We start from the raw sequence: 72,089 nt of genomic DNA, 5'->3' as shown, positions 1-72,089 counted from the left end.
TGGTTTGATTTAACACACCGATGTTGGAGTGAAGTAAACGTGTGTCCTGCTGTAATCTGGAGAAGGAGACATGACCTCCAACATGAGTGTGTCTGGAAAACAGGACTTAAAGAGAGACGAGAGGTGAGTTACTTTTCCATTCACCAGCAATAAACACCCACCGTCTCATGGAACAGATCTGTATCTCTAAACACTCACTAGTTAACAGAGGAACTAGACTTTGGTTTAAGGTGTTTAATAGCAGTGAATATATCACTGATCTGATCTAAGTACAGTTTAGAGAAATCATTCACTGAGAGAAGAGTAAAAAGGACTGTGTAATGTGGAGGTTAAGAGCAGTGTAGCTTTGAGTCAGTGAACTCTACAGGCTTTAAGACCCAGCTGAGTCAGTTATCTGTGATTGGGACTCCTGATATCAGTGTAATTCCTGAGGTATGGGGCGTGTCTCCTGTTTGAATAAGTGTGCAGACTGGAGCTGAATTAAAAAGATGGAATTATTGGTGTTTAATGATGAACACATTGTGTAACAGTGCTGAGACAGCAGAGTATTAATTATTGCTGATATTTCTGTTTAATTCTAGAATGATGGAGGGAAAGAGATCAGACTCACCAGAACCCATCTGTGTGTCCATAAAGAGTGACCGGTCAATGGATCATCCATTTGACTTCAGAGACAGAGCCAATTCTCCTGATGTGAGGTCAGAACAGTGAGGTGTTTTACAGCAGTGTTCCACCTGATCAAACTCACTGGTCTCATTCTGAAGCCCTTCATGATCTTTATCAGGTGTTGAAGCAGTAAAACACTAAACTGTGCAGTGCTGCAGCTCTCGGACTGGCAGTGAGGAAAACTGCTTTAAGAGTTCAGTTCAGCCTGCAGTCCCTGAGCTGGAGGGTCTGTGGTGCTACACAACAACATTTACACCTGGACATTAATGACTAGATCACTGTTTTATTCATAAATAGTGAAATCAGTGTATTGTGTTAAGAGGATAGTGTTATATATCTGTCTCTGTATTTATTAGTGTGTGTTGTGCAGCTATGAATACATATAGTCTATATTACATCATGTGTTTTATTTCTTCACAGACCACAACAGAAGAAATCAAACCTCAGCAGAAATCAGTTGGACTCCATATTCAAGGTGTGTGTCTTTTTAATGTGTGTAACTTGTGTGTGAGCAGGTTGCAGGTTTTTTTTATTTAAGATCATGACAATTTGCTGATTTATTGATGTGCAGCAGCATTATGGGTAATCAGACAGAATTTCAGCTGTAACTGTGGTAATAGAAAAAGACTTTTATTCTTTTCATAAAATAAAAGCATCTCTCAGTGTGTAACATTATAATATTGAGATGTGTTCCTGTGTGTTTCTAACCAGGAGCTGGAACACAAAGTCATCACTCTGATAAAGAATGAGCTGAAGAGGTTTAGGAAGCTCCTGAGTCCAGATTACCCAGCATGCACTGAGAGGGAGGTGGAGGATGAGGAGGATCTGCACAGTGTCAGAGACGGAGCGCTGAAGATCACACTGCACGTCCTGAAGAACATGAACCACACAGATCTCGCTAACACACTGCACAACAGTAAGAGCTCTGAGTCATGGCTTTATTCCGTCAGGTTCACTTCAGAGAGAGGAAATAGTTTTAGATAGGAACACTTTTAGTTTTAAGTTCGAGTTTAGTATCATGTACATCTGCTGCTTTTCTGTTCTGTTCGTGGTCCAGCTTGTGGTGACTCTGTACAATGGTCCTGTTCCTTCAGGAATATTTACTACATGAATCAGGAATGAACAGCAGCATTTGAATTTGACATTTAATCCTGTGTTCAGTGATTTTACATTAAAACATGTTATTACTTTGTTTATTAGAGTCTGTGGCCTCTGTGTATCAGACATGTGGGAGGAAAGATTCTTCCTGTGCAAGGTGCTGCTCTCACTTCTTTCAGCATAGCTCCTGGTCTCAGAACAGGTTTAGTTCATCGTTGCTGGTGTTGTGTAGAGGATGTTATATTGTGAAAGTCACAACTATCCCTGCTCAAGGTCTTGTGAAATATTTGACCTTGTTTGTGACTATATTCACCGTGATGCTTTCAGCACTTACTACATTAGTGTCCTTAATTTTTTACTATTTAAACATTGTTTTAAAGTTTATTACAGGCTCAATGAATGTTCTTCTACTTCACTAGAAGATAAAGGCCCGGTTTCACAGACAGGGTTTACATTAAGCCAGGATTAGGCCTTCGATCAATTAGGACATTTCAGTAGCTTTTATAAACGTGTCTTTAGAAAAAATATATTTCTGGTGCACATCCTGAGATAAAACAATGGCACTGACGTGTTTTAAGATCCGTCCGTGCAAGTAGCTTTCAGTTAAAACAGCTCAGACATACATTTTAGTCTGGGACTAGGCTTAGGCCTTGTCTGTGAAACCAGGGGAAAAAAGAAGAAGGGTGTGCTTTATTATGCTCTCTGCAGAATATGACAGAAGAAATGTGACCCACACCTATAACTATAAAAAGCAGGTAGAATTGCAGTTAGCATGAAACCTCAAATGTGTAGCTGGGCTGGAAATTTATTTTTGTATGCATGTATAATTTTTTTTCTATTACAGATGAACAAGCAAACAGATTTAAAGGCTGTTGTGAATGATGGGTTACAGAAATGTCTTCCTGTGTTTATTATTATTTGAAGTTATATATTCTGATTTGTAAGCAAGATTATGAAGTCTCCTTTTGCTAATCATTTTAGAGCATTATTAAAAAGTCCATGTACACAATGTTTATCCCGAGTGCATTTTTGATGTATTTTATTATCCTGCACAAAGCAAAAACACAATCTGAGTGTAGGTGCCCCTCGTAAATATTAATATAGTAATAGCAAATGGACAAGTGAAGGGGCAGCAATTGCCTTAGGCCCCGAGCTAGCAAGGGCCCCCAAAATGCTGCATAAACTTATAGTTAAGAAAGTTTTATTTTTACTTTTTTCTAATTAATTATGTTTTTTCTAAAAATGCCATCAGAATGCTTACTTCATGTGTGGCGTATTGGACTGGGTGTGGTGGTCCGCTCTGGGCCAGAAAGTCCAGGGCCACTTTTTGGCCCTGTACACGTCTGATTATTGCTGTTAATGCTAAATAACATAAGCTGAAATTTTAAATATTGATGTTAAAACACTGAAATGTGGGCCCCATCCCTATATTTTGTCTAGGATTCGACAAATCACTAAATCTGTCCTTGTGCTAGCCACTACACCACCACATAGGACACAAGTTTTATTTTATACATTTAAAAAATATATATTTTATTTAAAAAAAAATTGTATGAGTTGCATTTTTAAGCTATAATATTTGTGATTTTATGTGAAACTATTATAAACAGGTGTCACTCAAGTGAATTAAATGATGTAGATAATGACTGAATCCTACTCTATGGACCCTTAGTCTCTGTATAAGAGGATTTCACTGGGGATGAAGTAATAGATTTAAACTCTATGTAGAGCGCTCTCTCGTGGCTCCACCCACCACGCAACCAATCATATTCCAACCAAATCATATTATCCTACCTGATAATATACCTGGCGTCCATGGGCGTGGCTAACCGCGTCGGTCTGTTAAAGGTAGCAGGTTGTACTTGGCGAGCGGGTTACTCACTGAGGACTGGTGATTGGTGTAATGGAAGCCGTCTCTGAACTGCATTTAATGACGGAGAACTACAGAAGTGGAGAGAAAACGCAGCACTGAGCAACTTGTAGACTTCACACCCGACTGTAGGTGGCTAGGTGAACGCGTTTGGCCTTATTTATTCGCTTAGCTGTTAGCTCTGCGGCTGTTTTAGTACAAAGTACTAACCTGAGTTACTAACAGTGTGTCATGGAACGACTGAAAGACAATATGCATACCTCTAAATTTTAAACGTTTTAAACAAGAACAACCCAGCCCCACCTGCCCCCATCATCCTGTGTGACTCCCCAGTCGATACTGTGCACTCCTTCTGCTTCCTGGGAACTATCATCGCCCAGGACCTCAAGTGGGAGCTGAACATCAGGTCTCTCATTAAAAAAATCAGAGTGTACTTCTTGTGGCAACTGAAGTTCAACCTACCAAAGACAATTATGGTGCACTTCTACACCTCCATCATCAGTATGGTGAGTCCATACTCACCTCCTCAATCACCATCTAGTACACTGCTGCCACTGAAAAAGGACAAGGACAGACTGCAGCATGTCATTCGCTCTGCTGAGAAGGTCATTGGCTGCAATCTGCCACCCCTTCATTATCTGTGCACTTCCAGGACCCTGAAACGGGCAGTTACGATTATGGCTGACCCCTCTCACGCTGGACACAAACTTTTCCAGGCACTCCGCTCTGGAAATAGGCTGCAGTCCATCAAGTCCAAAAACCCACGCCACAAAAACAGTTTCTTCCCATCGACAACTGGCTTCATTAACAACACTGAAGACCCACCATGGTCTCTTATCCGCCTCCATGAACATTTACACATCACATTAACGAACAACCCCACATTGTTGTTTCATATGCGTTACATGAACACACAACTCAGACTGCTGTGTTCAACACATACTGTACTAATGTACAGTTAATGTCTTTATTTTTATTTTCCTAAAACTTCCAAAACATAACTTCCTAACTCTCTCTTATTAATATTATATTACTTCTTGTATGTACTGTTATTGTTAAGCACCAGTACACCAAGACCAAGTCCTTGTACATGTAAACCCACCGTACTTGACAATAAATCTGATTCTGATTCCCAACAAACATTACTGCGAAAGACCGTGCAAAACTATGTCATGCACTTACAAATTTCACCAATTCAAGTAGGTTTCCACAAAAAAGTACAATAAACTCCACAAGTTGCATCGCACATTTTGAGATCACGCATTTATGGCTGCAAAAATCAGAAAAAAACTGGAAATCCTGTAGGGACTGATATTGAATCTTGCTACTTTGCATTTCATGGAATTTCAGAGTAATGAGGACTAAAGCTGACATCCAAAATGTGTTTTAAAACATGTTCTGTAATGTGTTCTCCACAGTAAACACCTTACTCAACATTATTTCCCACGAGTACATGCAGGCACGTATCCATCATGGAGCTTCCGGGAAGTGTGATGATCATTCCCCAGGATACCATGACTGGTGTAGTTAAAGGCAGCAGAGTGCAGCAGCACCATGTCATTGAAAGTTGGAAAGGCCTTTACCTCTACAAACAGTTCGTCACTCAGTGTGAGAAAGAGGTGGCTGCATCGACAAAGTGCAACGAGGCTGGGGTGCTAGACAGGCATGGAGTTTATGGAAACATGCTAACTTTATACCTTAACAGCAGCGCACCCCTCACTCACGTACTCCAGTTTTAATCGAAGGTTCACATTTCAAATTCCTGTTGGAATCTTTCTGACCATGTTCATGTACAGTTTGTATAAGATTTAATTCCACTTATTCCTACTGATTATTGTGCAGTGTTTAACAGAGGTACAGTATATTTTGAGATGTTTACATAACCTTTGAAAATAAATTATTGGTTTTAACTTTGCTTTCTGTTTCTGTTGTAGATTTTTAGCTTATTTATTAAATGATCTGGCAGACAGAAAATGGGAGTGAGAAACTTTTGGTAGGTTTAGTATTGAGCCATAAGTTTAAAAAAATAATAATGTTGCAGTGGCACGAAGCTCAGTAGAATTTTCTGCCATAAGTTTAATTACCCCAAAGGTCTATGATTTTGCTGTAGCAGTGCCATTGATTTGGGACATCCATCCATCCAGCCATCCATTTTCTGTACCGCGTATCCTATACAAGGTCGTGGGGGAGCGTGGAGCCTATCCCAGGGGACTTGGGGCACAAGACAGGGGACAGCCCTGGATAGGGTGCCAACCTGTTGCAGGGCACAATTGCACACACACTCACACACACTCACACACTACGGATCATTTGGAAATGCCAATCATCCTACATCACGTCTTTGAATTGGGGAGGAAACCAGATCACCTGAAGGAAACCCCCGAAGCATGGGGAGAGCATGCAAACTCCATGCATATGATAGTTGTTGTTATTATTGTTATTATTATTATTATTATTATTATTATTATTATTATTATTATTATGAGGATCCCGTTGTGTGCGAGAGAGGCTTTTCCAGCCTGTCTCTCTACCACACCTTAAAGCATCTTAACATCACAGGACAGCAAATGAAAAGAACTATCAGGAACACCACAGAGGCTGCTGAGAGAGCTTCAAGAAGGCTCTGGAGGGTTATCAGCAATTTGGACATAGGCCAGGTCCAGGGAGTCTTAGGATTAAAGACCTGAAACATCCAGTGGCTCCAGGTTCCATCAATAATGTGTCCAAAAGCACATTGCAAGATGTATGAAAAAAACATGATAATATTAATAAAAATTCATTCATTAATTCCATAAAAATCAGAAAAGTTGGCTGGACTAGAAAAAACATGCACAATGACCATCCAAGCTGTTTTTTATTTTATTTTTATTTTATTAATTACATTATTTTTGCAGACCCAGCAGATACAGTCAGGTTCATAAATATTTGGACATTGGCAAAGTTATTGTTTTTAAAAATATATATTTTTACCACAGTATATTGGAGTGGAAATAAAATAATATCCATATTCATTCTTTCATTCCAACTCCAATATACTGTGTTCGACAGCTAAAATAATAACTTTGTCAAGTAACGAAGAGGAAACATTAGCATTGTCTGTACACCAAAAAAAAAGAGAACCTCTATGTTATGTTAGTATCAGGGTACTGGTATTGCACCTCCCCATAGTCCACCTCCTCTGTATTAAAGGTCATTTTAGATAGCAACTATAGAAAATATACTAGTTTAAAAAACAACACCCTACTACACACTCGTCTCCTCATACTGCAAGTGCACACTGGTTTTGGCCTAGTAGGGTGAGTAAGGGGAATTGAACACAGGTTATGGGGAAAAAATAAAATGTAAAGCAAGGCAATGCTCCTAAGCACACCTCCAAAGTTGTAACAAAATGGCTTAAAGACAACAAAGTAAATCTACTCGAGTGGCCATCAAAAACACCCTGACCTGATTCCCAAAGAAAATTTGTGGACTGAAGTGAAAAAGCATGTCTGAGCAATGAGGCCCTCAAAACAGTTCTGTCCGGAAGAATGAGCACAAATTACAGCAAATCATGAGAAGCTTGTGGAAGGCTACTCCAAATTCAATCAATGAACAGGCAATACCACTAAACACTAACAAAGTGTATGTAATTAATAATCTGTCATGTACATATGTTTATAGTTGAATCATTTTCAGACATGGGTTGGCAATTCTAGACAACATGGTTCAGGTTAATTGGGAAAGACTGGAAAAACAGTAAGTGAAGAAAGGAAAAGTGAAGGGATTTACAGGAAGAGATGCATGAAACACCTCACACCTATGGTTAAATGATGGGTTGGTGGTTAAATGATGGACTGATGGATTTTATGTGTATTAAATAGTGTTTTTATGAAACATCATAATAAGCAGGGAAATGAGGTAGACTGGGAAATATAGAAGTTGCCTACTACTTATTTGTGGAGGCGGGGTTTGGTTGAACACCAGTTTGTGAATGGAGGGCAGAGCCAAGGAAAGGTGAGTGGTAAGGATCTACACCTGTGCAGGATTTTGTAACAGGTCTTCTATGTTTCAATGAGCAGGATAAAAGGGGGAGAGAGAGGACAGACACAGGAGACCCATGTGTCTAGATATTTGCATAGTGAAATAAAATTCCTGAAAAGAGACAGAAATAAAGAAAGAAAATAAAGAACTGATTTTTGAGCCTGCCCCATCTCCTCATTTTTGGTCCACCCATATGCAGAGATTTTTACTTAGTGTACTGTGTTCACGTAACCATAGAGATTAAAGCTGTTTATTTTTAAATCCACATTCATACCCAATCTTTTATAGAATTCACTGTAAACAGATTATGTTAAAACACACACACACACACACACACACACACACACACACACACACACACACACACACACACACACACACAATTAGAAAACATCATTAAAAGGTAAGTAGCATTTATAATTTATTTCTTGCCATACCAGCATACCATAGAATAAAAAAAGTCAAATAAATGAGAAAACAAAACCAGCATGAATTCATAAAATAAATAAAACTCTGCATATTCAGTATTAGGCCTATTAAGTAATGTTCTATATTTCTCAGTCCACCTTATTCCACTGCTTCTTACAATGTTTCATAAAAACACACACTGTAATGCACAGAAAATCCATCAGCGCATCATTTAAGCATGCAGCCATTATATCCTTTTACTTTTCCTCTCCACTTATTGTATTTTATGACTGACAATTAACCTGAGCCATGCTGTCTAGAATGATCAAACCTTCTAGTAATTTCCAAACCAAACTAATGTTCTGCTTCAAAAGTTTGGAGTCACTCAGAAATTGCCTTGCTTTTGAATGAAAATCACAATTTTTAAAATAACTGATCAGAAATACAGTCATTATTATAGCTGGATTTTAAAGGGAATATCTACGTAGGCATGGAAAGGCCCATTTTCACCAACCAGCAACTCCTGTGTTCCTGTGGCACATTGTGTTTGCTAATCTGACATCATCATGTTAAGAAGTTCATTCATCATTAGAAAACCCTTGTGCAATGATGTTAGCAAAGCTGAAAACCGTTGTGCTGTTTTAGAAAGCCATACAACTGGCCTTCTTTGGGCTACTTGAGAACCTGGAGCATCAGCATTTGGGGGTTTGATTACAGTCACAAAATGGCCAGAAAGAAAGAGCTTTCTTCAGAAACTCATCAGTCTATTGTTGTTTTGAGAAATGAAGGTTGTTCCATGTCATAAATAGACAAGAAACTGAATATATCTTACAAAGGTGTGTAGTAATCCCTTCACAGAACATGACATGAATGAAGTTGTTACTTCTATCATGCAGTTCCACTGCAGTGGCTTAGTAGGAGGCTTTGTACTCAACCTATTTGCATTAAAGGAATTAGAAATCATTTTATATTAACAATATTTTCCCCTTCACATATTGAAGCCATGGATTTCTAATAATCTGACAATTATATGAGTGTAGGATATTGACCCATAGAGTAGATACAAGTAAAAAGCAGATGCAGTTTGTCAACTTTGCTCATTTATTTATCATCAGTAACCACTTCATCCTGCTCAGGGTCGAGGAGGATCCAGAGTTTATCCAGGATGAATGGGCAAGAGGCAAGAATATATCTTACATCAGTCCATCACAGGAGACCACGGACACACACAGACACAGAATCACAGACTCATTCACACCCTGGGGCAAGATAGCATAGGAGATTCACCAACCAGTAGGTCTGTGTGGTGGGAGAAAACCTGGAGGAATCCTGCACAGACGCAGGGAGAACCTGCAGTTCCACATAAACAGTATCCTGAGCTCAGGATCGAATCAGGGAACATGGAGCTGTGAGGTAAACTGGTCTACATGAACCATACTCATACACAATATATGGTAAATCCACTTGGAGGAAGGAGTGGGGATGATTCATTCATTAATAATTATTAGGGCTGCAACTAATCATTATTTTCATAATCAATTAGTTGGCCGATTATATTTTAGATTAATCAGATGGGGCGGGGCAAATGTTCAGTACCATTTCTTCTTATTTGAAATAAAATCCACAAACTGAGTGTTACTTCAGACTAAAAGTTTACACAAGTGTTTGTCCAAAACAGAAAAGAACCCAGTTCAAACACACACACACACACACACACACACACACACACACACACACACACACACACAGCAGAATATATATTATTAATTAGGACTGTAGTTTAATTCAGTGCTTTTTGTGCAGCCATGAAAATAATGCATAAATACTATAAAATAAATTATATAAAATTTTGTGTTTGAATTAGACATTACAGATCTTACTCGCGCTACACTCTGTATCAGCGCGTCTACACCACGCGTGATCGCAACGCGGCCTCATTACTAACACATCACTTCCGTTATAATAAACAACAGTATTTACACTGCAAGCGCGCAGATACAGCATATAATGACAATAAACTTAAATTAAACTAAACCTTTTAAGCAGCGTGCACCAGTTTCCCCTGCCCCTTACACACAGTGGATATAAACATAACTTTGTGCTCTGCGGTGTTTAATATAAAATGCTCCCTGCATTTCTGATTTTCTTCCTCAGTCACGTGATGATTTCTCCTCCATCTGATGGAGACTGACGTCATGTTGGGAATAATAGGTAACGCTGACAGAGAGTAAACTGGAAAAAGTCAGTGTCGGTGTCTCTGAGTGTCTGCTAATGCTAGCATGCATATGACGTCATGCGTCATCGTGACTTATACTACCGGTTAGTAAAAAAATCACTAGTGATACATTTGAGATGATATTACCTTTCTAAAATCCACACAGTAGAGTATACAGACAGTAGAGTATACAGTGCATAGTGTAAGTGTACAGTACTTCATTTGGGACAGAACTTTAGTATTTACTCCCCGAAGCGTGTTTTCTGAACAGAAGTAACGTAATGCAGACCATCTAGTCCATAATGACTTTTTGACTTTTTTTTGACCCAGTGTAAAATGTTAAAGAGCTATCTCTATATCTCTAGATATAACCATATATATCATGTTAGATGGTATGTTAGATGGTGGTATGCTGTGTTCAATAGGACTATGTGAGCACAAACAAACACTGAAATCTGAGAATATATATTTTTTTTAACAGATAATTAGTAAAAATGTGTCCGCACAGGTCTGTTAGATCTTTAACATATAACAGGTAGTGCAATAATGGAAAAATGGTATAAATGTAAACATAACATGCTATGACTGAGTATTCAGCAAATCAGCTTATACCAAATATGATCATAGCAGTTATAGTGATAGCAGCCAGGTAAAGTGTATATAAAGTGTATATAGTGACAATAAATTAGATCCTATGTTTTTTTAATAATACAGTACAGTATAATTCAGTTGTTCTATTAGTGCAATTTCAACCAAAATACAGTTGAGTGTAAAAGTTTGTACCCCCTTTTGGTTTCTTTTGGACGGAAGGGTGTTAAATGTCCTAAACACTACAAAATTTGACTGTAAGTAGAAGTTAATTTTATTATCAGACTCGGATATTCATGTTAATATTTTTAATACTGCTCATTACTGTTAAATGACTTGAAAGAGTCAACACATCGGATGGTCATGGCAGGACCTTGATTTTGTGGTCAGTAAACCAATTGTGTATTGATTTTGATGTATGTTTTGGATCACTGTCCTGCTGGAAGATCCAACCACGGCACATTTTAATCTTTCTGGCAGAGGCAGTCAGGTTTTTATTTAATATCTTTTGATATTTGATAGTCCATGATGCCATGTATCCTAACAATATGTCCTGGTCCTCTGGCAGAAAAACAGCCCCAAAACATTAAAGATCCACCACCATAGTTAACTGTGTTCATGAGGTACTTTTCCATATGGCTAGGGTGAAGTCAGCTAACATGGGCCACTTTTTGGTAAATGATTTATAATGCCATCAAATAAGCTATCATGTCTCATCATCTCGTCAAATCATGATCTCTAATGATATTTTTATAAATTAGCATGGGCTTCTTCAATATAAATTCCTTTTAAAAATATGAAAAAGTATAATTGTTTTAAAATTATGAGCGTTAGAGTATCGGCAGGAACCCTCTTGAGCCACAACACAATGTTCAGGCAAATTGGGCCGGCTGTTCAGTTAAAATGGGCCAATATAAAAAGATAAGAGGTAATTTTGACTGAAATCATTTTAATTTTAACAGTAAATTGATAATATTGTGTTCAGTGTGCCATAGCAGCAACACCGTAAATATATTTCATTTAATAGAAAGCACATCTTCTCCACAGCTCTCGTGGTACAATGAGTTGCACTGACAGCAGCACACCCTAAATGTTCCCGCTGCATTGAATGCTGAAGCACTGTCGTGGTCTCTCCTTTCTCCCCAGCAGTAACCTCTACACAGGGTTTACCCACCTCCCCAACCACACGGGTAGAGTAAAACTGATCTTGTAGGCCAAATACATCACAATTCCACAGATGTGATGGAACATTTCTGATTGCAAGTTCCTCCAGCAGGTCTTCATACTGTGGAAACCACTTTCCTAACACACTACATTGCTGTATGGTTCAAGCTGCTTGGTTTGTTTCCTGCTCTCCAGGTCCTCCCTCAGTAGAGTAGAAGTTGATGGTAAACTAACTGGTTTCTCTTCCATTATTATTTGTAGTTCCTTAGTTAAATCTGTGACCATAGGCACTTCTACTGTTTGTTCTGCATGTTGTTTTAAGTTCCTTTCTCCCCTTTTTCCTTTAGGGCCAGCCTGTGTTGGGGTTAATGAAAGTCTGGCTTTCCCCTCTCTACCGAACCCCCTATTTTCCCTTACGGTCCCCACATAGGAACCCATAACAGGTTGCGTACTCGGTTTAAGAGGTGGAAACGATTCAGGGTCATTGAAGGATTCAGCCAATGGGGTGAGTGACTTTTTTGGCATTTCTGTTAACATTGATTTCAGGGTCTGTGCTGAACTCGCTGTGAATTTCTTTCTATATCTTGTTTTGCTCCAGGTTGCTGCTCTGTTGAAAACCTGAATGTCCAATTCCCTTATTTCAGACAAAATGGTTGCTATTACTTCATCGTAGTGTTCTTTTAAGATCTCTATATTATTGTCCATCCACTGTGCTGTGTTTTGTTTGACCTTTTCCAGTGTTGACTGGTTTGGAGAAGGTTTAATGAAAGATGTGAATTTTGTGACCTATCTGAACACACTTGGTGGATAAGGATTAGCCGGTGTTGTGGCCGCCAGAATTTCTGAATGATGTAGAGCCTGTAAAAATTTGAAATATTTTGTCAGTGTTAAATCTACAGCAGTTTTTGATTTGAGAGACCTTGAATTTGGTTTTCACTTACATTTGCAGGTTCCCTTATCGGTCCAGAGTCAGCCAAGACTTCAAATCTGTTGTGCAATACTACAGACATATTGTTAAAGTAAGTTCACTTTAAAAAGGAAGAAAGATGGAACAGCCTGTGCAAAGGGGAAGAATGAATAGGGGCAGAAAATCCTTTAAGATGAAATAGAATTCAGAAAGGAGAAACAGTCAAGGAAATTATTCAATCAACACAACACCAAATCAGAAACAAAACACATACCTGTGTACGTATAGGGAAAAATGTAGAAGTGATGCCATCTGGTGGATGAATTAAGGAATCATTCCTTTGATGGACATCTTGGAACATGTGCATAAAATACGCCTTGTCTTTCTTCACAGGACTGCAATTTTGAGGTCTGGGTGAGCTACTGGCATAAAATGGAGGAAGAACATCCCAACAGGAGAACAGGAAAACTTTCTTTGCAAAGTTGTATATATCCTTTTCTCTTCTTTGTTTTCAGTGTGCACACTCTTTGTAGACTTTACGTAGAAAAGGATTGTACTTACTCCTTTCAGGGTTTGGTCATCGTTGTTGTTTGAGGTTTAGTAGAGCTCCTTTCCTCTCTGGATCTCATTAAAAAAATTCATTTATTTATTTTATTAAACATATTCCAGGGCTCCAGGCAAAAAACAAAATCTTGGAGCCATTGGTTCCTAAACCCCAAATATTTATGTGCCAAATCAAATTTTCAGGAGCCAAAATAGTGATGTCATATGACATATGATGATATCATTGTTAAATGGCTACCTCACACTGCCTTTTCTTTCCCTTCTGTACTGTCTGCCTTTGTTTACTCTGCCTCCCATAGTTTACACAATGTATTCTTTACATACACAATATGTGCAATGTTCAGTACGTCATATAATAATAATAATAATAATAATAATAATAATAATAATAATAATAATAATGAGTCTTTATTGATCACATATGCATTACAACACAGTGAAATTCTTTTCTTTGCATATCCCAGGTTGTTAGGAAGTTGGGGTCAGAGAACAGGGTCAGCCATGATACAGCGCCCCTGGAGTAGAGAGGGTTAAGGGCCTTGCTCAAGGGCCCAACAGTGGCAGTGATGCCCCCATCTTGAATCATATTACCGTAAATACTTAAATGTGCAGTCATTTGTTTCTTTTTTTCACTTTTTTATTCATTTCCTGCTTATTCAGGCTCAGAGTCATGTAGGCTGCATTGAATTTTATTTTCAATTACCTCATCTCTTTTTCAGTGACTTTATCACTAGCACGTTGCACTGCTTTCACGATTGAGGTGGCACGAGGGGCAGACCTAGCAATGACACAATCCCTGGCGGTCTCATGTTTTGTACTGTCTCCATGCTTCTTTACGGTTTCTTTTTTAAAATGACTCGAACTGGTAATGAACTCTGTTTTACCAGCAATATCTTGTCCTGCTTTAGCACAAAATGTGCAGTACATTTTCCCTTTGTCATAACGTAACCAGGCAAACTCTTGTAGCCAAGCTGATTTAAACTGTCTTGTCGGGATGAGAGCTGCAGAGACTGGAGAAGACTCAACTCGCTGCGCTTGGCTGTCATCATCTGTAAAAGATTGCACACCGATTGAAACGGGCTGGGATGACTCAAATGTCACTTGAGAACTTTCACTGGTCGAGTTGGTCTCAACATCGTCGGCATCTGATGTAGAGGAGGCAGGGTTTGGACAGGCAGGGGATGAGGAAAAAGTCTGATATTTTTCTTGTCAGCTGACTAACGTTAGTTAACTACGCAGTTAGCTAGCCTACATATAACGGATAAATTCACATTCTAACAAACTAAACCACATCAAACTAAATTAAACACCTTTAATAAAAAGGCTCAGGCAGGGTTAGGTTAGGGGATGACTCAACCCAACACTCATTGGTGTGGGAGGTGGCACAGGCACAAAACCTTGTCCTTCATTCTGTATATATTTCTCTATATGTATTTAACATTCTATGAGAAAATATCAGTTGTATAAAAAAATGGAAAAGAAATTATATAATTTTTTTTAATCTATATATTGTGTTAAAAACGAATTCTGCCACTTTAAAAAAAAAAGAATTTTCATGAATCTCATGAAAATGAATCACATGTAAATGAATCAACGTAAATGAATCACATGTAAATGAACCATATGAAAATGAATAAATAAATTAAAGACTTTAAAAGAAAATCTGTCTAAATGTAAGACGTTCTAGGTGAGGTTAACTATTGGGGGTTGGAGGATCAGTTTAGAGAACATATTTGTTTCTGATGGTTAAGTTCAGGGTTAGGGTTGGCCCCTAAGTTTCAATATTGGAAAAAGGAGTTTTTATTGGTTAAAAATTAGGTGATTAGAGTTTATTGTTTGGGTAAGCCCCTAGATTTCAAGATAAAAAATGGTTTTAATGGTTGGAATAGAAGTTCTAATTGGGTTTAAGGGTACTGGATCTATGTTCCCCATCCCTATTGTCCAACTTGTACAGATGAAATTTAATCTGGCCCAAATTTAGGGCCGAACCAGGAAAAAGTTCCATTAATTTTGTCCATGTTCCCTCTCAGATCCTTCTTCCTATTGATTACTCCCCTCCCCCCTGAGAAGAAATGCCTTTCTCTCTATTAATATATACCCCCACACACATTTTATATATAATATTATATTATATTTATATTTTTGTGTCACGATATGGAGGTTGAGACGGATGCAAGTGCAGATTTTTCAAGTTTAACAAAGAACTAAACAAAATACAAAAGACACTGACATTGGGGCAAATCACTGTGGCAAAGACTAAACATAAACCAAAGAGAAAAACACAGCACCAGGGACAAAGGTAAAGAAGGACAAACGTGAGACAAAGAGTGCAGTGAAAACTGTGGCTGAATACACAAGTGCTTACCAGGAATGTGATCCAGGTGCAGGTGGTCATGTGACTGTGATGCAGTGGCTGCTGGGAACTGTAGTTCAGATTTCCTTCTCTGATTACATGACATAATGGTGTATGGTGTAATATGTGGTAATGTACGGGTATTACTCTGTGCGTGTGTGTGTGTGTGTTTATACAGAGGCTGAATGTGTTGGCCACTCTGCTTCAGGGTAACTTACCCAAAATACATCAGAGCATCATCACAGCTCTCATTACTGTGGATGTCCACGCCAGAGACATCGTCACGGAGCTCGTCAATGAAAGGGTACAGATGGCCACACACCTTCTCTTCAGAGCAAAGGGAATCATGGGTGTGGTCAGATCTGATTGGTCAGAAGCTGTTAATAAATCTTTTAAAAATAACTGCAGCTCTGACAGCAGTGCATATGGAAATCAGTTCCCAGGTTTATACAGTATGAACGCACTCATTATAAACTATCCACGCTATATCGTCAGCGAGAATGCCCAATTCGTATACAATGAGATCGTATATATATATCACATGTCTTTGTGTATGTGTTCACGTAGGTGGACTCGAGCAGTAACTTTGAGTGGCAGAGGCAGCTGTGCTAATTCTGGGACGTGGATCTGGATTACTGCGTGGCCAGAATGGCTCTGTATCAGTACGTCTACGGATATGAGTACCTGGGAGCCTGCCTCAGTCTGGTCATCATCCCGCTCACAGTAAAGATGTGTTAACAATACGTTAAGAATTCATAATGTAGTGTAGTACATGTTATTATAATAATATTTATTTAAATACTATGCGTAATGCATTACGGAGGCTTTATAACATGCTTCAAATGCGTTTATCGCTCATTATAGGCGTGTGAAAGAGTGAAGTCTTAAAGATACGTTTGTGTGTGACCTTTCCATCAGGAACGCGTTTAATGTAAAAAAAAAAATCTTCTTGGAAATGACATGCTTGTGCTTGTTTGTGATGGTTTTTAGGACCGATGCTACCTGTGTCTGATGGGTAACACCTCGAATAACATGTGTGTAGAAGGTGTGAGCTTGATCCTTTCACCGTTATCCAGACAGAGCGTCTTGTTGTTGTCCAACACGGGGGTAATTTTCTCAATACACAGGCACGTCCACAGGTACGTCACTCACCACCCACTTGTGCGTGTCGGCGATGTCACTGCCGAGGGACGGTTTGATGGCACTACACTACAGTGTGAGAGGGTCGTCTTCACCATACAGCTCGTCCAAGCTTACTGACTGTGGGTTGAGCACGTCGGTCTCGATGGGCTTGTAGAAGGGATTCACCTCGCAGCCCTCTGTCTCGTGGAGGGTGCGCAGTGCGTCAGCGAGGGCACGGTACGCTGTGGTTTTACCGCCTCTTGTAGGGCCCACCAGCAAGACGCCCTGGTGCACCAGCATGGTCTCGTACAGCTGGATCACCTTGGCGGTCATGCTGGAGACGAGCTGCAGGGAGTGGGCGCATAGAGCTGCCTCGATGTTCGACTAAAGCGCGCCGTAGTCATGCTCGGGGACGCCCACACCAGGAAAGAGGTCCGACAGAATACCGCTAAACGCACACAAGAAAGATTGGATTGACTCGATTGACACTAGGTTCAAGATTTTCAGATTATGGAGGTTCAGATGTTCCAGGATTCTTTACTTTTCATCTGGTATAACATTACAAGGTGCTAATGTTATATACTTTAAATGCTTTAAAAAAAGTTATATAATTACAGCTTTTTAGTTGCAAAGAATTTGCAAATGTCAGTTAATTGTATTTCCTAATTTGTCCTGGAATTTCCTCCTAGTGCCTGATTCCAGTGATCCTGTGATAATGACCTTTGATACTCCATATGTAAGCTTTGGCGTTCTTTACTATTTATCAATTTATTTTATTTTAAGTTCTGCATCATCCTTGAGTAACTTGGGCAGGTTGGAGTATCGTAGCGCTCTAATCAACACCACGTTCTCACTCAGGTGTGGGTTCTCTCGCATCAGAGACCTGGAACACACACACACACGCTCGATTTATTCCAGCAAGACATCTGTTACATTTATAGATAGTTTTAATTAACAATTTAGAAAAAACAACGTATGAATCTAATCTAATCTAATATGTTCACCCTGTTCGTAGATGGACATACCCGGCCATGACGATAACAGAGTTGACGACTCTCATGCTGAAGTCGTAGTGGTCCTGCCGGGAAAGCTGCTTGCTGCACAGCTTATACAGCTGAATCATCTTCTTCGCCAGAGTCTCACTGGACTTGAAGCCCTCAGCTCACAAGTCCACCTACAGCAAAAAAGACAACGTGAAACGGTTCTGTAACACGCCAGAATACATCCGTTATTGCGTTCATTACATAATGTAATGAATGACGGCACCCGAGCACACCTCTGCGATGACGGCGTGGTCGGGCACAATCATGGAGACGGATCTGAAGCGGCCTCCAGGTTGTCCCGGAGCTCGGTCCTGCCTGCGTAGCCTGGGTTCATCGTGATTAAGGCAGCTTCCTACAAATGGAAGCAGGGGAAATAATAACGATTCAAACCCTTGCTAATATTCTGAAATCGATTGCAACACTGAGTGAGTCTGTTCCAAGAATCGATTCAGCACAAATCTCGAATTAAAGGTTAGGGGAACAACCCACAGTATTAAGTACATAGGATCATTATCATGATTAACAGGGCGATTCCTAATACCTGGTGTCAATTCGTAGATACCAGGTAATGGGAATAGAGTCGATTCAAAGGAATTAAGTTTTGGAGTCGACTCTATAGTCGTTGTGAATATGGAGTCAACTCCAAAGCTTGATTGTGGGGGAAGCATGACTGAAGAACCTTGATTTCTCAGTTTGGGAACAATCCCAAAGAAATAGTCGGGAGAGCGTTTGGCATCGTTGTGACAAACGCTGAATCTCACAGCTTTTTTTTTAGTTTTTAATTACTCAACTTTTAAGGCACAACTTTTAAGACACAAACCCCTCGTTTATTCCTTCACTTTCATCTTTCACTACTTTTTTTATTTTACATTTTGTTCTGATTCTTTCCCCCTGAATGTCTGGCTAGAACTTTCTGAAACTGGGAGCTAATGCTAAATTTAATGTTCTGTTAGAAAAGACAGCTTGATGTGTGGTTTCATTAAATTCATTCAATTTAAATATCTTGTCTTTCTAAGAAAAACTGCTGATTAAGCAATGCACTATACCATATTCATGAGAAAGTAGAATGTTGTATTTGTTATTTGGCGTTTGTGTAAATTCAATACGTCGTTTTCAGCTAGTGATTTAAAGAATTGGTTCATGAGTCATCTTTGTCAGATATGCTGGTGGCGCTTTCTGATTTTAGTAATTTAACCATTCAAAAGAGTTATTTGTGTGTGGAACAGTGTTGCATTGCACCCGCGAATACCTGCAACCTGGAATGGAAAATAAGATTTATTTTGTTCCAACACTTTTTTGTTGTTATTGTTGTTGCTGTTGTTGCTGTTGTTGTTGCTCCAAAACTGAAAAGTGTTAAAATGGAAGCAGAAGTAAGTGTAGCTTCTTAAATTGTGTAGTGTAACGCAGTGTTTTTCAATCTTTTTTGAGCCATGGCACATTTTTTACATTGGAAAAATCTTGTGGCACACCACCGACCAAAAATGTTACAGAATGACACTCTGTAGCCTAATACAGTATATGTAATTGCAATATAGTTTCTCAATTTATTTATACTCACTCAGTGTGAAACCTGGGCCTGTTTAGATGAACACAAAGCCGATATCCTGGCAGGAATTGAAGAAAGGCATACACAAAGCTCTTCTTCACCAGCTTTCAGTCTCTCTCTGTTTTTAGTTTGTATAGCAGTTAGGCTTGAAAAGCTCAGCTCACACACATATGTTGTGGAAAATGGGAGCAATGTCAAAACTTTGTTGGCCGGAATGGGGAACTCCTTGGGAGCAGTCAACCAAAAACTGTTCAGCAAATCTTAGCTTTAAACCACGATCTTGTTTCAGTTCAGTTAGTTCCTCCTGCTCCTGTAAAGTTATGTCCTTTCCAATAGCAGTCAAGGCATTCAGTGGAGGCTGAAGAGAAATAAAATGACAACTTCTCCTCAAGAGTTTACAGATGTTTACCTATTACCTCGCACATTGCAGCAGGGTGATCTTGCCGTTCCTCTTTGAGTGGGAACATCTCAAGGTTGGCACTTTGCACATGTTGTTGCCAGAGGTGCACCTTTAAATGGAATCCATTTATTTTATCCATGCTTGTAAGCAGGTTCTCATTTCGGCCTTGCATCCGTGTGTTCGGTTCATTCAGATGATGAAATATATCTGCCAGGTATGCCAGCTTTGCACACCACTCATCACTTGCAAACAGATTTGAGTAATCAGACCTCTCGTTTGTCAGAAACACTTTAAGTTCCTCCAACTTATTAACAATTTAAGCTCATACACACGGGCCAGCAACTTGTCATGCTACAACCATCGGACCTCCGTATGGAGCAATAAGGCTTTATGCTTCGCTCACATTTCCTCACACAAAGATGCAAATATACGACTTTTCAAAGGTCGTGTCTTTACAAAGTTCCCTATGCGCACAACATCATCCACCACAGGAACTAGTTCTGCTGGTAAAGTCTTTGCAACGAAGGTGTCACGGTGCAGAAAACAGTGTGTAACAATAAGATCTGGGTTTCTTTCCTTCACTCTGCTAACGAAGCCTTAGGTGTGCCCGACCATGGCTGCAGCTCCATCAGTGCAAACACTTGTGCAATTTTCCCACGTAAGTCCTCCCTGGTCAAGATATTCTGATGTGACCCAAAAAATTTCCTCTCCTGTTGTTTTTTTCTGGCAGTGCCTTACAAAATAGGAAGTTTTCTCTAATGGCATCTCCATCCACAAAACGCACATTGGTCAAGAGCTGAGAATATCCGTAGACTCATCAAGTTGCAACACAAATTTCCTACTGATGCGTATCTTTTCCAAAACATGGCTTTCAATGTCTGTAGACATGTCATCAATACGTCTGGCGATTGTGTTATCTGAGAGTGGGAGTTTAGATATGTCTTTAACTGCGTCAGGGCCGAGCATCTCGTTGACAGTGTCTTTGCAGGCAGGTAGTATTAACGTCTCTGCCACAGTGTGGGACTTTTTTCATTTAGCTACAAGTGCAGCAACTAGCTTTGAGGGCTTTCTAATTTACCTTTGTGGTTTTTCTCATTAATGTTGCCTGTTTCTGTGTTTTCACGCAGGCAAACAAAATAGTCCATCGGCTTGTTTTGAAGCAACAGGTGTTTCACTTGGAGATAGCGTTTAAGCTTGCTTGGCACCATGGCGCTATTGGACAGCTTCTCGCCACACACCGAGCTTAATGGAGTCGGATTCATCTCATCGCTGGTGAAAGTAAATCCTAACGAAAGATAACTTTTGCTCGAGCTCACCATCTTTGCTTTCTTTTTACCACCACTCATACTAGGCCCTTCACCTAGGTCACAGTCTTGTCCAGGGCCCAGTTCGGAGTTTGCATGTTTCCTTTTTAAAAACTTCTCCATCACTGCCACCACGACCTGTCGCATGCGTCACTAATTCTCTTGTCTCTAAGAAGGTAGGAGGCAATTACCTACTGCCACCTAGACAAATATTACATTACTCTGCCAGTCATTATATTACAGCACAGACACTCAACCATGGCTTATTATTTGCAGATAATAATGAATAAATTTTAATAAATAAGAATTTTAAGACTAAGTGAAATTGGACAATTTCTCACGGCACGCCTGACGATCTCTCACAACACACTAGTGTGCCACGGCACAGTGGTTGAAAAACACTGCTCTACGGTATGTAGACTGTATTACATGCGTGTTGAGCAGAGAGGAGATATTATAATATTATACAGTATCTGGAAATATAGTGTGTGACTGCTGCTGAAATAAGGAAGAGACTTAGGATTCTCCTTTTCAAATCTGAAACCAAATTGCTGAAGCAGCACAGTCTTTAGTTACTTAAACTAAGCATTGGTGGTTAAGTGGTAGAATTCTCGCCTGCCACGCGGGAGACCCGGGTTCAATTCCCGGCCAATGCAGAAGTGAGTTTTGAAAGTTAAGCCTTCACCAAAAGAACATTACAAGCCTTATCATTTCTGCCCAAACTAGTCGAACTCCATAGGGAGGGTAACCATGCTCGTGGGTTTCCTTGGTGGAGTCCAAACAATTTAGAGATGTTTTTTTTTTTTTTTTTTTTTTAACTTTTCCAGCCTGATGAGCATCAACAACTCTTTTTCTGAGATCCTCACAAATTTCCTTTTTTCATACCATGATACACTTGCACAAACATGTGTTGTGAAGATCAGACTTTGGTAGATCCCTGTTCTTCAAATAAGACAGGGTGCTCACTCACACCTGATTGTCATCCCGTTGATTGAAAACACCTGACCCTAATTTCCCCTTCAGACTAACTGCTCATGCAGACACCAACAATGTCCTGCACAAGGCCCGAGTAGGGTAAGAAATATTACATGGTTTATATTACTGTGTCCCCTTTTTAACGCATTCATGATCATTATTGTATACATTACAAAGATAAAGGTAATGTTCTTCCCTATTTGTGGATATTCTTGAAGTGAAATAGATTAGGCCACCTAGGGAACACTAAGTTACCTAGGAGCAGTGATGAGAATGACATGTCTAATAACATTAGAAATACATTAATAATGTTATTATAATAGAAATCAAGGTGTGCACTTTAACATTATAAAATATACATACACAGCAAAATCCACAGAAACAAATCCACTCTATTGGAGTTTCATTTCAACACTTTTAAAGTGTCCGGAGGGGTCCACATTCCACAGTGTCATTTTAACACTTTAATAGAGTTCACATCAACTCTTTGTATAGTTGAAATTGAACACTACTCAAGTGTTAGTTTCTCAACACCAGTGTGTAGTGTTAGAAATTAATTCTCATAGGAGTAATTCATTAAATCTCATAGTGTTAATTGCATACTATTAAATGAGTTGCCTCTAACACTATAAAGTGTTAATATGCTACTGCACAATTAAAATAACATTCAAATGATTGCAAATCTAAAAGGCAAATAAAGAAAAAAAAAACAGTTGGTTGCTTTATAATAGTTTTCTTTTTTTCAAGGGCGTTAACATTACTGACCCCTCAGGTCAAGGCTTTCTAAATATAACAATTGGGCACTATGTACTCTCTTTGATTATTCTCATTAGAGCACTGCTGATCAAATGGCCTAAAGTGTGTCAGTTCATTCACAGAGATGACAGAAAACTCATCCATTTGGTTATCTTCTTTACAGTATGCATTGAAGTGGTCATCATAGTACATCGTTTTTACATTGCAGGAAATAATGAAAGCACTCTCTTCATATATTATTATATCACAGATCTTTTTGAACACAGGGAGATCATAGGTACATCCAGTGCATATGAACACACCAACCTGATACTCAGTACCATAATGTCTGACCCACTTTGTACTTGTAACACTCAAACAGGCTTCTAAATATAATGTCTGACTGAGTTCTTCCCCACCTTGCAAGTTACAGATGGTTTTTGATGTAGGACCAAATTCAAACCTTCTAAAACAATCATTTTCACAGTTAAATGCCAATTGACGTTGATGTTGCTTTACTAATGATTTAATGAGATTCTTGAAATTTTTGCCACATCTTTTGAAAATATGGTGCTTAGCTTCAAATCGCATTCACCACATATGGATAAGAGGGCCATTTTTTTTTATGCATCTCAGATAGTGCATCATCAAGTGGTGCTTGGGAATCGACGTCTTGTCAGGAATCAATTCTTTGAATAGAGTATGGTGATCACAGATCAGATGTTTTAAGTAACATATCATCCCATCAGTTATGGTGTAGGAGAACACTATATTGACAATCTGTATCAAAAGTAGGAGAAAGTTCCAGTGATTGTTATTCCTTTCAATGACCACCAAATATCAGTGGAGTGTTGTGCAGAAGACACCATGACTGTATGGCATTCAAACCCAGGTGTTTGCCCTTATCATCCATTTTTAACCCACTTATGGGTATGAGTATGAACCTCTTTGGAACGAAAAATTAACCCAGGATGATCTTCAGTAAATATAGATTGAACTTCTTCCTTACTAATTAAACAAAGCCTACAGAAATTAGTTGCACTGTAAGATTCCCAGCAAGCCATTTAAAGCCAAATTATCTCCTGTTACTTGAATTACTGAGCCAAACAATGGTTGTTCAAAACAAGGAAGCTGTATGCCTTCGGTTTCTAAGATTTTCAGGTCATCAATAAGGGGCTTTAGTATCACATCAAAACCATATGTCTTAAGATCTTCTGTGTAGAATCAAGCTGTAAGATGTACATTAATCAGTACAGAGTTACACTTGGGTGGAAGATTTTTTTAGAGTAAAATAGATTCAACCAAGTTTGTGGATCCCCCTCTTGGAACCTAGAGGGTTAGCAGTTTCAAAATCGTTGTGATAGAGTAGAATCTGAAAAGCATGCTTTTGCTGTGAGAACAGTGCATGGTTTTGGAAACACGACCCATCATTAATGTCTTTGTAAACTCCAACTTTGTAAACTTGGGCGATCATTTGAACATTCCGCCTCATATTCTCCCTGAGTGGAAAGATCCTGATTAGTATCAATCTCCTGATCCATAGTGTGACTATGTACCTTGCTGAGATGTTTTCGGAAGCCACTATAAGTACAAAATGGTAACAGGCGACCTGGCTCTCCACATTTTAAATGTAACTTTTTGCTAGGATATAAACCATGTTGAAATTTTAAATGTTGGCGAAGAACCAAACAAGTTCTGAGGTGTGCTTTACATACAAAACATGTGAACATCTTCAAGGCAGTTAATCTCGCTGCAGCAATCATGCTCGAAGTTCTTTAACACGCAGGCTCTCCATTGCTCTTCTGACATCGATGTTATATATAGTGGTTTGGATAAATGTGTAGAAATCACAAAGAGCTTCATCGTATGAGAAACTGAAGACATAGTGAGCTTTGAACAGTTCATCAAAAGCTGCCACTGATGTGTGCGCCTTACATGGGATCGCCTTTTGGTCGATAATAATGTAGAACTTTTGGATATCCTTCTTTCGCTCACCGATGCAGAGGAGAAATGGTTGTCTTGTGTCAGCACTCTCAATGAAGGTAGTCACACTGGCTCCTTCCTGAAGGTCAGCAAAGGGACATAAAATAAATATGAAAATAAAACTCTTTGCTTGTTTTTTACATTATCACTAGCACCGTCACATCTTGTTTGCAGGTGGTGTAAGCAAAATGAGATGCAGGTCTCAGAATCCCAAAATAACCTACACCTCAAGAGCTCCTAAAATTAAGATCTGATGTTTAAATATTAACTTTTGCATACCTTAAGATAGCTCACAAGATGGCTGGTTGCTTGAGCTGAACTGATCTTGGATATTTTTTTTCTGGCCTCTTGAGGTTAGAGGGAGCAGATGCAGCTGCAAAAGGATTGAGGACATGTCGCTGTCCCATCCTAAAGACATCACAAAAGAATTAAATGATCTCTATTTAATTATTTTTTTAAAGACTGGAACATTTTTAAAATACAAAACAGTTTATACTGACCATTTTAGTCCTCAGATTCAGGTTCAGTTCCTGACAGCAGCTCGCCCATATTCTTAAGAGTCTTGCAGTCTGCAATGATTTTTGGCTTGAAGAATGTTGACCACTTTGCCAGGAACTTCTGAGACACTTCGTCACCAAACATCATGGAGAAATCGTGGTCGATCTTTAAACAAGGTTTATACAGGTTTAAACATAACGGACATAAATGGATAAAAGGTCAAATACTAAAAATTAAGATCTGCTGAGTTATTTATGCATACATTTGGGATATAAAAGATTAGAACGTTGAATTTCTCAGTTTGGACCGGCCTGTTGTTGTTATGGTGATCACTGAACAACTCCTTTCTCTACTGTACCAGTGAACTCCTTTAATAACTACAGAGAAGGTCATTTCCTTGTCAAAACTACTTCCAAAGCTAAATATTTTCTTACCAATCCAGATACAGCAAGGAAACAAGTGAACAAATCCAGGACAGAAGATGATGCATCCTCACCCACCATCTTCTGTCAATACTGGAAAGTCGCTCATCTTCTCATCAGTGAAATATCGTATTGTAGATATCGCCTCCCTGCACTCCTCACCAAATTGCTGTTGACAAGTTAACAGAGATTCTTGGTTGTTTTTTGGACCATCCTGAAGAACAGTCTTGGAATGACACCGGGAGCTAGCACAGGTGTTATGTTGAACTGTCTTGATCCTCCATGCAATGAAGCCAGTATTACCCTAAAGGATCATAGTAGTGTTCCTGTTTAAGAAAAGACCCAAACAGAGGCATCTCGTTCTTGGCTTCAAGAATGAATTACTCAACACAATAAGTTCACTCAATGACTATATAAAATTACAAAAACAAGTGGAAAATACAAAGCTGAGCAACCTATAAACACTCATCTAAAACAAGATCATTTTAACTTTAAAACTATAAAAGGGAAGAAAATATAAACACACACACTGGTTTGGGTTTTCAGACAGAATACAAGAACTTACATATCCATGTTTGGAGAAAGGATCTTGGAGGTATGGAAAAAGTGTCACAATTCCCAGTGCATAATTGGTCCTCACACTTGACCATGGAATCCTCCTTTCAAAATAAATCAATTTACTTTGCAAGTGTGTATGTTTTGCAAGAAGTTAAAGGATAAATTCCCATTTTATAGCAACACAGAATATCATTCTTTAGCTGCGTCACATGAATCTGTTGTGATGACAAAGGGAGGGAAGTGACCTTACCCATGTAGCTCTAACATATGCCACACGTAAACAGATGGTGAACGTCCTGTTTGCAGACATGTTAGTGTTTTGGTCTTTTCATACTCCTTGAAGATTTCCTCACTCTTTGGATTGGCACTCAGAACACAATCAACTTTCTGCCAAAACATCTTACATTGTTATGACATGCTCATGGAAATTTAAGAGGATTTTTAATGCCTTTCCTTTATGTCGAGAATACATTTACAAAACACTTCTACAGATAAGTATCAATAATAAACAATTACGTAATTGAGTATTTTAAATGCATTTATTCAAAGCTTACCTGTCTTGCTTCATTCTGCTCCATTAACCCTGTTGGGTTCCTCCTCTTTCTTCTGGACTCCAGGACAATTGTGGAATCTGATGAATGGGATGAAGCTGGGGATAGTGGAGTCAGTACAGAGGAGGATGCTTGATCTGAGACCAGCAGAACATCCAGATCTACAAAATCACAGACAGAACAAAATCAATTTAAATCAGTAAAAAAAAAAAAGCATTTCAACAAATACTTGAATGGTTACATAAAAAAATCTAAAGTATATTATCTTCATTAAGTACTTTCCATATACGAATAAGATGTACGTAACGTAATGATCAATAGTATAGCAAATGATAATAGTTTGAGGTCCTTCAAAAAGATATTTTAGACTCTGCTCCTATATAACTTCATGTGTTCCCTACATGGCCTCGTCTATTTCACTCGAGAATATCCACAAATAGGGAAGAACATTACAAAAATAAAGGTAATGTATACAATAATTATCATGAACGGGTTTAAAAAGGGGGAGAGAGAGTAATAGTAATCATGTAATATTTCTTGGCTAACTACCACAAACTTGGAACAGAATACCCCTTCAGGGAAACTGCCGTTCCTGAGTTTGGACACACGAGGGCAGTCAAGCTCCATCCAGCACAACGCCGCCTGAAACAGAAGGTATGTTTGGGCTATTTTACACTGACGCAGCTCATCAGCGTTATTACTGTGCATTGTCTAGTTTTCACGTATCAAGGACAATACACGGAGCTTCTGAACTGTTTCACAGCATCATCATTATGATTTATTTTTTAAAGAACGCACCCTCTTCTCTAGACATGGAAATGTTTTTTTTTTTTTTTTTTTAAGTTTACATTGTCACAAAGCAGCTGTACAGATATCTGGATATATTATTTCAATGTCCATTCTTAAACACGACAGATGAACAAACAAAGAAACTAAGCACATGAAAAGGTTAGATAGACCAATGATTAAACACTACTCCGTTCAAATGAATACAGAGGCCAGCTCAGATACCACAACGTTTAAAAACCTCGACATTCGCGGCGTCATAAAGGGAACAACCGTCAAGCATACCATCAGGAAACTTATAGAACTCTGAACGTGACGTCATAACAGATCTTATGGCTCGCTCCTCCGATTTGACTAAATATGTCTGTGCGCGCACGCCGGGGAGACTGACCTAGACACGGTATAAGGACAGAACACAAACACATTTAAAACATATTAACACATTAACATTATATCATGTACATAGCAGTATAGTTATCATAATAAATTACACAAATTAATTGCTAATATTAACATTATTAATGTCTTTCTTAATATTATTAGTCATTTCATTCTCATCACTGCTCCTACATAACTTCATGTGTTCCCTAGGTGGCCTCGTCTATTTCGCTCGAGAATATATATGGTTATTACCATTTTATTCTCTATTCATTCATTTTAACATGAGCTCATGTCTACAATTGTTAAATAACAACAATAATTATCATGGACGGGACAAAAGGGAAGAGAGAGATTAATAATATCATCATGTAATAGTTCTTGCCCACAAATCCGCTTCTAGAAAATCGACGTTCCCGAGTTTGGCCACACGAGGGCAGTCAAGCTCCATCTAGCGCAACACAAAACGCCGCCTGAAACTGAAGGTAGGTTTGGGCTATTTTACAGACACAGCTCATTACTGTGCATTGTGTTATTCGGACATAACCACAATTAACGGCTCATCTATATAAACAAACATTAATATTCATAGGACTATATTTAATATAAAACCTTGTACATCATTTAAACATATATATACACACACATACAAGCATACATACATATATATATTAAGTGTCATTTTATCTCTGTACCACGTTCTAATATTGAGACTGCCGAAGAAAATTTTCCGTTTTCTGAGACGATGAAGTGGCTCTGAAAAGAGCCTTTGTGTATATTAGACGGAGTTGTGGTTTAAGCGCGTTCTCCGCGAATACGGCGGGCCAGCTGAATATCCTTGGGCATGATGGTCACTCTCTTGGCGTGGATAGCGCACAGATTGGTATCCTCGAACAGACCGACCAGGTATGCCTCGCTCGCTTCCTGCAGGGCCATGACGGCCGAGCTCTGGAAACGCAAGTCGGTCTTGAAGTCCTGAGCGATTTCTCGCACCAGGCGCTGGAAGGGCAGCTTGCGGATAAGCAGCTCAGTAGACTTCTGATAACGGCGGATCTCCCTCAGAGCCACGGTGCCGGGCCTGTAACGATGAGGCTTCTTCACGCCGCCGGTAGCCGGCGCGCTCTTGCGGGCAGCCTTAGTGGCGAGCTGCTTCCTTGGCGCCTTGCCACCGGTGGACTTACGGGCGGTCTGCTTGGTTCTTGCCATAGCGTCAAACTCTGCACTTCGCGGATAGAAAAACAGAATAAACTGCGCGCGCGAACGCGACCTTTTTAAGCCATAACGCCGCCCTGCGCTGATTGGGCGTCTCGAACGCGCTCGTCTGCTATTCGATAGAACGTTTTACGTCACCTGTTGACTATTGGACCGTCTTCTCTGCCACCGTTCGAAACACAAGACGCCCGCCACTATTCTATTGGCGCTCTCTGTAACACAAATGCTTTGTTCGATAGGAACACACACAACGCCGTCACAAACCATTTTCACTCCTCGTGGACTTCATTTAACCAGCACGCTAACTGCTATTGTTCTTATAGTCATTACTTAAATATGGTAACAAATCATGACTAGAAAATTATCGTCCTTTTTTAAATTATAAATATGCTGTCTTAAAAGTGCACAATTTCACCCCTCAGATTTCATTTAGACAACACGCTAACTACCACCATTACTACTACTACTTAACGTTATCACATAATTATTAGCAAAGTATAACGCTTGTGTTTTCATTTCAAACGTGCTGGCTGTGTAATGCACACTTTCAGTAGAAAAACGGGTGTAAAATTGCACTTTTGAAGCAGAGATGGTGGCTCTTAAAAGAGCCTTTTGGTACTGACAAAGCAGCAGTGGACGAGTTTACTTAGTCTTGACGGCCTTCTCGGTCTTTTTGGGCAAAAGCACAGCCTGAATGTTGGGCAGCACACCACCCTGAGCGATGGTCACTCCGCCGAGCAGTTTGTTCAGCTCCTCGTCGTTACGCACGGCGAGCTGTAAGTGGCGGGGAATGATACGAGTCTTCTTGTTATCACGGGCGGCGTTACCGGCCAACTCCAGGATCTCAGCGGTCAGATACTCCAACACTGCGGCCAGGTAGACCGGAGCGCCGGCACCGACGCGCTCGGCATAGTTGCCTTTACGCAGAAGCCTGTGCACACGTCCCACGGGAAACTGAAGTCCAGCCCTGGATGAACGAGTCTTGGCCTTAGCTCTAGCTTTTCCGCCAGTTTTTCCTCTGCCACTCATCTTGACGTTCAGATCTGTTCTAACAACTCCGAAATAAACATTCCACCGCGAGCTCTCCGTGATATAGACAAAACGGCCACTCTCTTATTCGATAAGAACGCAATGGCAGATTAGCCAATCACAAACAGGCCGTCGAATTCCAGCGTCACCCCTCCCACCCCTGTTTGTGCTTGTGTGTGTGTGTGTGTGTGTGTGTGTGTGTGTGTGTGTGAGAGAGAGAGAGAGCGCGCGAATGAAAACAGACAGAAGGGAATATTCATACAAAAGCACGAAGTAACAACTATATACTGAATTTATTTATTCTTATCATTAACATTTATTTATTATGTATCAATATGTTATCCTACATATTCTGTCATCGTTTTGGAGATCAGGAATGACGTTTAGGAATCACGATCAGGATTCTATCCTACTGTACTAAAATCAGTATCAGCTTGTGGCTATGTGTACATGATATGTAGCAGATATGTGTATCCATACTATTGTATGTTTCTAACGTGTATTGCTTTGATTCCATAAAGCTTGACTGAAAATGTTGCTCTTTAAAGGAAAATATGGGTGGCTCTTAAAAGAGCCGTTTAAGGAACAAAAGCATGAAAGAAACAAACGTCTTTACTTCTTTTTGGGTGCTGCCTTCTTCGCCTTTGCCGCTTTAGGCTTTGTGGTCTTGGGCTTGACAGCTTTCGCTTTCTTGGGGCTCTTGGCTGCCTTTTTAGGGGTCGCGGGCTTTTTCGCCTTCTTCGGGCTCTTTGTGGCTTTCTTTGCGGCGGCCTTCTTCGCCTTCTTAGGAGACTTCTTGGCCGCGGCGGCGGGTTTCTTGGCCGCTACCTTCCTGGGCTTCTTAGTAGCGGCGGGCTTTTTGGCTTTGGGCGCGGCTTTCTTCACGGGCTTCTTGGATTCGGTCTGCTTCTTGTTCAGCTTGAAAGAGCCAGACGCGCCGGTCCCTTTGGTCTGCACCAGAGTGCCTTTAGTCACGAGACCCTTAACGGCGATCTTGACGCGGGAGTTGTTCTTCTCCACATCGTATCCGCCGGCAGCCAGCGCTTTCTTCAGAGCAGCGAGAGACACGCCGCTCCTCTGCTTAGACGAGGAAACGGCTTTGACGATCAGCTCGCCGACGCCAGGGCGGGCTTTTTTTGCTCTCGAAGCTGCTTTCTTCTTGGGCGCTTTGGCCGGCGCACCGGCGGGAGCGGGTGCGACTTCTGCCATCTCTCTTGGAACTACGTAGAATACACGAGTCGTACGCTGTACGTTAGTGTGTAACACAGGAACCACCCTCCCCGCGGCCGGGGGCTGGTCTTAAAAACGGATATGAGAGCGTTGTAGACTCAACTCGCGCGCCGCTGAATGAACGCACGGACGCGGCGCGCGCTCAGATGTGTTTTCTCATGGCATTTCTCGGTGAAAATCCCACTCGCAAGACGAGATTCAAAACGTTGAAGCACACGCTGAGCGAGGATGGGCTTTCTAGTTTCTCCCGTGGCCCGGCCTGGCCGACTAGAGAGCAACAGTCTCGCGTAGCGCACATGAAAAGGCGCGGCGCGCGTTGTGCTCAAGCCGGCGGGCTGCGCATTTGGTGCGATGTGGTGTGTAAAAACGGGCGAAAAGCAGGCACGGCCGTCGTATGCGTTCTGGGCCGAGTTAAAGAGGAGCCTTGGGAAAGAGCCTGATGTCTTGGCAGCTGTCCAGTGGTGTGTGTAGTATTTGAAACAGAGCGCGTTGGGGGCCGTGTAAAGCACAGCGTGCCCGGCCTCCTCCTGGTTAGCTCGGTCGCTTCCTCCCTGACCCTAACGAGCACAGGCCTCGGCGCTACCCTAGCCCTTCTTCCTTCCACCCCGAGCTCGGCCCTAACGCTAACACCGCGAACCCCGAGCTGTGCTCTAACCCTAACGCCATTAATCCCAACTCTGCTGTCACCCTAATGCCCTTTATCCCAGCTCCGCTATAGCATTGTGTGTGTTGTATTCCATGCTGCTAGAACATTCTTTTCGATGTCTATGTGCTACTAGAACATTCTTTTGAATGACTTTGTGCTAATGTCACATTAGTTCGAATGACTAGGTGCTACTACAACAGTATTTAGAATGATTATGTGCTTCTTGAACATTAGTTCGAATGACTAGGTGCTATTACAACAGTATTTAGAATTATTATGCGCTTCTAGAACCGTAGTTCGAATGACTACGTGCTACTGTGACATTAGTTCGAATGACTACGTGCCACTACAACAGTTAGACCAGAGATGCCCAAACTAGGGCCCGTCGGCCAAAGTTGTCCCGTGGTCATTTTTGATTTGGCCTGCCATGCCATATGTGAGAAGGGTGGGAGGGGGAAATTTAATTGATGCTGATCTTCATTTCTAATTTAACATAACATTTTTTAAATTTATTTTTGAACTACAAAAAATGCAAACTGAAATTAAATGTAGAGAATATAAGAATTAGAATTTGATTTAATGTACATGCGTACTTCAAGGCCAGCGTTCATTGCGACAGTCAACAAACAGGTAATAATGGAGAGATCCAGGCAGTGGCACACAGACAAGAGGAAATTTAAAAAGGTTTGGCAAGATGACTTTTTATTTACTGAAATCAATTCAAAGGCAGTGTGTCTAGTTTGCAAGCAGTCAGTTGCTGTTTTGAAAGAGTACAATATCCATCATTATGAAACAAAACGGTCTTCAGCTTTCTCAAAGGACAGCGGCGAGGCATAAAACAGAAGGCTAACGAGCTGCTTGCTAAACTTCGATCTGAGCAGAGCGCGCTGCTACGTCCTTCGTCAGCTCAAGAAAGTGCCATACGGGCCAGCTGTCAGATTTCTTGTATTTTACATCAAGAACAGCTATGTGCCAAATCCATCGGGCTTGTGGATGTTATGCATGACGTCGTCAAAATTGTGAATGATGTACGCTCCAAGCCGCTCTCTCACCTGCAGTTCAAGGTACTGTTGGATGAGATGGATGCGCAATATGGTGATGTGTTGTACCACCAGGAGGTTAGATGGCTGAGCAGAGGAAAAGTTCTCAGGAGATTGTTTGATCTGCGTGATGAGATCAGAGCTTTTCAGGAAAGCAAGATTGGTAGTATTCAAGAGCCCATGGATAAGAAATGGTTTTCTGACCTGGCTTTCCCGGTGGACGTCACAGAGCTGCTCAATGTTTTAAATGTTCAGCTCCAGGGAAAAGACCAGATTATCACCCAGCTTTTTTATCACGTCAGAGCCTTCAAACAAAAACTACTGCTGCTCAGAAGACATCTCTCAGCAGGTAACATTCACAATTATACTATTCACCATAGTTTTATGTGCAGTTATTATTATTATTAATACTTATATTTAGTTAGCATTTATATCCAGTGGTGTCAGCTTTGGGTTTTTTTGTTAATCAAGCTGATAAATTTTGTGTCAAAGTTCTCTTAAATTATCATGATTTAATTTCCTTGTTTTGTCAGTTATTTATTCTATTTGCCTCCCTCTCTCTTCTTTCACTCCCTGTCTCACACTGTTCCTCTCTCTCTCATCTCCACATCCAGGAAATTTAGCCCATTTTCCCTGTTTTACAGAGGCAGGCATGGTGAAAGAGAAGGTACCTGAGTATGATGCTGTTTTCAGCAACCTTTTCCAGGAGTTTGACAGTCACTTTGAGGACTTCAGACACAATGCTTCTGACTTTGAGTGGTTTGTTCAACCCTTCACCATCAGTGTGGACACAGTTAGTGATGATCTACAGATGGAACCAATTGAGCTTCAGTGTGATTCAGAACTCAAACACAAGTTCAGGTCCCTTCCCTTGACAGACTTCTACAAATGTGTCCCAGCAAACAGGTACCCAAAGATGTGCAAACAGGCACAAGTGATGCTGTCTCTGTTTGGCAGTACCTACCACTGTGAACAGACTTTCAGTCTGATGAACTTAAACAAGTGTAAACTGAGATGCAAACTAACTGACTCTCACCTACATAATATCCTGACTTTGACAGTAAGTCGGCTGAATCCCAATTTGGAAAAACTTTTGAAAAATAAGGACCAGCTTCATGTGTCTCATTAGAGGTCACTGATATTGTAGGCATGTGGCTGTATTGCTTATAGCTTGAATAGTTGTATTAGGTATTGAACATGTATTATAAATGGGATTGGTTCTATGTTTTAATCATACTATAAGTTTCATTGAACTATAGAACTCTGAAAATAAAACTGCATTAGTGAAGCAGATACAGACTAACGTTTTCTATTTATTTATTTATTTATTTATTTGTAAATATTATGAAATGATAAATGAGGAGAACCATGGCAACTTTAATTTTAATATAATACAGTCTGGTATAATGCAACATTTACTTTTGCCCCACAAGCCCTCAATCAAGTTTGATTTTTGGCCCTTCACAGGAAAAAGTTTGGGCACCCCTGATTTAGAATGATTATGTGCTACTAGAAAACCATTTTCAACTACTTCCTGCTGCTACCATCTATTAAGATTATTAAGAATAATTTTGTGTTGCTAAAGTCCCATTTTGCATTGCTCAGATTATACAACCCCCGAAACCGTGCAACAACCCTGTTTAGATTTACTCATCTCTTCATTTAGCAGACTGCTATAATTACCCCAAAGCCTGAACATGCACGGGAGAGCAGCGTTTCAGAAGTCCCCCTCCCCCTCTCTCTCACACACACGCACAGCGAGAGAGAAAGCGAGATTACTCTTTGTATGAAAAGTGGGGGGCTCTTAAAAGAGCCGTTGGGTTGATGAAGACGGCGGTAACGCGCTTTACTTGGAGCTGGTGTACTTGGTCACGGCCTTTGTGCCTTCGGACACGGCGTGCTTGGCCAGCTCGCCGGGAAGCAACAGGCGCACGGCGGTCTGGATCTCCCTCGAGGTGATGGTGGAGCGCTTGTTGTAGTGAGCCAGACGAGAAGACTCACCGGCGATGCGCTCAAAAATATCATTCACGAAGGAGTTCATGATGCCCATGGCCTTGGATGAGATGCCGGTGTCAGGGTGCACCTGCTTCAGGACCTTGTACACGTAGATGGCGTAGCTCTCCTTCCTGGACTTTCTGCGTTTCTTGCCTCCTTTGCCGGCCGTCTTGGTCACGGCTTTCTTCGAGCCCTTCTTGGGCGCGGTCTTGGCTGGATCGGGCATGTTGCTGCTTCTCGAGTAAACGAACAGAAAATGTTTAGCGCCCGCCTCGCGCCCGCTCTATTTACAGACCCACATGCTAATGATGCCCAGACAAGACACTTTTTTTTGATTGGACAAAATTCGATACCTCCTACTGCACTCTGCTTCCTCCCTTCCTCCATGCTTTCTCTCTCCCCTCCTCTACGCTTCCCTTCCCTTCCCTTCCACTTTCAGGACAACGTGCACTATGAAAAAACAATTGGCTTGAGAAAAAATCGTTTTATATTATATATGCATGTATATGAGAGAGAGAGAAATATAGAAGTAAGTTTCTACTAAAATCATCCACTAAATCGTTTTAATCAAACAGGTTATGATATTTAATACTGTGCATATACATATAGTTTATTACAAAACATACAAAAAGAGCTACCATTTACGCTACTTCTGTATAGCGTTTGAGACCTTATGCTTCACGAAAGAAAAAGCCTCCCCCCCCCCACGCAACAGCTCTTTTTCCAGACAAGTGGGTGGCTCTTAAAAGAGCCGTTGTATTCGCGTCGTTCGGTGTTAGAGCGTTTAACCGCCGAAGCCGTACAGGGTGCGTCCCTGGCGTTTCAGGGCGTACACCACATCCATGGCGGTCACGGTCTTTCTCTTGGCATGCTCGGTGTAGGTGACGGCGTCGCGGATCACGTTCTCCAGGAACACTTTCAGCACACCGCGAGTCTCTTCATAGATCAGACCAGAAATACGCTTTACACCACCACGCCGAGCCAGACGGCGAATAGCCGGCTTGGTGAATCCCCTGGATGTTATCGCGAAGCACCTTACGGTGACGCTTAGCGCCTCCTTTGCCGAGTCCCTTACCACCCTTGCTTTTTTTTTTTTTTTTTTAATGAGTTTTATTGAAATTATGCAAAATTCACAATCTTACACAAGTCATATTCAGAAAGAAAGGGAGAGAGAGAAAAAAAAAACTTACATAGTTAAAGTACAATTACACGCAAATATTGTCCCACACTGAAGAGTCTTTAAACCAAGATGTGCTGCTTTTTAGTCTTTTTAGCTCTTTTTGAATGTCCTTGAATACAACATCACTGGATATAAACGTTTGATTTATAGTCATTCTGGACCTTGTTTTCCAGAGTTTAGATTTAGTCAAACATATTATGAACCAAATGAAGTCATGCTGAGTCTTGCTACAATTTTCTTTAAAAATGCCATAGAAAATTGAGTTCATATTTATTTCTATATTGAGACCAATGATTTTTAATTTAGCCCATGTTTCTTTAGCGCGATAACACTCTAACAGGAAATGTTCGAGTGTTTCCTCTTCATTACAATTAGGCATCGGGCATTTACTGGATTTTACAAAACAGCTCCATTTTACAACCGCTCTTACTGGGAGCCTTCTTACAGCGACTAACCAAGTTGTATCTCTCAGGTGTTCAGATAGGATTTTATTCTGTAAATTTTGGAGACATTCTTTGTTTTGGTCTTCCTCCAAATTTCTGAAAGCCACAGGGTTACAATAAACTCGATCAACAATTAAAAGATATATTTCTTTGCTCGAGTCTTTCACCCAATCGATGTTTAGATCTTTAAATTTGTTAGTGAAGTCGGAAAACATCAGTTTATAATACGGAATACCTTTCCTCGATGGACCTTTTTTAGATTTCCAGTTAGAGATGTTCCCTATCCATTCGGTTTGCCTGGCAATACCACTCGCGATGATTTTGCACACTGCTATTTTAGTTTTTAGGGATATATCGACAGCCCCAAGGCCTCCCAGTTCCCTTCTCTTAAAAAGGAGCTCACGTTTTGTAACCTCACGAGTCGTATCCCATATGAAATTACAGCATATTTTATGAAGTCTTTTTACCCAAACTTCTGTCGGAGGTAAGATGCATGATAAAAACAGTATTTTTGATAATAGAAAAGTTTTTATAATATTTATTCTAGTTTTATAACTTAGATTACATGATTTCCATTTATCAATTTCATCTTGTATTATTTCTTCTTTTTTTGACCAGTTATGGTCGACACAGCCATTATTATCTATATATATACCTAAAACCTTTAATTGCTGAACTTCTGGGACATCTATGGGAAATTTGTTTTTTTCATTTCCAATCCAGACACATTCCGTTTTAGCTTTATTTAAGGAGGCTCCAGAGACTTGCTCATACTCGCTAAAATATTCAAAGATGATGTCTAGTTCTTGTTTAGATTTCACAAATACAGTTATGTCATCAGCATAAGCAGAGATCACGACTCTGTTCTTTCCTATTTGAAGACCTTTAAGTCTATGATCATCTTGGATTTTTTGTACAAGTGGGTTTATAGATAAAATATATAGGGCTGCACTCAGAGGGCACCCTTGCTTTACACCCCGCATAACTTCAAATGGTTCAGTCAAAGAACCGTTAACATTTACTTCAACCGTCGATTTAACATAAAGGCATTTAATCATGTTTATGAAATTTTCAGGGAATTGATACAGTTTTAAAATCTCCCACAAATAGTCTCTTGAGATATAATCAAATGCTTTTCTTTGGTCCAAAGCCACAATGTAAAAACCGTCACCATTTTTATCAAAAACTAGTTCTCTTAATGTGTTCAACTTGTCCCACATAAATCTTCCCTTTATTGCACGTTTGTTGTTTAGCTATTATTATGTCCAAATAGTCACTCATCCTGTTCATAATGGTCTTTGCAAAAATCTTATAATCGACATTCATTAGGGTGAGATGTCTCCAGTTGTTGATATCACTCATTTCACCCTTTTTATACAACAAGGATAAAACGCCTTCATAGAACGAGTCATGCATGTAACCTCTAGCGATCCCATCATTGAAGGCTTGCGTTAATAATTTAGCCAAATCTATGGCGCATGCATGATAAAAATCAGACGGGAGACCATCTTTCCCTGGAGACTTTTTTAGATTTAATTATTTAATGGCATCAACAACCTCAGCCTCTTTTATTTCCTCACCTAAGCTCTTGGAAGGCGGGTCAACACTATTTTTTACATTCAAAAAGGTTTTTAGGAGTTTATTATCTATTTCAATTGAGTTGTACATGTTTGAACAAAGGATCCGAACAGCATCTCTGACGTCTTTAGGATTTTTCACTATAGTTCCATTATCTGTTTTAATGGCTTCGATATATTGGGCTTCTTTCCTTTTATTAAATAGTGAAATTGCTTTTGTTTGATTTAGAAGTTCATCGGAAATTATTCCTGCTCGGACTTGAATGTTCAGTAAAAACTCATTATTTAAAGTTTCTATCTCTTTTTTCAAATCCTTTAAGTTGTTTTCCTCACTTTCATCTCTTGTATTTTTCAGTTTTAGGTTTATATATTGTGTCAGAATTGTATTGTACTTCTCATTTTTTTCTTTATTAAAACATAGACATTTGTATTTAAGAAATTTTTTAATCTGGATCTTAAAAACTTCCCACAAATCACAATAATTGGTCGTGAGGATATCTAAAGTTTTAATCCTATTAATTTCTTCCTTTAATTCTATAATCAATAAAGGACTTTTCAAGATTTGTGTGTTTAATTTCCAATAGTTTCTTCTTTCTTCATTTTTAAGTCTCATGCCACATATAACTGTCAAGTGGTCCGACTCAACCGAGAGTTTTGTTGTATAAAATTTTGCCTCAAAATTATTATTAATATATATCCTGTCAATCCTAGTTTTACATGTTTTATCAAACCTTGTAAAGTCCACTTTCTCTGGATATAATGTCCTAAATATGTCGGTGAAATGCTGTTCATTCATTATAGATTTAAGGACACCACCTTCTCTCCTAATTTTACATATTTTGGAAGAAATTTTATCATTATCATCTGTGATTGTATTAAAATCACCGCATACAATGGTATAGAAACCGACGCACAGGAGCATTTTAAGCTTTTTAAAAAGCCGGATTTTACCAACAGTATCCTGTGCTGTGTATACATTTATTACTCTAATTTTTTTTGTGCAATAAAACACATCTATAAACATTAATCGACCAGGAATTATTTCACGGCTCTTAATTATTTTAAATTTATTGTTATAAAATAAGGTCGCAATACCATCAGCTTTATTTTCACCTATTGAAAAGATTGAAGGACCTTTGATCCATAAACTTTGAGCGTCCTGTACGTCTGCAAAACTGCTTAATCTGGTCTCTTGTATACATAAAATATCAACATGTTCACCACTCAATATATTTAACTTTTTTACTTGATTCATTTTTGCCTGAATCCCTCTAACATTACATGTGGAAACAGTTAAATTTGAAAAAAACATAAAAAATTAAGAGAAGGATCTTCTCCGATAGATATTATTGCATGTCCATTAGTCCACATTTTCTCAACATTATCCACATCATTTAACCTTAATTCCTGCAGACATATATCACATTTCTTTTTAAATGATATAGGAATTGCAGTTAAAATCAAAGACATTGTGTCATAAAAAAGGGAAGAAAAGTAGGCGATATACATCATTCCTTAACCTTTTTTGCATTGTCAACATTTCCAGGAGAATTCCTCTTTCGCCTTTGGCGTTTATATGGATAGTCTAAAGTGTTTTTACCTTTCGCCAGCGTGGGAGTGTCCGCAGTGTCACCTGTGTTGTCGGCGATTGTCCGAGTTGTTCCACTTTCACCAGCTGGATGCGATGACTCCTCTTGGCCCTGTAGGCTTCCTGCAGGTGTAGAAATGATCTGGGTCGCTCCGGTCTCTCCCTCTGAGCACGTAGGCTCCTCTGGGGCTTGTAGACCTCCTTCAGGGGTTGAGCCGATCCGAGTCTCGCCGACTTCTACAGCTGATAGCGCAGGATACTCCGATGCTTGCCGTCTCTCCACAGACGAAAGACTGGGCGGAGATGCTCCGCTGCTTCCAGCAGGTACTTCCGGTGTCTTCCGTCTCCCTTCCGGGGTCAGAGATTCGGCGCTGCTCTCAGAGTCCTCGCTGTCTTCGCTGTCGCTGGTATCGGTGCTGCTTGAGTCACTCCCAGATGTCGAGTCGTCCTCACTTGTGTGTAGTTTATTTTCTTCCCAGTTGTTATCCTCTTTATCGTTTGTTTTGGTCTCTGTGTTATGTGCGTTTTGTGTTGCATTCTGGTCAATGTCTTTTTGATTTTTCGGCATTCTTAGTTTATAGCTGTAAGAATTTGGGCATTGAAAATATATATGCCCAGTTTCATTACATAAATTACATACTTGTGTATTTCTACAACTCTTTCCTTTGTGGCCAAAGCTTCCGCATTTCCAGCACTTTGTTTTCTCACAGTCCTTTGCCTGATGGTCGGAATCGTTACATATAAAACATCGCTTTGTTTGGCCGGGATATGTAATCGTTCCATTGTATGGTCCCATGGAAATGGAATTTGGTATCTGCAATATACTTCCGTCGGGGTTTTTCTTGAGTTTTATTTTATATCTCCTGACTCCATACCATATCCCGAACTGGTCCAGCGGCTTGTCAACAGGGTTCAGTATCTCACCAAACCTTAAGAGGTATTGTTCTACATCCGAGTCAGCGATTCTCCCAGTCCAAAACTTTACTACAATGCTCTTTACGTCTTGGGGAGCTGATGTAGTCATCTCCCAGTTTTTCCAGAATTCACTTCCTGTATTATTATTAAAAATTTGAGAAAATGTTTGAAGTGCCTGTTCTTTGGTAAAACATATTTCATACTCTTTTCTGTTAGGCATTGCAATAAAAGAGTATACATCTGTAGTCGATATCCATTGACTACTTAAAAGGTTTACTCCGACTTCAGACCTGTCTGGCGCTTCTCCTTCTCCACTGTAACGTAGTCTGACCCAGTGCCTCCCCGCCGACGGCGAGGAGGCCACACGGGGTGACATACCGAACCCCGGGTGGCGATAATTATCACCTCGTTAAAGGTGTTTTTGTTGTTGATGTTGTTGTTGTCGTTAAAGTCTTTAGTTTCAAATTACGAACGAGGGTACCACTTGCAAAAAGAGAGTATTAATTACCACCCTTGCCTCTGCCAGACATAACGCTGCTCTCAAAGTCAAAACACTCAATGAAAGTTCTCGCGCAGCGCCCACCTATTTATCCACAGTCGACAGGACCTAGTTGAGAACAGGCGAGGAGGCGGGCCTTACACCAACGGTCACACAATAGCTCTCTTTTTCGAAAACAATCACTAGGCACTGCTTTTCACCTGCTAACGTCTTCTTCTTCCCCATTCTCTCTCTCTCTCTCTCTCTCTCTAAATACACACACACAGATACAAAACATCATTACTATTATCAGTACTAATGTTTTGGTTCCATTAGTAGCAGCAGTAGTAGTAGTAGTACAACACAATAGTCAGGAACTTTGGGTAAAACATACATAGTAAAGCATACAGCCAAACACTCATCAGCGTAAGGAGGTTAGAAAAAGCTGTCTGTGTTTGTACAACATTGATATTACTGTTTCAAACACAAGACGTTCCTTTTGAGCACGTCCTTGGACTCGAGGCCCGTATATACTACAGTCCTACGTCCACTGCAACTACAGGTCACACATAGTAGCACAAGCCTTTATTAGTAGGCCCAGCATTCAGCGGATCAGCACCAATGTCTGTGTTCACTTTGAACCCAGTTCACATTCTACCACACAAGTACTTCACTAACTTACAAGCACCACAGAAAGGAATGCAAACACAACTATCAGGCCTTGCTTTATCAGCTCTCGCAAATGCACGATATAATGGACTCTCGAAGGTCAAAATTAGCTACATTGTCTCAAACCCTCATCTCATTCTTAAAAAGTGTCACTCACAAGGAAAGCATATGCACTTCAACAGTTGTGCAAGAGAAACTAACATAACAAACATCACACACAAGTAGGAATCCAAAGTCAGCCTTCGCACTGTCTAATCACTGGCCTTCTATTTTCCCATACGCACTGTGTTTGAACCTAAATGTCATGCATCAACCAAAACTGCACCTCCAGAATGACAGCGGAGTTTAAGATTGGCAAAATATGTCGCAGCAGTTGCATCCGTCAAATAAACTATGAGCAATTAAGTAGTGCCAATGAGATAGTTACAACAATGTGTAATGTCCAATAAGCTCAAAAACAGTCGGACACTTTATTCTACTTGGCCAATCAAACACAATTATGAACTGGGATTCTGATAGTTGTGCGCCTTTAACTCACTGTATAGAAAAATAAGGTCAGCTGTGTAGACAACACCTTTCATTACGTTTTAATTACTTCGATTGACGTCATTATTAGAATTAGTAGTAGTAGTACAATACCTACAACCTACCTTCTGTTTTAGGCGGCGTCGTGTGTAGTGCATAATGGGACATGTCTGCCCTCGTGTGGCCAAACTCGGGAACGGCAATTTCCCAAAAATTGCAGTATTCTGTTATTAAGCTTTAACGGCGGTGTTCAGAAGTCTATATTTGTAGTAGTTAGAAAATAGTGGGGTAAGAAGTAGTAGATGCTATGAAAACTATCTCTATCTCTCTCTCTCTCTGTCTGTCTCTCTCTCTCTCTCTCTCTATCACATCTCTCTCTCTCTCTCTATCACATCTCTCACCCCATACCCCCTCTAACTGCCACACAGTGGGGGTTTAGCAGTTAATGCTCTTGCTTACTGATCAGTAGGTTGGGGGTTCAATCCCCAGCACTGTCAAGCTGCCCACTGAGCAAGGTCCTTAACCCTCTCTGCTCCTGGGGTGCCATATCATAACCCTGCACTATGACCCAAGCCTCCTGACATGTTGGGGTATGTGAAGAAAACAATTTCACTGTGCTCTACTGTATATGTGACCAATAAAGACTTATACATGACTTTTTTTATTCTAAAAAAGCTGCTAAACTAATAATTATGTTCAGATGTAAAAAAATGCTAAACACATTCTCTATTTGTGTGTGTGTTTTTTTGTACTGTATGTGTATTTCATCAGTGTTGCTATGAGCTTATTTCTCATAGTAGCAATCTTCTTATAGCCTAGGCCATCTTTATGTAGAGTAACAATTCTTTTTTTCAAATCCTCAGAGAGTTCTTTGCCATGAGGTGCCATGTTGAACTTCCAGTGACCAGTATGAGGGAGTGTGAGAGCCATGACACCAAATTTAACACACCTGCTCCCCATTCACACCTGAGACCTTGTAACACTAACAAGTCACATGACACCGGGGAGGGAAAATGGCTAATTAGGCCCAATTTGGGCATTTTCACTTAGGGGTGTACTCACTTTTGTTGCCAGCGGTTTTAGCTTTGGCTTTTGTGAGATACTGTAGAAGGGGAAAGTAAGAGAAAGAAACTGAAAAAAAACTCAGTCTTCCACACATGCTCTCACCAACACGCTTCACTCGCTCCACTGTACTCACGCATGCGCGCACACACACACACACACACACACACACACACAAACACACACACACACACACATACACACACACACACACACAGAGAGAGAGAGAGAGAGAGAGAGAGAGAGAGAGAGAGAGAAATTAGGGGAACTGTATTTAGTTTTACATATTAAGTTAAATCCAAAGTTAATAATGTTTAATAAATCTGTCACCACCCTGAAGTTGATTATTTTCATACCAGAGTGTGCAGAAGAATTTCTTATTTTATTAAAGAATGACACATCATACTTTTTCTCAGTTTATAGTCATGTCTAATGTTACAGAACACCTGTGAGACAAGTTAGTTCCTGTCATCCCTTACATTATAGCAGCTATAGACAGTCATTCATGCACCACCCTTTATTTTTTCTCTCCCCCAAAGTTAATAAGAAAAATGCAGCCCTCCATTCTAAAGAATTTCCCATGAAAGGAAAATAAAATGAAATAAAAACCTTCCTAATTAAACATTTCTGTGCTTCATACTATGTCACTATTCATCCATCCATCTATCTTCAACCGCTTACTCCTTTTCAGGGTCACGGGGAACCTTGAGCCTATCCCAGGGAGCATCGGGCACAAGGCGGGGTACACCCTGGACAGGGTACCAGTCCATCACAGGGCACTGTGTCACTATTCCTTCTAAGAAATAGACGGATTCCCCATTGACTGGAGGGAAGATGAGAAAATTTATTATGTAGTTAAGTTACTATGTAGTTACTGTATAGCACACACACACACACACACAGAGAGAGAGAGAGAGAGAGAGAGAGAGAGAGAGAGAGAGAGAGAGAGAGAGAGACATACTGCAGTATTCTAATATCCATCCATGTCCTTGTATAAGTTTTAATTATAGGACTAACATGTTAAAGTGAGAGCATTCATTTAAACCTGCAATTTGGCATGTAGCCAGAACTACTTTCAGTAAATAGTAATTCATTCCTTGTAAATTTACATGTCAGAATTACACAATTTATACAATTAAAAATGTCCTTGCCAATCAGATAAAGATCTGTAGTAATATATTTTACCTACATTTTCTGTAATAAGTTTGTTTAAATGTTGCTGAGTCATACTTCAGTAAAATAAAGTGTACAATACTAAATGAGCAATACTACAGTAAACTTATGAGTGACTATTTAAGCATTAATTAATGTCATTTAAAATATTTCACAATATATTTATTAAGTCTTAAAGTGCTTTATAATTATGTATATTACATAAAGAACAATTTTACTCTAATGTTGTAATGCCTTATTAGAGTTGTAAATATATACAAATATTTGTTACCAAATTGCAAAGCCTTATATTCAGCAAGCTTTTTAAAATGTTAATAAAATTCTATAAATAAACTCTTACTCATTTAGGCTGATATTTTTATATAAATTCATTTTTTTATATTTCACCTGGGGTTGTTGCTGCAGTTGTTGACCAAGGAGTTGTTAATGTGAATCTCAGCACCATTTATCCGTTCTGAACAGCAGTCGCCTCTGTTAGTGACGATTACACTGCTAATATCATACACCGCCAACAATCCACCCTCCACCATGGGTTATACTGAGGACTTGTAGCAGTACATGAGTCGAAATTGATGTTAGATGCTCTGTTGTCGTCGATAGCAAAGTAAGCAGGATAATTGTTAGTGTAAAGAAGATTGTACTGCTATTCCTCCTAAGGCCACATCGACTGGAGGGGAGAAGAGAACATATTTATTCATTCATTTATCTTACACAAAATTTTATTTTCATTAATAGTTTGTTTACATACACACAGACACACACACACACACACACACACACACACACGCGTGCGCACACACACACGCACACACACAGTCGGGGCCAAAAGTCTGAGAGCACTAGTGGAAAATGTTTCTATTTAGCATTTTTTTATTATTTAATTTTAGAATTTTCATTAGAAATTGTATTATTGACTACAACTTCAGTAATATATATATATATATATATATATATATATATATATATATATATATATATATATATATATATAAAAAATATTTACAAGAGATTCAGAGTTTCTTAATGTTTACATATATCAAAATATCAAAAAATTCTAAAACCTATTTATTTCAAAATGTAAAAGAGAAAAAAAATCCAGATTTTCAATGTGGTCTCAGACATTTGTTTGTGTGTGCGTGTGTGTGTGTGTGTGTGTGTGTATTTCTGTATTCTACTATACTGTATTCTTACCTTGCTGATGGGTCAGAATCGACTGCAATGAGAAAATGCATATCACTGCGCAAAAAATATATACATTATAGGAATAACATTTGATAGGTTGTGTTTTTTTTAATCTATAAAAGGTATTGTCTTTTTAAATTATGACAATTTACAAGTGATATTAAATCATAGTGTACTGTAAAACGAGATTTTTTTAAATACTTGAAATCAGAGTTTCAAGTAAAAGAAAAAGCATGGGCCTCTGTGAATTCTCTATTTTCTGCTTAACTAGAAAGATACCAACTTTAGATCATTTATAAGAGCACTCAAGGATTAGCCTGGATCTACTAGTCCAGGCTCTTGTTATCTCTAAACTGGACTACTGCAACTCACTGCTTTCAGGCCTCCCAGCCAGCTCCATCAAACCCCTTGAGATGATTCAGAATGCTGCAGCGTGCCTCGCCTTCAACCAGTCCAAGAGAACCCACGTCACACCCCTCTTCATCTCCATCCACTGGCTTCCTGTAGCTGCTCGCACCAAGTTCAAGGCCTTGTCAGGAACAGCACCCTCCTACCTCAACTCTCTCCTGAAGGCCTACGTTCCCTCTCGCAATCTGCGATCGATTTGCGACCGACGATTAGCAGTTCCAACTCAGCGTGGCGCAAGGTCCCTTTCCAGATCCTTCACACTAACTGTTCCTCAGTGGTGGAATGCACTTCCAGTCTCAATCCGGACCACAGAATCTCTCACCATCTTCAAAAAACAGCTAAAGACCCACCTCTTCCATGAACACCTAACCAACTCATAATTTAAATAAAATAAATAAATAAATAAAAATAATAATTGCACTTACACCTTTACTCTGCACTTTGCTTCTTCTGGAATTCAATTAATGGATCTTGTATGGTAGCACTACTTGTATTGTTCTCTGCTTGAAATATCGCTTTGCTTGTATTTTTCTCATTTGTAAGTCGCTTTGGATAAAAGCGTCTGCTAAGTGAATAAATGTAAATGTAAATGTAATAAAACCATGTGGGAAGACATTAGGAGGTATTGAAAGAAGACTGAATTTTTGGAAACTGAGGACTCTTAATTTAAAAGGGAAGGATTTAATCTTAAATGTGTTGATGGTGTCTAAGTTATGGTATACCTTATATGTGTCATCAATTCCGCTGTGGGCAGAACGAAAGTTGAAGGAATGTTTTTTAGATTTTGTATGGGACAGAAAGCCATCAAGAATCGTGTACAATACTTTAATAGGTGCAGTGGAAAGGGGGGGAATGGGTTTAATGGATGCTGAGCAAAGGAAAAACAGTTTTAGAGTGAAAATAATAATAAAAAAAAGTATATTGATGATGAAAATAAAGCAGCATGGAAAAAACAATGGAATATTTTATAAACAAATGTGTGAATTTTAATTGGGGAGATAATAATTTATGGATGAAAACAAACAACTGGATGATGGAAGGGTTACCAGATTTTTATAAGGAAATGATGAGCGCCTGGGGGAAATTTTTAACCAATGTACATTTTAATCCCTAAGGCAGAGAGAACATTTTAAATCAGCCTTTATTCTTAAACAACAGCATTTTAAATCAAGGAAAAGAGATTTTTTTTAAGAAATGGTGGGAGGTGGGAATCACAAGGGTTAGAGATGTTTTATATGAATTTAAAGAAGGGTTTTTACCTGTACAGTGTATAGTAGATGCAATGGAGGAGGCAAAAGAAGATTTTAGCAGAGAAGAAATAATAAACAAGTACGATGTCATCAAAAAAGCAATACCCAAAGAGTGGATAAAGAGAATTGAAAACATGGAAGAGGGGGGAACAGGAAGAGAGGTCTATGTGAAGGTGGGAGAAAAACTGGTTGCTTTTAAAGAATGTACAGTGAAAATGTTTTGTAGCCTTTTTAGAGATGGAGTTTTTAAAAAACCTACTGTAAATGAGTACTGGCAACAGAAATTCAATGACCTTAAAGAAGAAAGCATATGGAATAACATGAAAGGGACGATCACAGAAACAAAATTAGAGAACCTAGAGTATTTTATCAGACATAAAGTCATATTTAAGGACATCCTACTGAATAAAATAGGAATGGAGCAAAGTGCAATATGTAAAGTATGTAATGATGATGATGAAGGGTTTTTACATTTGTTTTTACACTGCAAAGAGTTGAAAGATTTTAATGCGAAATGCTAGAAAATAATTGAACATCTGAGAGGGGAAAAAATGAGAAAGACACGGAATGGAATAAAATCATGTTAGGAGTGGATAAAAAGTGTAAAAACAATAAACTGATCAATCTGCTTGTGATGTTAAAAAGTGCAATATGGGAGAGAGAATTGTGGCAAAAAGAGTAAAAAATTGTAATGGATGTAGAGCGTGTTTTTAAAAGAAAATTGGAAAGATATATAGAATGTTTGTTTTTCTATTTTAAACAAGAAGATAAAATAGATGAATTTTATAATGTTTTTATGCCAGACGTATGTAAAGTGTTTAATGATTTACAATGGAAAGTGCCAGGACAACAAGGGTAATTTTATCATATTAGGAATATAAGTGTTATTTATTTTTTATGCACTGACTGTGTTTTAAACTGATATTACAATGGATGTAAATAATAAATGTTTATAAAGTTAGGATTTATTGTTAAAAAATCATGTACATTCTGATGTATTTTAATGTGAAAAAGTATTTATGCTGTAATATGTTTTTAATGGAATTTTTGAATACTTTTAATAATTTTTTTAAATTTTTTTTTTTTTAAAAAGCCTGATCTCATCTGACCTCGGAAGCAAAGCAAAGTTGGGCCTGGTTAGTACTTGGTTGGGAGACTGAATAGGAATACTAGCTCCTGTAAGCTTTTCATTTGGATAAGTGTTTTAAGCACTTTACCTTCTTCTGACATTGAAGAATATTCATTACTACACCAATGCAGCATCCAATTCTGACAGTTATCTCCCATACATGAGAGATTAACTCTAGTGCTACCTAGAACAACCTCCTGGAACTGGTCAACTTTATTAAAATCCGGTGGAATTGGGCCATTTTCATGTTTTTTCAAGACAATTTTCATATCCAAATGTTCAGCAGTTACCACGAAACAGTCCATTTCTGAGTGTCGCCGTATAACCTGTAACAGGAGATGGTGTGGAGTTCTTATCATTTTCTTTATTTGTCCCAGGAAGTTTTCGAACAGAAACCCAGACATGAAGTCAAGGCTTCCATGTTTTTTGACATCCTCAGAAAGATGGGTTAGCCCATGTACATTGTAGATAACAAATTCAGGACCATACAACTCACTAAAATGCTTTACAAATGACACTAGCAAACTGTGAGCAAAGTCATTAAGAACTATACAAAGAATGGATTGGAGAGTATAAAGATAGCAACAGATAACACAAAATTGCTGTACATTGGTTCTGACAGCACATTTAGAAGAACCACTGGACTTGTGTCTAACAGAAACTGTCGCAATTCAGTTGCTTTCCACCTCAGTCTTTCTGAGAATTGCCTGGGTTTCCTAGCAAAGTCCTCAGGAATATAACATCTTAAGCTAACAAGTGTGTCTGAGATTATAACACTTTGGCGAGCAGACAAATGGCAACATAAAGGCCCTGAAGCAAGCCATAAGTCCAGCAGTTTTCACATAACACCAAGACATACAAGGTGCATGTAATCATGTGGAAAGCATGATACCATGCCAATTCCTGCAGCTTTTAAAAGAGATGTTTCAGTATGATGGTCTTCATCAGACATGTTGATAAAAGACTCATCAGTCCTACATGGGCTGTTGATCTCAGGAAAGGTCATTCTATGGTTGATGTACACACCAGATTGGATACACTTGTCACAACCTGAATAACCAGTATGTGATTTAATTCCCTTTATAAAAGCTCTAGCTGGAGCATCACACAGGATAGATGCGACTTTTAGGAAAAATTGCTTCCCATTTATGGCAAATCCCTTGCTTAACCCTTTGGAATAAAGCAATAAATATCGTAAGGTCATTATGAATCTTAAGCATTAATTATGTTTATACCATGGTCAGTGTGAATACTGGATTCTGATTGGCTGGAAAGTGTCAGTAAGTAAAATTTATTTGTATAGCACGTTTCACACAGCAACGCTGACCAAAGTGCTGAACAGAGTACAGAAAGTAAAATAGAAACAGAATTAGACCAAATAAAAGCAGACAATAGAAAAAATCAATAAAAAATTTGTTTAAACAATTAAAAATTTGATCAAAAAGCCTGGTAGAAGTGATATGTTTTAAGCCTATTTTTAAAAGTAGTAATAGAAGGTGCAAGGCAGATGTCCAGTGGCAGTTGATTCCATAGATGGAGGCCAGCAACAGCAAAAGCTCTATCCCCCTTTGTTTTTAACCAGGAACGAGGGACATGCAAAAGAAACCTATCAGAAGATCTTAGACATCTGTTTGATGAATGTGGATTAAGAAGATCCTCAAGATACGAAGGAGCTTGATTATTAAAAGTTTTAAAAACAAACACCAGAACCTTAAACTGAATCTTAAAACGGACTGGGAGCCAGTGAAGCGATGCTAAAATTGGGGTGACACGATCAAACTTCTTTGCCCTGCAGCTGCATTCTGAACCATCTGAAGACGAGCCACAGAAGACTGAGGAAGACCCAAGTATAATGAATTACAGTAATCTAAGCGAGAAGTAATAAAAGCATGAATAACCTTATCCAAATCCTGGAAAAACAAAAATGTTTTGAGTTTTGAAATAATCCGTAGTAGATAAAAACTAGTCTTAATGACCAAATTTATCTGCTTGGTTAAGCATAATTCTGAGTCCAGAATTAAGCCAAGGTTCCGAACCTGGGAAGAAATTGAGGGAAAGTGTTTAGGGAGCTCGTTAATGAGACCATCTCTCAATCTCAGGGGGCTAAAAACAATTATTTCAGTTTTGTCTTCATTAAGTCGGAGGAAATTATTTGTCAACCATTTTTTAATGTCATCCAGACAGTCCAACAATGGCTGAATGGAGTCACCAGCTTTCAAAGGAATGTACAACTGGGTATCATCAGCATATAAATGAAAAGAGACACTGTGAGCCCTAATAATATTCCCCAACGGCCGCATACATAAATTAAAAAGAAGTGGGCCCAAAATGGAGCCTTGAGGAACACCACTATTAATAGGACTAGAAGAAGAGCAGAAATTACCCAATGCTACCGAGAAAGACCTATCCTTAAGATATGAGCTGAGCCATTGTAGGGCGGTACCCTTGATACCAAACAGATGCTCTAAGCACCAGAGAAGTATGTTATGGTCTACAGTATCAAAGGCAGCTGTAAGATCTAGTAGCATCAACACAGTATTTTTACCAGCATCCACTGTTAGTAAAATGTCATTGGATGCTTTTAACAAAGCAGACTCCGTGCTATGAAAAGCAGTGAAACCAGATTGTAAAGATTCAAATAAAATAGCTGAGTTTAAAAACAGGAGCAATTGAGATTGTACTACTTTCTCTAGCAGCTTTGACAGAAACGGTAGCTTAGAGACAAGCCAATAATTATTAAGGCAACCTTCATCCAAACCCTGTTTCTTAAGCAAAGGTTGAACAATAGCATGCTTAAAACAATTTGGGACCACCTCTGCATCCAAAGAAGAATTTATCAACACTTGGATACTGGGGCCAATTTCAGAAAAGGTTGCTTTCATAAGCACAGCGAGAACAACATCAAGTGGCGTGGATGATATTTTCATCTGGTTAACCAGATCACACAGTTCCTTTAGAGAAACGTGTTCAAATTGATCAAATGAAACCAGTAAAGCCAGTGAATTTGGGGACAGGTCTGATAAATGCAAAGTGAAGGAAGAACGAATAGTAATTACTTTATCAGCAAAAAATTTAAAAAACTTCTTACAAAGTTCAGCCGAGGGTTCCCCATGGAATTGGCAACACGGATTAATTATTGAATTTATCATGGTGAATAAGATCTTTGGTCTATGACAGTGTGTAGCAATTAAGTCAGAGAAATACCTAGACCTAGCTGACTTTGCTGCACTCTGAAACTTAAACAAACAATCTTAAAAAATCTGGAAGGACACAGTTAACTGATCATGCTTCCATCTCCGCTCAGCTCTACCACAAGCCTGTCTGAGAGAACGAGTATTATCGTCAAGACAGTAATAAGATTTACGATTTGGTTGCTTCAGCTTAAAAGGGGCAATGGAGTCTAAAATATTGGAGCAAAATGTATAAAATAAGGCAATCAAATCATCAGGGCCAGAAGAAGACGCTGCAGCACTCAAGATAGATGTTTCAACAGCATTAGCTAGAAAACTTTCACTAAAATGAGAGGCAGTGAGTGAATTAATACAACGAGAATAATATCCTGAAGGCCTAGTCATAACGGCAGAGCTGGCAGCAGGGACATTAAAAACAATGAGCTTGTGATCAGAGAAGGAAGCATCTTCAATATTAACATCATCAACAGTGGTTCCATATGACAATATAAGGTCTAGTGTATGACCAAGGACATGACTTGCCTGATTTATGTGTTGAATAAAACCAAAGGAATCCAAGATATTACAAAATTCAGTAACCAAGGGTCGACCAGGTCAGCAGACATGCACATGAAAATCACCCGATAATAACAAACGATCATACAACGGAACAATAGAAGTTAAAAAATCACAAAATCACTTAAGAAGGCATTGTCCGGGTTAGGTGGCCTATAGATCAAAGCACAGAATAGTGTGGAAGAGGTCGACTCCAACACAACACACTGTACCTCAAACGACGAGTAACTCTCAACAGAAACTCTCCGAATGTTCAGTGACTGTTTAAAAACCATAGCAACCCCACCGCCCTTACCAGAAGGCCTTGGAGTACTAATAAAACAACAGTTCGGTGGACAGAGTTCCTCGAAGACGGTTGACTCACCAGGACTAACCCAGGTCTCCGTCAGGAATAAAATATCCAGGTTATGTCTGGTAGAAAAGTCATTTAAAATGAAAGTTTTGTTGCACACGGACCTGAGGTAGCGAGGTCCGATCCGGTGAAACGAATTCCAGTTGTCTGAGATTTAAACAGTTCACTCTTCTCTGGCGAATCCGTAATCGTGGAGGAGCAGAACAATTAGACGAGTGTAGGAAGTCCTTGGAAAATAGGCAGATGAAAAACATATCTGTAATCCCATGACCGTCGTTTCAAGTGGAGCCCTTCCAAGCTTAAGGGAAACTCAATCGATTGTATGGAGGAAGCGATTGTCCGTCTGATTCTCACCCGAACACCAGCACGATTCCTTCTCTTCCTGCGGCGCTTCCTTAGAGGAGGAAAGCAGCGAGGTAGCCGGCGAGTGCACTCCACCGCGGGTCGGCTGGACGAGGATTGAAAACGAGAATACAGAGTAGGACAACATCGCAGATGAGCTCCCATATGACTTCTGATGTTAAGCAAAGCTTGACGATTGTAGGTCAATACTGAATCTACATGATACCAGTGTGACACGATACACAGTAAAAACAGCAGAGATGCCAGATGAACAGACAAAACAGATAGAACAAACTGTAATAGATGGGAAAGATAACAGAGATGGCATGCCGACAGGTACGCTGGCGCCATCTTGGAAAAAAAAAAGTGTGCGTTATAACCGTTTATTGCACAGGTAGTTCCAGACAGTTTGATCACCGTGATCATTTCTAAATCAATGCGCAGCCTACATGCACACACACACGCATGCACAAACACACACACACGCAAAGACATTCGAGCATACAGAGACACTCGTGAACACACATTCATACGCACAGACACTTCTTGCCAGCGCTGTCTGCAACTTTAACAATAAAAATAGCTTTGCTGGTGAAAAGCTACATGATATTTCTCAGCAACGAGGTGGAACCATCCATGTTTATGAAGTAATTCAACTCTCAGTTTTACTACACTTCTGCTGTGCAACACTGACTATGTTTACATGGACAGCAGTAATGTAATTATTGACCTTACTCTGAGTAAGATAATAATGTGATTAAGGGTTTTACATGTGTCACTTTTAGAATACTCCTGTCATGTTCCCGTTTTACATGTTTCAGAACATAATTAGATTAACAGCCTGTGTCATTACATCACCGCGCCACGCCATCTGACGTCCATCCAAAATTTCAACATACAGTTCGTCTTCTTTATGGTACAGTATACAATCTTGGGTGTTTTTATTAAATTTTTTTACGAACGCTTTAAGTGCAGTTAATTATTTGTCACACTGTGCATGCAAACAGACAACTGCTTGAAGCCGTGGGCTGCATCCCAAACCGCGCACTTACCGTCTATATAGTAGCCGAGATAGATGTATTTTCCCCACTACAGGCCTATAGTAGGCAAGTATACGTTTTGGGACGCAGCTGCGCTCTCTTGTTCGCCGTAAAATGTTGAGCGTGTGTGTACGTGTCCTGTCACAAAATGCGGTGAAAACTCTCAAACAACGTTAATAATGTGATTAAGATGTTTACATGTCTGTTATACACGTCGATAATACTATTAAAACAGGAGTACTTCACGTCTTAATTTGATTAGTGCTCACTTCGAGTATAACTTTAATCAGATTCTAATCAATCAGATCAATAAGCGCCAACCAGTTTACCTGAAACCGATGATTTTTAAAACAATAATATGATATAAAACAATATAAAATATATATATATTTAATAAGCATGTATTGCCTCGTCAACTGTGTCAGTGCTTCTCACTACTCCTGCAGTTACCCTGCCCTGTGGGTTTTCCATGTTTTCCTCCTCTACCAAAGATCCAAAGGGTTAGTGTGTATTTGATTGTGCCCTGCGATGGACAGGCACCCTGTCCAGGGTGTACCCCGCCTTTTGCCCGATGCTCCCTGGGATAGGCCCCAGGTTCCCCCGCGACCCTGAAGAAGGAGTAAGCGGTAGAAGATGGATGGATGGATGTTCCCTCATATCAAAGTGGTGTTGAATGTTGTGCTTTGAGTACGAGTGTGTCACCTTGAGAAAACAGAAATGCTCTCAGTAGCTGTGTAATTGTGCAAGCAATTGTTAACAAAAAAAAAAATTCTCACCAGATTTTGCTTGTAATCTGGGCTCTGTTGCATCCTTCGCTCAGACTATGCAGTTGAGGAAGGTCTTGCAGAGGCAGTAAATCTTCATCAATATCCAAAGGCTACACCATGACCTCCTGTAGTTGAAGCAAGCTCAGTGGTTTGTTGGTCCAGCACCATCTCTAATTTAGTCAACACCTCCCTCAGCATGGCTATGGTAAAGAAGTTAACAATATTTACAAATGATACACACTACAAAACTATACAACTCCATCCTCAGTCTTATTCCTAACCTACACAATTCCAGTAAGATGGCTGAGTGGAAATCACGGTTAATTAATACCTACAAAAGAAAGTCAATCAGAAAGCAGAAGAATACTTGGTGCTGCTGGTACTGAAAAAAAAAAACTTATCATATCATTCTTTTTTAAATTTTAGTATCAACTTGGTACAGATACTTTTGACATCACAACTTACCAATTACAACATCCTTGAATTGCAGGGATGCCAAGGATATTTTCCCATTCATTCCTTTCCAATTTATGTTTCTTGCAAGTTCATTTGAAAGTGTTCGCCTCATTATTCTCCACACAGTGTCATTAAGGTCACACCCTCCAACCAGGCCTAGGTGATTAGGGAAACACATGCTTTTTATCGATTATCTTCATGCAACATATCAATCAATAACACATCAACACACATTAAAGTCATAGTCCACCCCAAAATGAAAATTCAGTCATTTACCCACCCTCATGTACTTTTTCACAGCACCGTATCTACATTTGTGTTATGAAGATTAACACAAGTCATACCGGTTGAGAACGAAGAGGGTGAGCAATAACAAAATGTAAATTTTTGGTGGATCTTCAAGTGATATGTTCTCATTGTGGAGAAATATGCATTAGAAACCACATACACACTGCAACAGTCTGATTTTGAATTTTTCACAAGATTTTTTTTTGTAAACTTTTTCTCCTCTTAGTTTTCATCCCAGCAAACTCACCAATTTTTCCTTGAAATCATTTCTTGGAATTTCTGCTCCAGTCTCTGGAGGCCCTGTGGGCCTTTCATTGGCAAAAGTCCATCGTCAACATCAGAATTGGTGTCCTGGACTTGCTTCGCATTGAGGATGCGCAGAATGGACTATTGCTGGTCAAGAATCATTTCTTGCTTTGTTAGCATCTCATGGATTAGTGCTAGGAAATATAATAAGGGTAATTTTAGGAGAATATAACATGGACAATGGTAAAACATTTGAAGGTCTACAGCAAGGGGATGTGAATGACTAAGTTTTAGGGCTGGTTCACACTACCTCAACAAATGCTAACAAATGCAGACATGCAATTGGATGTAGCTTCGGTGTAGTGGATGGGCAGCCTTCCATACCATTAAGGACGCATTCAGGACAGATATCGTTTCCACTAAAAATGTGATGTGGTCCCATGAGTTTTTGACTACCTCTGTATGGGGTTTCAGTGATCCGCAACCAAAAGTTTTGGATCCTGTTTACAACTGTACTTTGCTAATCACAAAAACACACATCTTAATACCAGGTGGAAATGGGATGTATGCACTGGTTGACCAACAAATTGGCTGATATTTGGAATATAAAACTTTAAGATAAGTTTTCCCCCAAGGCCGATTGTTTCCCATGCCAAAATCATTGCCGATATGTGCTCACATCCTTACTGTGGTTTAAAAAACCCTCTGAGATGTGAGAAATTAAGTGCTGTTTCACTTACCCAATTTGCAAATATTTTTTGCAGATAAAACAAGCAATAAATTAATATTGCAAGATTAATAAAACAAGAAGGAATAAAGTAAAAGTATTCACTATTATTATTATTATTATTATTATATATTAATTTTTCATTGTTATTCCTTGAGTTCTTGTATGAATATTCTAGTTTTTGAGAATATATAACTAGATAGGTAAATTTCATCATGACAAACTTTGATGTTGACTGGAGAAACCAAGTCGGCTAAGGTGCTGTTAGGCAGTTGCTGGGGTATTATGGGTGGTGCAAGACAGTGTTCCAATACTTTGGAGCTAAACCGCACTCAGGCTTCAGGCCGTGTGCACTCAGGTGTGTGTGAGTTGACAGTTGGAGCCAGGTTCTGAGCATTCCCTCAATGTGAGTGAATGGGAATTTTGGGGAAATTTCATCATCCGCAATGGAAATACTGGGAGTCCGATCAGTTTGGAAAAATACAGCCTGACCAGTCTGATCAACCTAAAGGACTGTGTTTAATTTCTTTGAAGTAGATTGATTATAAGCTGAAGTTATAACAGTAAGACATTTTTAATGCAAGTCAATGGAAATTTTGCCCACTTTGAGCTTCCATACCTGACATTCTGGTCACTTCAAAAAGATATAGCAACTTGAGTCAGAACTATCACGAGAACCGATACTTCGGTACTAAGTCGGTACCAACATTCTTAAAACGTGACGGTACTTGTTTTTCCGCAGTAGCGTAAGTACCCTTATTAATGAAGGTACCGTGGTTGCAATTCTTCCGGAAATGAAGATGGCAGCAAATACGCGCAAGTGTTTTAGTCGGTCCACAAGTGGTAAAAAAGAAGAAAAACATCAAGCACACGGGAAAAACTACAGAAGTTTAGCTCCGCCCTGACCGTTGAGCAGCAAAGAGAGGAAAGCTCGTTGAGAGGAAAGCTAGCATCGGTTCCCGGTGTGCATCCGATGCGATCGTTCATTTCAAACAAAGCGAGGACACACCTGGAATTTGGCGAAGCACCTGAAAGACAGGTCCTATATTATGTTTGTTTGAGACAGCTGGCATTGTAGCCGTTGATAGCCAGTTATTTGTTAACAATGCTAACGCATTTCAATGTTACAAACTACCTCCTAATGGGCCACCCGGCATCACCATTCAGCTCGTGTCACTAATAATTATTCACACATTTATGCATTTAATAAATCTTTTTGGGCTGCCACCATATCAGTGAATTTAAACTAATGCTTGCATTCAGAGTATAAGGTCTCTGTGTGTATGTGTGCGTGCATGCATGTTTAGGAGTGCACCTTATCACTTGTTATTAGCACTTAGCACTGTTTTATTAGTCATTGTCAGACAATGTTTGATAACTAAAATATTTCTCGCTTGCTTTGCCAATATTGCCAGAGGAGGATGTCCTCCAGGAGTTTTTAATTTTATTTTTAATTTTAATTTTATTTTTAATAAAATAGTGGTTGTAGCTTGAAAGCCCTTGGAGGAGATATTGTTTAAATTTCTGCCAATAATAATAATAATAATAATAATAATAATAATAATAATAATAATAACAAATATAATGTGTAATAAATGTTATATTTCAGCAACCTTGCCTGTCTTGTTTACCATGTTTTAATTCATTATATTTCTTTATTATCTTCATTATATCTGCATCAGCCACTGAAAAACTCATATTGGTCAACCAGAAGGTATGGTTGTACCTTACTCTTATGCTAAACTCATCATCATGGTGAAGGTTCTTGATCATGTCTGATTACATCAGGGTGTCAAAATTATATCAGACTTTCCAAACCTGACAAACACTGACGCCAAAAAACAAAAAACAAAAACAAAAACAATATCCAACAAACACTGAAGGGATTACTACATTGATCAAACAAACTCCAGCAATTATTTGTTGCCATTCTTTGGGGCAGTTTGAACTAGCTATTATATGCGCAACTACATTCTGCTGATAAGCTGAAACATAACTTGATAAACTTACAGACAATAACTTTAGGGGTGGTGGTCTGATGCATGGTCCTTTGGCATCCATGTAATTGAGTCTGTTGAGGCTGTGGTGGGTTTGGACCTTAAGGAAAATAAACTATTGTTATTCTTGGCTATATTTCCTCCTTATTACTACAACAAGGGGTTAATGTAAACAATGAAAAAACCTATACATAAATACATGCATATATACACACACAGTTGGGTCTATATACATTTGGAAACTGACAAGTTGTGTTATTTTGGCTGTTTATCAAAACATTCAAGCTACAGTTAAGTAATGAATATGGGCTTCAAGTGCAGTCTCTCATCTTTAATTTGAATATATACATATGCACATTGGAGGAAGGGTTTAGGAATTACAACTCTTTAATATTTAGCCCTCTCTTTCTCAATACTGAAAGCCCTTATGGGTCTCAGTTCAAGGGAAATCACCCTGGCAGACAAATAACTATTGAGTGAAACCTCAATGATTACACCACAGTTGGCATATATATCAAAAACTCAAGAACATCTTAAAGATGCACCTTTAAAGAAAATTATTTAATTCAATTCAGTTCAATTTTATTTGTATAGCATTTTTTACAATAGACATTGTCTCAAAGCAGCTTTACAGAAATATCAACATGCTATACAGATATTAAAAGGTGTGAATTTATCCCAATGAGCAAGCCACTGAGTGGCGACAGTAGCAAGGAAAAACTCCCTAAGATGTTTTAAGAGGAAGAAACCTTGAGAAGAACCAGACTCAGAAGGGAACCTGTCCTCATCTAACAACAGATAGTGAAAAAGTTCATTATGGATTTATATGAAGTCAGTATGGCCTTAGAAGCAACCGTAGTCCCAGCAGTCTGGAATTGGAGTAGATTAGAGCTCCATCCAGAGGCAGGACATCCGAAACGGATCAGGCAGGTCCGGAGATCAGAAAGGATCAGGATCTCTAGTATCTCCATAAATTCGTGTGGGGCTTGGTGAAAGGAGAGAGGGAGAAAAAAGATAATTATGACTGCGAAGTAGTAGAACAGAATCTAATCAGGGTAGGCTTGAGTAAACAAATACGTTTTAAGGTTAGACTTAAACACTGAGACTGTGTCTGAGTCCCGAACACTAATTGGAAGACTGTTCCATAACTGTGGGGCCCTATAAGAGAAAGCTCTTCCCCCTGCTGTAGCCTTCACTATTCGAGGTACCGTCAGATAGCCTGCATCTTTTGATCTAAGTAGGCGTGGCGGATCATAGAAAACCAAAAGGTCACTTAGATTCTGTGGCACGAGACCGTTTAGTGCTTTATAGGTTAATAAAAGTATTTTATAATCAATGTGAGATTTTACTGGGAGCCAATTCAGTGTTGATAAGATCGGGGTGATGTGGTCGTATCTTCTGGTTCTAGTTAGGACTCTAGCAGCTGCATTCTGGACTAACTGGAGTTTGTTTATGTTCCTACTGGAACATCCAGACAGTAAGGCATTACAGTAATCTAGTCTAGAGGTGACGAATGCATGAACTAGTATTTCTGCATCTTGTAGTGACAATATATATCTTATCTTAGAAATATTTCTGAGACGAAAGAAGGCTATCCTAGTAATATTATCTACATGAGCATCAAATGATAGGCTGGAGTCAATAATCACTCCAAGGTCTTTAACTGCTGTACATGATGAAACAGAAAGACCATCCAGAGTAACCATGTGATCAGAAAGATTACTTCTAGCTACACGTGATCCTAATAAAAGTATTTCTGTTTTATCAGAATTAAGTAAAAGGAAGTTAGTTAACATCCAACGTCTAATGTCCTTTACACAATCCTCAACTTTACTAAGCTGCTGTCTGTCCTCTGGCTTCGCTGAAACATACAACTGTGTATCATCAGCATAACAGTGGAAGCTAATTCCATGTTTGCGAATAATTAGACCTAGAGGTAGAATATATAAACTAAAAAGCAGTGGGGCTAAAAACAGAACCCTGTGGAACTCCAAAGGTAACCTCAGTATGCGTGGAGAAGTCTCCATTTACATCTACGAACTGATAACGATCAGTCAGATAAGACCTGAGACAGGAGAGGAATTTTCCCTTAATGCCAATAACATTCTCTAATCTATCAAGGAGAATAGTATGATCTATAGTATCAAAAGCTGCACTAAGGTCGAGTAACACAAGCAGCGAGATTTTCATTCAAACATGAGGATTTTTATTTAACCATCTTACCCCGTGTGGCCGAAAAACCGGCTTGCCTGTCTTTGATCTATTCCTGTAAGGATGATAGACCGGCTTGGTCGTCTATGCCAAATCCCCGTAAGGCCGATATAGAGGATTTACAGTGTAAACGTTATCCCCGTAAGGCCGGTGTACCGGCATTACTCTGCTATGATTCCTTACTTATTTAATTATTATTTTTTGACCCGGAAGGTTGATGACGTCACGACGTGATTACGTTTTTACGCCGGCATTATGATGAAGATCCAAGCGTGAATATTAGTGTACTACTAGAAGTGAACTAAAAATGCCAAAGCGACAAGCTAATCGTGTTCCAGCTAAAGTTACACCTACAGTGAACACAGGTACATCTAAAACAGTAAAAAAAAACAAAAAAACATACACAGTTACACAGGCGAGAGCGAGGATTCTAGATAGTGACAGCAGTGAAAGTTCAGGCGATGTTGAAACCGAAACCGATAGAGACGCAAACTCTCCTGATTCAGACCCTGATCCATCTTCATGTTCAGCATGAACCAGTGCGACTGACACTGCAGGGGTCTGGAGTCGTAACGGGACCATTTCTGTGCATTCGGGAAAACACTACCTGCTGGTCTGATTATCACCAGAAACTTGACTTTTGGCACTAAAATGCATTTATTTATTTAGTATTTATAAAGGCATTGACCACGCTGATGCTCGTATGGTACTTCTAAATGAGTAGAAGGATTTTAGAGAGCATTTTTTTCGTAATTTCTCTAGTTAAGAATTGTGCTCTAAGTTTAGTAAAAACACTGAACTGCTTCATTTTCAAAGTAATATTACACAAATACATTATAAGTTGTTTCAAGGCCTAAAAATGTTAAAATTAAAATGTTGATTTTGGCCCAGGAACTCAGGGTTGGCGTGCTGTTTCTCTGGGGAATATAGGGTTATGGGACATAATACTGTGGGAACTTAGGGGTAAGAGGGTTAATTATACACTTTTTACACAAATACCAGGATATTAACCACAAACTATTGGCCTTTCCTTGCCTCCCGGGCCACCGGGTTGTTCAATAGACGTGACACTGATGCCCAAAGCGTCCTCAAGCGGGGACTGGGCAGAGTGCACCTCACCGACCGACAGCTCCGCGACGTAGAAGCGGTCTGATGTCCCCTTGCTGTGGCACATTATTTTCGTGATGAGAGCGCGCTGTTGAGATTCCTCTCACTCTGAAGAAAGAAGACATTTGTCTATCACTTTAATGTTTAAAATATTGAAATTAATTTGTTCGTTTAGTCATTTACATTTTTAATTTTTTTTTACATATGTTAGCTTGCGTAGGTTGCTAGAGCTGTCCTGATGTCAGAGACGTTGTTGTCCTTCCCCACGAGTGTCCACAAGGCATTCTTGACATGCAAAGACATCTTGGTCTGTGAGCCTGTGCTCAAGAAGAAGAACCACCTGACAGAAGCCCCATAGCCTGGCATGTGCTTCCTGCAGTGTTAGAAGCATTTCAGGCACTTCAGCTCACTTTTGTTGAAAGCCAGCTTAGTGTGACCGAAATCAGATTTGTGCTGCTTCACCAGGAAGAAACAGACAATAAATTAATAAATAAAAGAATAAATAAATAAACCACTCCCATGTACAACACAACAGCCCACGGAATAAAAATGAAATACACAGCCCATGGTATAACTAGCGCTGTGGGACTTAGAACATAAGTCACAGGTTTCTAGTTATCCCAGGGGGGCCCACCCTTCTCTGTTATAGCAGGGTTCAGACCCTGCTATGACTCGCGACCTGGGACATGGGACATAGTCCCACGTTCGTGTTTCCCACCTATCACCCAGTCCCACCTATCACCCAGCAGGCCTATAGCCTAGGCTATACCGGGGGTTTGCATCTAAATCTCTGCCCCGGCGCACCTTGGGTGATAGGGTTTTTTTTTCTCTTATTTTCTTATGTCCCCCTGGAACATCCCTGTCCTTTAACTGAGTGACTAACCTTTAGTCTGGCTGTAGTGTAGAGAACGAAACTTGTACTGGAGCTTCTGTGCCTCAAGACAGGTACACCGTGACTGAGGAAGCAAGAGAGGTAAGACAAGACAAACTGTAAACTGGAAAACATGACTTTTGTGAGTAAATTCAAGTGCCTATCCTGTAAATTCCCGGTCCTTTAAAGGAGTGACTAACCATTAATTTTGCTGTAGAGTAGAGACCAGAACTTGTACAACATGACATTTTTATTTACCATCAGTGCTTGGACCCCTGTGATTGCTACACTCTCCCAAAATTTATTTACAAATGAAATGATAATTTGCAAAAACCAGTGGTAGACAAGTTCAAGTGTCACACTGATGGATAAAATACACAAAAGATAATTCAGAGTCAAATTAAATGTCACACTAACAATGAAATGTAATTGAATCTGGTATTTGAACCAATCCCTGGGGAATGACCGGTTCTACCAATCAGGGCATGCATGCACGCATACATACATACATAAAATAAAAAGCATGGAATTAAACTACAGTTAAAATTGAATAATATATATTCTGGTCTGTGTATTAGATTCTTTTCAGAGTTGTACAATTGTACAAATAGTTGTGTAAAGTTTTAGTCTTAAGTTAATATTTGTAACACTTAAATGGAAAAAAAAAAGGGTACTGGAAGTTTGCCCCACCCCATCCGATTAATCGAAAAAAAAGTAACCGGCCAACTAATCGATTATGAAAATAATCGTTAGTTGCAGCCCTAGTGTACATCTATGTGTATATACCTGCTCTTTATGAGCTAACTCACAGTTTGGGTGTCTGATGTCCCCTCTTCTGGATCTTCCCCTCTGAATCTTGCTACTTGCACATTGCTATTTTTTATTTTTTTTTCCATGTCCATTCGGCTTAAATTAGTCGTTGTTGGAGAGCTGAAATCGCTCCTGTGTAGGCTACATTGCCATCCTGGGTTCAGTCAGCCATTGCCCAGGGCCGGTGGACGAGCACTACCTCATCAGGCCCTGCCATGTCCACCATAGGGACTGTTATTATCTCATGTACAGGTCCCTGTGCCTTTAGGGAGGTGTGGGCATGTGCTTCTGAGTCCTAAGTGGTGAGAAGTCCTGCTTTGCATTTTCAGAGGAATCAGGTAGGGCTTCCAGCACAGTGAGGGCTGGACAGAAATGTGGATCTGATGATGGTGCTGAGGGACCCACTTCTGCTGCTACTTGTGTTTGCCGTGGAGGGGCGGAGTCCAGGTCAGGATCAGCTTTCTGTAACTTAGCACACTGAGAAACAGATGAGGGCCCTGCCTGACATTTTTCTCTCTTTTATGTACCTCACACTGACATTTACCAAATGCCTTCCAGTCTACTAAAAACTGTGCTTCTTTTTTTTTTACTTTTAGGAATCTCTCTCTCTTTTGCTTCCGAATTGAGTTTTAACTGTTCTAACTGCCTAAGACAAAACCTCCCTTTTTCTGGGAGTGCACATTCTTTTACTCCCACATCATATCGATACAAGCATCCCTCTCCATAATTTACATGCATAAACATGATATTAGGACAACATATGAACAACCTGTGCGCACCATAGTATGCACCAGACTGCTCTTTGCTACTTGCTTTATCATTATTCAACTTTCACAGTGACCTTCAAAATAACTTAATCAGTTCAACATACTGTTGTAATTAACTGTAACTGTTGTAACCCTCTCTGCTGCTCTAATTACTCTGTGATAGGTCCGAGTTTGGTTAAGCCGGGTTTATGCACATTGTAAAAAAGTTTCTTTGGTCATGAGCCGAGATCAGAACGCACAATGTGAGCCATTGTGACCGGATACAGCAGAAGTTTTGATCTAAAACAGAGAGAACCAAGGGAAAATCATGTCATCCTACAACAGTCCACTTTTTTTCTCTATTCCACTTTCTGTGCTGTGTCATCAGGTGCGGCTGGCTCTGATAGATCTGGAATACTTCCTGGAAAATATCGAGACACCCCTGCTTTTCAGCAGCTCCTTGGAGTGTCAGTCCATCATCACCCGTGCCTTGATGGCCATTAACAAGGTTGGACAACTCCGGATACCCGGATCTGCCTGCCGCTCCCATATTCCATCTTGTTCGCCGGCGGCGGCATCAGCAATCTGTCTCCTACAAATGTTTTAGAAACCTACAACTCGAGGATGGACAGCTGGATGTGCACCTACAGCAGAGAAGAAAAAGCTTGAGCCTATCACGGCACAGTGTTCCTCTACGGTTTTGTGTACGTCATCGGTAGATTCTGTTCTACTACTTCGCAGTCATAATTATCTTTTTTCTCCCTCTCTCCTTTCACCGAGCCCCACATGAATTTATGGAGATACTAGAGATCCAGATCCTTTCTGCCTCTGGATGGAGCTCAAATCTTCTTTAATTCCAGACTGCTGGGACTACGGCTGCTCTTAACGCCATACAGACTTCATATAAATCCATAATGAACTTTTTCACACTAACTGTTGTTACCCAGATGAGGATGGGTTCCCTTCTGAGTCGGGTTCCTCTCAAGGTTTCTTCCTCTTAAAACATCTTAGGGAGTTTTTCCTCGCCACTGTCACCACTCAGTGGCTCGCTCAGTTGGGATAAATTCACACCTTTAATATCTGTATACCATGTTGATATTTCTGTAAAGCTGCTTTGAGACAATGTCTATTGTAAAAAGCGCTATACAAATAAAATTGAATTGAATTGAATCAGTGTCTTCGACGGCATGGAGTCCTTGAACACGGTGTGCAAGTTCAATCCTCTCAACAGAACCTGGAACGAGGTGGCGCCCATGAAGTCTCGCCGCTGCTTTGTGAACGTAGCCATACTGGATGGATAGACCTACGCGATGGGAGGTTTCGATGGCGTAGATCGGCTTAACACGGCTGAACGTTATCAGCCAAGCACCAACCAGTGGAACCTCATCCCTTCCATGCACGAGGAATGTCACTAAATTCCGGTCAGGGCTCTACAGTGCGAGTATTTCACTCGCATTTACGCCTAATAATAGCTGCGTGCGAACTGGAAAAATTATTTAAGAGCAGTGTGCAAGTGACGGGCTGTTCTCAATAAATGCAACAAAAGCACAATGAAGCGAAGTACACCACTAATTACCATGGAGAGGAAGAAAGAGGACGGAAGTTGTCAGGATCATGACTGCGCGATATAAACATAGCACGATGATGGTCTTAGCATTATGCAAATGAGAGTGATGATTCGCAAGCAATGAGCCAATCACTGAAATAATGTGGGAATGTGCAGGAACTGCTGGATTCTAAGTGAGAGAGACGAGTGTCAAATGATAGCCAGGTAAACACTGGGGGAAAAAGGTACAACAGTGCAGACATGGTTTAAAATGAAGCCCATTTTACATTTACTGTGTATTTATTTACTCACTACTTAACAGATAAAGTGTGAAATGCAGAATGCACTCTTGTGTATTCTTATGTATTCTTGTGTATTCAACCTGAAAGCTTGAACTAGAAACACCCAGAACCTTCTTGTTTTTGGGTTCCTTTAGATCTACATACTCAATATTAGTACTATAAATATATTTTTAATATTTATACCATAAATATTAGTAAATAAATAAAATTGTATCCAAAATGAGAATAAAAGTATAAAATTAACAAAAAAAAAGACACAGCATTATCACACTTCAAAGGCTCAGCACATGTACTGTCTACAAACACGCAGTATAAACCTTGTACACAAGTTGACCAATAAAATATTGCTAAAGCACACAAACCTATGTGTAATTATGATCAGAAGCCATTTAAAGTGTTAGTTCACCCAAAAACGAAAATTTACTGATAATTTACCCCAGGTCATCCATGATTTGTATGCATTTGTCTTCATCGGAACACATACATAGGTCCATAAAACGCAAATGAATGGGTGCCAGAACTTTCAGTCCAAACAGCAGATAAAAGCTGCATCAAAGTATTCATGGATGACCTGAAGATGAGTAAATCAGCAAGTTTTCATTTTTGGGTGAAATAGCCATGTAACCATATCAAATGTGAAAAAGTTCCAATTCTATGTACTCAAGCTCGACCCCCCAAGCTCCATGTGAAAAAAACCTGAACAATAAGGTTGCATTGCACCATTTTTACATCACTGCATTAATTTATTTTTTAGATTGTGAACTCTTGCTGTGCAGCTCGCCAATTTTCATGAAAATTCTCTGAAGTACCTCAAAAGGTATATCATAGTTCTTTGGGATAGTTAATGTTCAGAACATAGAGTAGTCCAAGCAGTATAGCAAGAGCATTAGGAACATCTCCCCTTCCAGTATCACAGCAACATTCAGGACATCAGCTGGGACGAAACCATCATGTCTGGTATCATCACTCACAGTCAGGATGCCCACCTTAACTTCCCTAAGTGTGACTTCCACATCAACAGTTGGCTAAAGAGACAAGAAAAGAAAGAGAGGACTTGATATATTGTACTTCTACACAGTAGGAATACCATACTGCTACTGAGATTTAAAAAAATTAAAAATTGTGTTTGTAGCTGCAAGCTGCAATGGTCGGATTCCTCTTCAAGATTGCAGACCATTTCAAAATTGACATGGTGGAGAAATGTATCCCACATATGTAACATTTCAACGCATTTGGATCAATGGCAGATTTTAAGTTCATTTTTGTAGTTTTCCACAAATGATCATTGTCAAAAACAATAAGGAGTGAGAGGTTTGGAGAATTACTTCATGCTGATACAACACTACTTGAACATTTTGAATTTATTCCTGCTGCTCAAACAAATCTAAATGAAGTGTGCTTTGGCTGGATCCAAGACAAACAGTGCCATCTAGGGGATGATAAAGATAGTTACATTATGTTTATCTACCAAAGATACTGTAGTGCCCTCTTTGTGTGTGCCACAGATCAAGTACAAAAGGTTAATGTTCCATTGATTTATGGACACGATATGTGCAGATGTCAATTCACCAACATGTAAATAGTTTGTCATTTTTTTATTTGATTCCTTATTGCTTATCACCCTATAGAAAGACATGTATCCCACACAAGTACACCAGTTCAGTCAATCGGACCTACAGTTCATAAGGAGAAGATTTTTGTAGTTTTGGACAAAGTGTACAGGAAAATCTATCATGGTGGACTTTATGAATTTTTGTTCCTGATGGGAAATAAAGCATGTATACCAATTTTCAGACAATTTGGACTTATGGGACAGAGTGAAAATCATGTAAATTTGGGCGTGGCCTGTAGCGCTACCTATGGGCTCATGTGGGCCAGTTACCTGTGGCCTGTAGTATCAATGTGCCAAATTTCAAAACTTACCATTCAGATCTTGTTATTGGTCACTTTAGGGAGATAATAATAATAATAATAATAATAATAATAATAATAATTATTATTATTATTATTATTTTTATTATTATTATTATTATTATTATTATTATTATTATTATTAAATCTGCAAGCAGCGATGAAAGGGTCCTCGCACCCGGATACACATTCTGGCTGCTCTGCCAGGGGCACTCAGTTCCAGTTTTTAGCACTTTTTCACATTTATATGTTGTAAGGAGTGTGTCACGATGTCCAATGTATAATTTCCTGTTGGCAGCAGGTGGCTCTATGACTATAACTGAATATTGGCATGTTAATAGCCTCAGGCTAAGTTTTGTACAAAACATGTGACATTTGGTGCAGATTAACACTGTATGTTTGAGTTAGTGTAAATCATGACAGTTCATGTTACCAGTAGGGATGTCACAATACCAAAAATCTAGTAGTCGGTACCGATACCACCAAAAGTACATGAAGTACAAAAGTACAATAAAAGTACATCCTCCTCTGGCAGAGAGAGAGTGTGTGTGTGTGTGAGAGAGAGAGAGAGAGGGGGGGGTATTTTAATTATCAAACACTGTCTGAAAATGAGTGGAGGTGCACTCCTAAATGCGCGCATACACACACACACACACACACACACACACTCACACATCTTATACTCTGAATGCAAGCATTAGTTTAAATTCACCGATGTGGTGGCAGGCCAGAGAGATTTATTAGCATTAACATTTGAATAATTATTAGTGACGTTAGCTGACGGGACACGGGCTGAATGGCGAGGCATAGCTTTCCGATACTAGCTTTCCTCTCAACAAGCTTTCCTCTCTTTACCTCTCAACGAGTCGGGGCGGAGCTAAACTTGTTAAGCTAAGCTAATCTGTAGTTTTTCCTGTGTACTTGTAGGCGTTGTTCTTCTTCTTCAACTCTTGTGGACCAACTAAAACATTTGCGCGTATTTGTTGCCCCATCAGGTCCAGAAGAATTGCAACCCCGGTACCTCCATTAAACTCGTTCCAATGTTAGTGCAGAAAAGCAAGTACCGTCATGCTTTAAGAATGTTGGTACCAACCTGGTACGGAAGTATTGGTTCTCGTTTGGAACAAATTGGACATTCTATGTATGAGTTAACACAACTTCCTTTTCCTGGTGAAACATCAAAATTTGTGAGATGGCCAAGCCCACACCAAGCAGTGAAAATTCAAAAGCTTCACGATTTAGTGACATTTTAGTGACTTTGGTATTTTAGTGATTTTAGCAATTTAGTGACAAAAGCACTACTATTGTTATTCGGCATACTTATTATAATTATTATAATTATTCTTCTTCTTCCACTTTTTTTTTGGCGCGTAACTAGTACCGCACCGTTTGTCGGAGATTGACAGTTGAGGTGTCAAATCGATCGGCTTATTGAGGAGATGTGTGCTATGTATTACAGAAGCGATCGGAATGTCAGCATTCCCGGTACGGAAGGTCAAATTCGGAAAATTTCCCATAGACTTGCATTGAGTTGCGAAAGAATTGGAGCCCTACCCGGCAAGCTCTAAAAGAATTGCCTCCGTACAAGTCCGTCTCTCAAAAGTATTTTCGCCCCACACAGACGGCTCTAAAAAGTATAGCTGCACTACACTGCTGGCTCCATCAGTTCTGGTGCCCGACATGTCTGGCTCTCGAAAGTATTGGCCCCGTACGCGTCCGGCTCTCAAGAGTATTGGCACCCTTATCGTCCGGCTCTCAGAAGTATTGGTGCCCTACGCGTCCGGCACTTGAAAGTATTGGCGCCCTACGGGTCCGGCGCTCAATAGTATTGGCGCCCTACACGTCCGGCGCTCGGAAGTATTGGTACACGTAGAGTCTGGCTCTCAAAAGTATTGGCGCCCTTAGCGTCCGGCTCTTGAAAGTATTGGCGCCCTTAGTGTCTAGCTCTCAAAAGTATTGGCGCCCTTAGCGTATGGCTCTCGAAAGTATTGCCGCCCTACTCCTCCGGCACTCAAAAGTATTGGCACTGTTGTGCATAAAAATGACATGAAATAAACACGAGGGAGACCTAGTATAAGTAATATGTAATTTTATTGAAAATTCACACGACTGGTGTGTGTGTAATGCTGAGGAGAGCGGTAGGGGGAAGAAAATGGGCGGCGTCCTGGGGACATGGGATAGCCAGCAAGGGTGAAATAAGGACAATACTGAGAGTACCGCGGACTGACAGGTGAGAAGAGGGAAGAATGGTCAGAGCCCAGATCAGAGAAGGCAATATCATTCTCAGACTGAAAGCTGGAGGGAGGGTCAGGCAGAGGGTCTGTTTGTGTAGAGGCATCAATACACACACTCGCGGGGTGGATTCTGTATCTGAGAGGGGGGGAACCCGCATTTCCATTTCCAGTGGTATTAGGCAGATATTGACGAATTGGATTCACACTTTAAGATCTTTAAGAGTAACACACTATGGTTTATTAGTCACAGAGAAATATAAGAGCTGAGGAGTGCAGGCTGAGAAACACACACACTCTCGTACTGTCAAGGGCGGGCGTGCAGACATAACACACCCAAAGGCCCCAACGCACACACATAACATTATGAGATAACAACATGAGACCAAGGTCTCTCTAAATTGTTTTCTCTCTCTCTCACTTTCAATCCTAATGGTAGTCAGAAAGTCCTCTTTCAAAACATCATGGTAAATTTGATAAGCCTCTTTCAAAACATCATGGTCAATTTGATAAGCCTCTTTCAAAACATCATGGTAAATTTGATAAGCCTTTTTTTAAACATCATGGTAATGTAGATGAGCTCTTTTTTTAACCCTATTGGTATTAATATCATAGTCTTTCTAAAATATATTCGTTATTTACTGTGTAAATACAGTATAAATACTGGAGCTTGAGCTCCAGGTGTCAGATCACTTCTGAGAATTCTCATTGGTGTGGATCTCATGAGCTGGAAATAAAATCTGGACCCTTGCTTCTTCTCACTCACGGCTGGTGTGATTATAGTGTGCATGTGTGTGTGATTATAGTGAATGTGTGTGATCATAGCGAGGGTGTGTGTGATTATAGTGAGTGTGTATGTGTGTGATTATAGTGTGTATATGTGATTATAGCGAGTGTGTGTGATTACACCCGGTACGTGTGATTATAGCGAGTGTGTATGTGTGTGTGATTATAGCGTGTATGTATGAGTATAGCGAGTGTGAGTGATTATAATGAGTGTGTGATTATAGTGAGTGTGTGATTATAGTGAGTGTGTATGTGTGAGTGATTATAGTGTGCATTTGTGATTATAGCGAGTGTGTGAGATTATAGCAAATGTGTGTGATTATAGCGAGTGTGTATATGTGATTATTGTGTGTATATGTGTTTATAGTGTGTATGTGTGATTATAGTGAGTGTGTGTGTTTGATTATAGTGTGTATGTGCGATTATAGTGAGTGTGTGTGATTATAGTGCGTGTGTGTGTGATTATAGTGCGTGTGTGTGATTATATATACTAAGCCATCTCAAGTCGGTGTGTAGCAGGAGCTGATTGGTCGCAGTGTCCCTTCTCCAGATGCGCACGGAACAGCTGTCTTTGAAGTGATCTAGCACGTATAAAACAGGCGATCTTTGTTGCCACATCCATGATCTCTTTCATGTTTAGCATTCTTATGCATAAGGCTTGTTGGTGTATTATGCAGTGGTAGTTAAGGAAGTCAGGGAAAGCATCGTCTTCCCTGCACTTG

The 72,089-nt window shown here is 39.6% G+C and overlaps 6 protein-coding genes, 1 long non-coding RNA gene and 1 other non-coding gene across 9 annotated transcripts in view; 3 read left to right on the top strand and 5 right to left on the bottom strand.

Annotated features, from left to right (window-relative positions):
• LOC128630843 (uncharacterized) overlaps positions 1 to 2,777 on the top strand; it is a 3,587-nt gene extending 810 nt beyond the window's left edge. The window contains exons 1-5 of the mRNA XM_053679143.1: positions 1 to 123; positions 582 to 698; positions 1,087 to 1,141; positions 1,378 to 1,582; positions 1,867 to 2,777. The exon at positions 1 to 123 is cut by the window's left edge and continues 810 nt beyond it. Coding sequence (XP_053535118.1) covers positions 71 to 123; positions 582 to 698; positions 1,087 to 1,141; positions 1,378 to 1,582; positions 1,867 to 2,183 — 747 coding nt within the window. The 5' untranslated portion in view covers positions 1 to 70 and the 3' untranslated portion in view covers positions 2,184 to 2,777. The remainder of the gene's footprint in view (positions 124 to 581; positions 699 to 1,086; positions 1,142 to 1,377; positions 1,583 to 1,866) is intronic.
• Positions 2,778 to 21,853: 19,076 nt separating this feature from the next.
• trnag-gcc (transfer RNA glycine (anticodon GCC)) lies at positions 21,854 to 21,924 on the top strand. The gene has a single exon. It is a non-coding gene; the product is annotated as a tRNA-Gly (tRNA).
• A 985-nt stretch (positions 21,925 to 22,909) lies between these two features.
• LOC108261410 (uncharacterized) lies at positions 22,910 to 27,187 on the bottom strand. Its single transcript, XR_008395136.1, has 7 exons — positions 26,994 to 27,187; positions 26,690 to 26,826; positions 26,447 to 26,540; positions 25,894 to 26,207; positions 25,462 to 25,624; positions 25,241 to 25,369; positions 22,910 to 25,040 (listed from the first exon to the last, which is right to left on the bottom strand). It is a non-coding gene; the product is annotated as an uncharacterized LOC108261410 (long non-coding RNA).
• Positions 27,188 to 28,536: 1,349 nt separating this feature from the next.
• On the bottom strand, positions 28,537 to 29,415 carry LOC128630853 (histone H3). Its single transcript, XM_053679166.1, has one exon. The coding sequence runs from the start codon at positions 29,358 to 29,360 to the stop codon at positions 28,950 to 28,952; it is 411 nt and encodes a 136-aa protein (XP_053535141.1). The 5' UTR covers positions 29,361 to 29,415; the 3' UTR covers positions 28,537 to 28,949.
• A 521-nt stretch (positions 29,416 to 29,936) lies between these two features.
• On the bottom strand, positions 29,937 to 30,395 carry LOC124627526 (histone H2A). The gene has a single exon (XM_047153810.2). It carries the CDS (start codon positions 30,393 to 30,395, stop codon positions 30,009 to 30,011), a length of 387 nt encoding a protein of 128 aa, XP_047009766.1. The 3' UTR covers positions 29,937 to 30,008.
• A 363-nt stretch (positions 30,396 to 30,758) lies between these two features.
• On the bottom strand, positions 30,759 to 31,619 carry LOC124626018 (histone H1-like). Its single transcript, XM_047153809.2, has one exon. The coding sequence runs from the start codon at positions 31,602 to 31,604 to the stop codon at positions 31,008 to 31,010; it is 597 nt and encodes a 198-aa protein (XP_047009765.1). The 5' UTR covers positions 31,605 to 31,619; the 3' UTR covers positions 30,759 to 31,007.
• A 1,649-nt stretch (positions 31,620 to 33,268) lies between these two features.
• LOC108261413 (general transcription factor II-I repeat domain-containing protein 2A) lies at positions 33,269 to 34,583 on the top strand. Of its 2 annotated transcripts, none has more exons than XM_017462311.3 (2): positions 33,269 to 33,660; positions 33,956 to 34,583. In XM_017462311.3, exons 1-2 carry the CDS (start codon positions 33,270 to 33,272, stop codon positions 34,438 to 34,440), a joined length of 876 nt encoding a protein of 291 aa, XP_017317800.3. In that variant the 5' UTR covers position 33,269; the 3' UTR covers positions 34,441 to 34,583. The 2 variants fall into 2 exon arrangements, with proteins under 2 accessions (XP_017317800.3, XP_047009764.2); XM_047153808.2 differs by having other exon boundaries at positions 33,926 to 34,583.
• Positions 34,584 to 34,932: 349 nt separating this feature from the next.
• On the bottom strand, positions 34,933 to 35,532 carry LOC128630859 (histone H2B-like). The gene has a single exon (XM_053679172.1). It carries the CDS (start codon positions 35,530 to 35,532, stop codon positions 35,158 to 35,160), a length of 375 nt encoding a protein of 124 aa, XP_053535147.1. The 3' UTR covers positions 34,933 to 35,157.
• Between the last annotated feature and the right edge of the window lie 36,557 nt (positions 35,533 to 72,089).

This window comes from Ictalurus punctatus, unplaced genomic scaffold, assembly GCF_001660625.3.
Source record: "Ictalurus punctatus breed USDA103 unplaced genomic scaffold, Coco_2.0 Super-Scaffold_100068, whole genome shotgun sequence".
Classification (NCBI taxonomy): domain Eukaryota; kingdom Metazoa; phylum Chordata; class Actinopteri; order Siluriformes; family Ictaluridae; genus Ictalurus; species Ictalurus punctatus.
Note: the sequence above shows the minus strand (reverse complement) of the source record. Positions and strands in the feature narration are given on the sequence as shown.

Excerpts from the sequence above, each read along its gene's own strand:
- LOC128630853 (XM_053679166.1), bottom strand. The coding sequence starts at position 29,360 with ATGGCAAGAACCAAGCAGACCGCCCGTAAGTCCACCGGTGGCAAGGCG.
- LOC124627526 (XM_047153810.2), bottom strand. The coding sequence starts at position 30,395 with ATGAGTGGCAGAGGAAAAACTGGCGGAAAAGCTAGAGCTAAGGCCAAG.
- LOC124626018 (XM_047153809.2), bottom strand. The coding sequence starts at position 31,604 with ATGGCAGAAGTCGCACCCGCTCCCGCCGGTGCGCCGGCCAAAGCGCCC.
- LOC108261413 (XM_047153808.2), top strand. The coding sequence starts at position 33,270 with ATGCATGACGTCGTCAAAATTGTGAATGATGTACGCTCCAAGCCGCTC. Across the intron at positions 33,661-33,925 it reads CAGAAGACATCTCTCAGCAG|GAAATTTAGCCCATTTTCCC; the intron begins GTAACATTCACA and ends CTCCACATCCAG.
- LOC128630859 (XM_053679172.1), bottom strand. The coding sequence starts at position 35,532 with ATGCCCGATCCAGCCAAGACCGCGCCCAAGAAGGGCTCGAAGAAAGCC.